Genomic DNA, 51,954 nt, shown 5'->3' on the forward strand with positions numbered 1-51,954 from the left:
CTATTTTATTTGATAGAACAAAGGAAGAGGGAAGGGGGGGTAGAGAGGGAGAGAGAAAGACACCTGCAGACCTGTTTGACCAATCATGGAGCATCCCCCTGCAGGTGGGAAGCAGAGGTTCAAACTTGGGTCCTTGTACATAGTAATGTGTGCTCAACTGGGTGCGCCACCACCCAGCTCCCCGGATGTCCTTTTAAGAAGAAAGTGTGGGGGTCGGGCCTTAGTGCAGCAGCTTAAGTGCACATGACATGAAGTGCAGGAACCTGTGTAAGGATCCCAGTTCGAGCCCCTGGCTCCCCACCTGCAGGTGGGTCGCCTCACAAGCGGTGAAGCAGGTCTACAGGTGTCTTTCTCTCCCCTTCTCTGTCTTCCCACCTCTCTCAATTTCTCTCTGTTCTATCCAACAACAACGACCGCAATAACAACAATAATAATAACCACAAGGGCAACAAAAGGGAAAAAAATAGTCAACAGGAGCAGTGGATTCGTGGTGCAGGCACTGAGCCACAGCAATAACCCTGGAGGCAAAAAAGGAGGAGGAGAAGAAAAAAAAGTGTGGACTCATTTTTTAATCTACTTTTTCTTTCTCATTGTTTATAACAGTTCTTTTTATATTTCAGACACAAATATTTTGTTGAGCGTAGGATTACCCATTATCTCCCATTCTGTGGTGTCTTTTCCCCTTTCTTTCTTCCCCCTTAACTGATTGACGTATTTATTTAATGAGAGAGCTAGTGAGAGACCAGAGCATCATTCTGGCCATTTGTGGTGCTGGGATTGAACCTGGAGCCTCAGATTTGCAAAGCAAGTACTCTTTCCTAAGAACCACCTGTTGGGCCACTCCTCTGCATTTTCTTGATGTCTGAAGGATGAGCGCTCTGCATAACTTGAAAAAAGTCGTCTCTAACACTATCTTTAATAGTTTGTTTACAATGTCACTTCACACTTGCGATTATGAAGTCATATCCCCAGGAACAATCACCAGGTCTGTCAGCCCCCACCAGCCCCACCACTTGTGTTGAATGACCACAGTAAACAGCCAAAATTAGAACTCACTGAGGTCACATTAGGCTATTGTGTTGTCCCCAAATAGTACTTCCTGGTTGAAAATAAAGGAATCAGAACGCATCAGGTAATGGGAGAGGCCTAAACAGGACGTGGATATAAAGGGATTCCTGCTTTTCAGAGGAGTGAAATGGTGCTTCATATTACGTCTTGCTGGTTTTCCCAGATTATTTAATCTTCTCATGCTGCTACTGAAACATAACCAAGTGGGGCTGGGCAGTGGCACAGCAGAAAAGCATATAAGTGACTATGTACAAGGATCCAGGTTCAAGCCCCTGGTCCCCATCTGCAGTGGGAAATCTTCACAAGTAGTTGATCAATGTTATTGGTGCTTTCTCTTTCCTTCTCTCTCCCCCTTCTCACTCTATTTTTCTCTATAATAGTTTTTAAAAGTAGTAAAAAAAAAAATGGCTGCCAGGAGCAGAGGATTCATTGTGCTGGCATCATACAGAAATAACCCTGGTGGTAAATAAATAAATATCACATTAAGAAAAAAAGAAAAGGGAGTCGGGCTGTAGTGCAGTGGGTTAAGCGCAGGTGGCGCAAAGCACAAGGACCGGCGGCATAAGGATCCCGGTTCGAACCCTGGCTCCCCACCAGCAGGGGAGTCACTTCACAGGCGGTGAAGCAGGTCTGCAGGTGTCTATCTTTCTCTCCTCCTCTCTGTCTTCCCCTCCTCTCTCCATTTCTCTCTGTCCTATCCAACAATGACAACAACAACAATAACTACAACAATAAAACAACAAGGGAAACAAAAGGGAATAAATAAAATAAATAAATAAATGAAAATAAAATTAAATTAAAAAAAAGAAAAATACTCAAGTGTTTATCATAATTGTGATATATTTATTCTATGAGTACCTTTCACAAAAAATACTAAAGAGCAATTCAGAAAGGTGGATTGACTGGGTTTTTATGCATAAGAGTAATAGGGAAGAGACAGTGTTTATAGTGGAGGTGGTGCAGTGGATAAAGCATTAGACTCTCAAGCATAAGATCCTGAGTTCAAACCCAGGAGCACATGTTTCAGTGTGATGTTTCATTCTTTTTTTCTCTTTTTATCTTTCTCATAAATAAATAAATAAATAAATAAATAAATAAAATGTTAAGAAAAAAAGGAAAAAGAGGAAAGGGCAGGTTAAATGGTGCACCTGGTTAAGTCCACATGTCACCATGTATAAGGACCCAGGTTCAAATCCCTGGTCCCCACTTGCAGGGACAAAAACTTCAAAATAGGTGAAGTAATGCTACAGGTGTTTCTCTGTCTCTCTCCCTCTCTACCATTCCACCCCCCACACAATTTATCTAAATAATTTTTTTTTGCCTCTAGGGTTATTGCTAGGGTTGGTACCTGCACTATGAATCCACTGCTCTTGGAGGTCATCTCTCCCATTTTGTTGCCTTTGTTGTTTTTATTATTATTATTGTTTCCATTGCTGTTGTTGTTGTGGGATAGGACAGAAAGAAACCGAGAAAGGAGAGGACAGAGAGGGGGAGAGAAAGAGAGACACCTGCAGACCTGCTTCACAACTTGTGAAGTGACCTCCCACACCCCACCCCCTGCAGGTGGGAAGCCAGGGGCTCGAAATAGCGTCCTTATGCTGGTCCTTGCACTTCTTGTCATGTGCCCTTAACCTGCTGTGCTACCGCCCAACCCCCCATAAATATTTTTTTTTAAAAAAGAGGATGGGGAGTTGGGTGGTAGCCCAGCGGGTTAAGTGCACATGGCACAAAGCACAAGGACCAGCATGAGGATCCCGTTTCGAGCCCCCGGCTCCCCACCTGCAGGGGAGTCGCTTCACAGGCAGTGAAGCAGGTCTGCGGGTGTCTATATCTTTCTCTCCCCCTCTCTGTCTTCCCCTCATTTCTCCATTTCTCTCTGTCCTATCCAACAACGATGGCATCAACAGCAACAATAAAATAATAAGGGCAACAAAAGGGAATGAATAAATAAATAAATAATTTTTTTTTTAAAAAAGGGACATGGCAAGGAGTGGGGCAGTGTGTATATGATCAGCCTTATGCACATGTCTCTTCTTGTTTTGCACTAGGAGTCTTGGGCTTGCAAGGATCACACCTCTGGCCAGGAGGGGACGAAGCAAAGAGGTGGGAGAGAGAAGTACATTCCTTTGTAAATCTCTGGAGCCCTTTGAATACTTTTCAGCCCTGTATACATCTTATTATTCATTCCAAAAATTGAATTGAATTTTTGAAAACATACCAAATACAGAAATTTTTAATATTTAAAAAATGTTTTTTGATATTTATTTCCATTTGTTGCCCTTGTTTTGTTGTTGTAGCTATTATTGTTGTTGTTGATGTCGTTCATTGTTGGATAGGACAGAGAGAAATGGAGAGAGGAGGGGAAGACAGAGAGGGGGAGAGAAAGACAGACACCTGCAGACCTGCTTCACTGCCTGTGAAGCGACTCCCCTGCAGGTAGGGAGCCGGGGGCTCGGACTGGGATCCATACTCTGGTCCTTGCGCTTTGTGCCACTTGCGCTTAACTCGCTGCGCTACCACCCGACTCCCAGAATTTTTAATATTTTATTTATTCACTGGATAGAGACAGAGGGAAATTGAGAGGGAAGGGGGAGATAGATAGAAATAGAGGGAGAGGAAAAGAGGAAAACCTGCAGTACTGCTTCATTACTCATGAAGGTGGAAACTAGGGGCCTGAACCTGGGTCCTTAGCATGGTAACATGTACACTACCACCTGGTCCCAATATAGGAATTTTTAAAACATTCCATTAACTGTTGACAAATACTTATTTCAGTAAATCTCTCTCCCTCTGTCTCCAGGATTATCACTGGGATTCTGTGCCTGCACTATGAGTCTACCACTCCCTGTGGTAATTTTTTTCTTTATTTTTTTTCTATTTTATTCAGTAAGATAGAAAGAACCTGCAGATTTGCTTCACTGCTTATCTGCTTGTGAAATGTTCCTGCTATAAGTGAAGAACAGGGACTTGAACCAATGTCCTTGTGCATGATGCTATGTGTGCTTACCCAGATGCATCCCTATCTGGTTTCCATAAATCTCTCTTAAAACAGTTATGGGGGGAGTTGGGCGGTAGCGTAACAGGTTAAGCACACATGGCGCAAGGCGCAAGGGCCGGCGTAAGGATCCGGGTTCGAGCTCCCAGCTCCCCACCTGCAGGGGAGTCGCTTCACAGGTGGTGAAGCAGGTCTGCAGGTATCTATCTTTCTCTCCTCCTCTCTGTCTTTCTCTCCTCTCTCCGTTTCTCTCTGTTCTATCCAACAACAACAGTCATGACAACAGTAACAACTACAACAAACACAACAACAAGGGCAACAAAATGGGAAAAATAGCCTCCAGGAGCAATGGATTCATAGTGCAGGCACCGAGCCCCAGCAATAACCCTGGAGGCAAAAAAAAAAAAAAAAAAAATGAGGGAGGGGAGCATAACATTGCTACTGGAGTCCTGCCTAATAATTGAGTTTGAGTGGGCAAGTGGGACAGATGCCGGGCCAGGAATCAGTTTTCATATGATCCCAGTCCGTAACTTGCTGTGTGACCTTGGGTATGTTAGTATCCCTAGCTTCCTCTGGGTAAGATAGAGGAATGCCTCCTACTTGCTAGACTATGATTAGAGATGAGAAGTAACAGAGGATATGTGGAAGTGCCTGGAGTAGGAAATGGAGATCCCCACTGGGCAACTCAGGGCAGGAAACACCAACTTCCTGGAGGCCTGGCAGTCATGGGAATGTCACCTTGGCAGAGGGAAGAAGGGAGTGGGGGTAGTCAACAGCGTGACCCGATACACAAACAATTCCCAAAGAGGGCCCGAAACTCTCAGGTTGGTGAAACACGCTTATCTGGTTTCCACCCTGCCTCTGAGCAGAATGAGGAGGTGACCCGGCTAGCAGCAGCTTGGCACATGTCCAGCCAGAGGTGGCCCTGGTCCCCAGTTTAATCAGCCAGAACATTTGCTCTAGAGCCAGAGGTTGAGCCTCAGGGGACAATCTGCCTCATGGAGGGAACACCATGGCTCCAAATCCTTTGCAAGCCTGCCCAGTAGGTTCAGTGGCCCAGTTGGGTGAGCACTGATGTCATCTGAAAGGTAACACAAGTTACAATGACACCCCACATCTGGGGAATTCCATCTGCTCCCCAGCTGTGCCCACCAGAACCTGGTGTGAGACAGAATCCACCCTAGAGTGTGGGTGACTTACAGGGGCATGGTCAGGGTCCAGTGGGGTTCCTAGAGGGAAAGGGAGGAAACAGCATCACCTAGACTGTGTGTGGGGAAATAATCCTGTTGCAGGGTGGTGGGGTGTTGGCACACCTGATTAAGTGCATGTTACCAAGTGCAAAGATCCAAGTTCAAGCCCCTAGTCCCCACCTGCAGGGGGAAATTTTGTGATCTAAGAAGTAATCTCTCTCTCCCCTCTTGACTTCTGTCTGTCTCTATCCAATAAATACATAAAATAAAAATAAAAACTATGCCATGAGAGTCGGAGAGCTAGCTCAATGCTTGTGGTCCTAACTTCAAGCCCAGGCAATGCCATCATCCAGAGTCCCAGTCTAGGATGTTTTCTGACTCTCACTATACCTGCTTTGACACCATTAGTTTTACTTCAGTCACTAAGGAAATAGTTTAACTGGTAGAGCATCAGAATTTAAGTTCCTAGTTTGATTCCTGGCACTGTATATATACTGGGGTGATGTTTTGGCTTCTCCTTGCCTCGTGTGAAGCTCTCTCATATATAATCAAATAAATATCCAAAGATTCATCTTTCAAAGGGCTGATGAAATAGCTCACATGGATAGTGTATCACTTTGCTGTGTGTGTGACCCAGGTTCAAACCTGTCCTCCACCACATTGAAGGAGGCTTCAGTGCTGGGGTTTCTTTCACTCTGTCTCTATTTAAAAAAAAAAAAAATCTTAAAAAAATTGTTCACTGGCCCTGGAGGTGGCACAGTGGCTGGAGAACTGCAGTTATAAGTCAAGGCCCTGAGTTTGATCTCTGGCATCACGTGTGCCAGAGTAATGCTCTGTTTCTCTCCATATCTATCTATCTATATGAAAAAATGTGGAGGGTTGGGAGGTAGTACAGCGTTTAAATGCACATGGCACAAAGCACAAGGACCTGTGTAAGGATCCCGGTTCGAGCCCCTGGCTCCCCACCTGCAGGGGAGGTTGCTTCTTAAGCAGTGAAGCAGGTCTGCAGGTGTCTGTCTTCCCCTCCTCTCTCCATTTTTCTCTGTTCTATCCAGCAACAATGATATCAATAACAACAATAACCACAACAACAATGAAACAACAAGGGTAACAAAAAAGAGAAAAAACAGCCTCCAGGAGCAGTGGATTCGTGGTGCAGGCACCAAGCCCCAGCAATAACCCTGGAGGCAAAAAAATAAATAAATAAAGTGTCACGGCTTTTCTGACAACCTAACGTATATAATCTTTGATAATTGTTCAAACTAGGAGCCAGGCAGTGGTGCATCCAGTTGAGTGCATCTGTTACCATGTGCAAGGACCCAGGTTTGAGCCTCCACTCCCCCACCTGCAGGGGAAGATGTTTCACAAGCAGTGAAACAGATCTGCAGGAGTCTGTTTTTCTCTCTCCCTCTACCCCCCCTCAATTTCTCTCTGTCCTATCAAATAAGATAGAAAGGAAGAAAAATTGAGCCCCCAGCTCCCCACCTGCAGGGGAGTCGCTTCACAGGCAATGAAACAAAAAATTAATTAATTAATTAAATTTTTAAAAAAGGAAAAAATGTCTGCTGGGAGTGATGGGTTTGCAATACAGGCACTAAGCCCCAATGATAACCCTATGGGCAATTTAAAAAAAGAAAAGTTCAAACTCTTTGGCAATCAAAGAACTGCAAGCAAAACCCATGTAGGATGTTTTTTTCCACCAACTTCATTAATAAAGATGATCTTGCCAGGGGTAGATAGCATAATGATTGTGCAAAGTGACTCTCATGCCTGAGGCTCTGAAGTCCCAGGTTCAATCCCCCACACTACCATCAGTCAGAGCTGATCAGTGCTTTGGTAAAAATAAATAAGTAAATAAAATAATAAAGATGATCTCATATCTAGAGATGTGTGTGTGTGTGTGTGTGTGTGTGTGTATAACTCAATTATTTGTTGTAGATTTCTTTCTCCAGGGCCATGCTGTCACAGGTAATAAATACTTTGCAATGTGTATGCTGGTGATTCCTCTTCCAGATTTCTCTGAAAGCAAGACTCACAGATGCTTGCAAATGTTGTTAAGCAATGTATACAGGAGCCAGGGAAAGAGTCTCAAAACCATAAATCAGAGCCTGTCATCTTCCTCTCCACCCAGTAAACTGTTCCTAAAGGAGCTGGTGAGATAGCATAATGGTTATGGAAGACTTGCACTCCTGCGGCTCTGAGGTCCCAGGTTCAGTCCCCAGCACCACCATGTGCCTGTTTAGCAGTGCTCTGGTCTCTCTCTGTATTCTCTCTGTACTCTCACTAAAATAAATAAATGAAATGTTTTTTTAAAGTACTCCAAATGAGGAACAGGTGGTGGTGCACCTGGTTAAGCACACACATTACAATGCACAAGGACCCAGGTTCAAGCCCCTGGTTCCCACCTGCATGGGGGAAAGCTTCTTGAGTGGTGACACAGGACTACAGGTGTCTCTCAGTTTCTTTCTCTCCCGCTCCCCTCTCAATTTCTGTCTCTATCTAATAAATAAAAACACTAAAAAACACTCCAAACTCAGAATAAAATCCAGTGCCTGGTCCTGTTCCCTCTCCCTCTGTCTTCTCCCTTTATTACCTTGCCGATCTCTCTTCTTGGCTTGACATCCCAGTGCTGGTGGAGCACAAGATCTCTGCACTAGTCTGTTCACTGCCTTAGGTGCTTCTCCCAAAATGAGCCCCTGAGGACAGGTTTCTTTATTCTTCCTTATGATGCTAGGCCTGACCCCCTGACAGCAGGAGGTGGCCACTGCATTTATGAATGGTTGGTTGATCCCATGAGCTTTGGGATCTGAAGCACGTATGGGTTTGAGTCCAGGCTCCGCCACCAATTAGCTGTGTGTCACTGAGCAGGTTTCTTCACCTCTCTGAGTCTTGGGTTCTTTAGGTGTGAAGTGCAAAGAGAAGGACCACCTTGTGGAGTTGTTAGCAGGACTAAGTGCAGTAGGGCAAAGGGAACTTCTGTGTAGCGGGGGTCCTTGAGAACTGCTTGCAACAAAATAGGGTGTTTTCTTTTATTTATTTATTTTTTTATTATTATCTTTATTGGATAGAGACAGCCAGAAATTGAGAGGGTAGGAGAGAGAGAGAGAGAGAGAGAGAGAGAGAGACACCTGCAGCCCTGCTTCACCACTTGCAAAGCTTTCCCTTTGGGGGCTCGAACCCAGGTCGTTGAACAGTGTAGCATGTGCGCTCAACCAAGTGTGCCACCACCCAGTCCCCAGGTGTTTTCTTTTTAAAATATTTATTTATTTACTTACTTATGGGATAGAGACAGAAATTGAGAGGGAAGGGACAGAGATGGAGAGAAAGAAAAAGAGAATAACAACAACAATAATAACTACAATAATAAAATAACAAGGGCAACAAAAGAGAATAAATAAATATTTAAAAAAAGAAAGACACACACACAGAGAGAGAGAGAGAATGCAGCACTATCTCACCTCTGGCAAAGCTTTCCCTCTGCAGGTGGGGACTGGGGACTTGAACCCAGGTCCTTGCACAAAAAAAGGAATATTTTCAAATATGGTTTGTAAGTGTCCTGCCCTGGGGTGAAGACACGTTGGGGCATTCACAGAACACAACTAGCAAAAAGATGTTGTAGAGAACAATCTGTGGACACAAAGAAATGCTCAACGTGTAAGGACATACTGATAAGTCACTTATTTCACCAATATGATCTTACAGTGCAAGCTTGTGATTTAACCTTTTTGTAAAATCATTTTATTCGATAGAACAGAAAGAAATTGAGAGGGGAAGGGGAGGTAGAGGGGGAAGAGAAAAAAGACAGACACCTGCTGACCTGCTTAACCACTTGTGAAGTGTCTCCACTGCAGGTGGGGAATGGGGGTGGGAACCCTGGTCCTGGCCATATAGGACTATGTGTGTTTACTACCGCCCACCACCCTCTCCTTTCCCTTTCTACTGGACTGGAATCTCTCTCTTTTGAATATGTATTATTGGATAAAGACAGAAATTGATTCACCTGCAGTGCTGCTTCACCACTTGTGAAGCTCCTCCCCTCCTGCCCCCCCAACAAATGACTTCTCTCTTTCCTTTCTTCCTTCCAGCCTCTTTCTCTCTCTTTTCTTTCTTCCTCAGAGCACTGTTCAGCTTTGGCTTATGGTGGAACTGGGCATTGAACCTGGGACCTCAAAGCCTCAGGCATGCGAATCCAGCACATGAACTAGTAGGCTGTTCCTCTAGCCCCAGGAATACTTCCTCAATGAGTCCCATTTATCACCAAGATCCATGTGGGTGGGGGAAGGCTTATCATTTTCCCAAGAGGAGCCTTTGGCTGTAAGTGAAGGGGAGCTCAGAGGCTATTTCTGGTGAAGACTGAGGTGGGTGAAAAATGTGGGGGTGGGAGGTGTTGGGGCACCCAGGCAGGAAACCTGAGCCCAGCAGGGTGGAGAAGGAATGGAGCTGCCCGTGGGGCAGGGCTGGGGCCTCGGCAGCTGGGAGGGAAGCTGGTGGGGCAAGAATAGCCCTTGACCTGGCACCTGTCTCCAGGTGTCCTGATTTCGGACCCTATCCCTCAAACGCCTCCTGGAGAGGAAGGTAGTGGGAAAGGCCCCTGCTTGCCCACTAGGGACCATGCACATCTAAGGGCGAGAAAAGAATGAGAGCTCTGGAGGGCTCTGCTCCAAGTGCTCGTAAGTCTCACACCTGTCTGAAACAGGCATGGCCAGTGGTCTCATGGTACAGATAGGGATTCTGAGCTCAGTGATCAAAAGTGACTTGCCCATGGAGGTACAGCCTGTGAGCAGTGGAGCCACGGTCAGCACCTGGGTGCCTGCTAGGGTGGACACAGTGACAAGGAAGAGTCAGGACACAAGGACTGGGTGAGGCAGGGGTGGATGGAGGGGTGCATGAGGGAGGGTGGGAATCTGGAAAAGGCAAGCTACAGTCTGGGCAGAGCTGGGTGACTAGGAGCAAAGGCAATGTGTAGAAAAGGGGTTTCCCGGGAAAGAGAGAGACAGGCTGGGAGTATGGATCGACCTGTCAACACCCATGTTCAGCGGGGAAGCAATTGCAGAAGCCAGACCTTCCACCTTCTGCATCCCACAATGACCTTGGGTCCATGCTCCCAGAGGGATAAAGAATAGGAAAGCTATCAGGGGAGAGGATGGGATACAGAGATCTGGTGGTGGGAATTGTGTGAAGTTGTACCCCTCTTATCATGGTTTAGTCAATGTTTCCATTTTATAAATAAAAAAATAAAAAAAAGAAAGAAAAGAGGAGCAATGATGATGACACAAGCAAAGACAGAGGCCAGCAGTGCAGGGGCACTTGGGGCACAGCTAGTAGTCCAGCGGGGACCCCGCCTGCACTCCGTGGGTAACAAGGCTGTGGGGCCAGGGAGTGGGCAGAGGGCCAGCCTAGTTGCAGGCTGAGAGCCTGGAATCCCCAGCACTACTAGATGGCTGAGTGGCTGGTAGCCCCTCCCCTCTGTGTGTCTTGAGTGGTTGGGGGACTATGTCCCCAGAGACAGGACTGAAGGACAGGAGGACAGGAAGCCCCACTGCTCTGGACCCTGCACGGAGGAGTCCAGTGTAGCCTGGGAGGCTGTGGATGGACAGGAAGCCAGTCATTCCTTCCCGTGAGCTGAAGAATGAACTCTGTGTGAGCCACAACAAAAAGGCTTTTCTGCCAAGTCAGAGGCGGAGGGAGGAAGTGGCGGCTCACCCTCGGCCCAGCCTGAAAGGAGGCTCTGTCGGTGGCCCTGGGGTCTTCCATGTGCAGAATGTGGAGGGTGGGGGAGCATGGTGAGCAGGGCCAGCAGCACCACTGGATGGTAGGGCTGCACTGCTATGTAAGTCAGCCCATCTTATTCACTGGCTGCTGTGTGACTTTGGCCAAGTTGCTTCACCTCTCTGAGCCCCATTTTTCATATATATATATTTTTCTTTATGAGAGAGGGACATAGAGGAAAAGACCTGGGGACAGGGGGGCAGGAGAGAGACCAGAGCATTGCTCAGCTTTGGCCTATGGTGGTGCTGAGGATTGAACCTGGGGACTTTGGAACCTCAGGCATGAAAGTCTTTTTGCATAGTCATTATGCTGTCTCCCCAACCATGAGGCCCACATTTCTTTCTTTTTAAAAAAAATATTTTATTTATTTTAGTGAGAGAGATACAGAGAGAGAGAAAGACCACTGGTCAGCTCTGGCTTATGGTGGTGTTGGGGACTGAACCTGGGACTTCAGAGCCTCAGGCATGAAAGTCATTTGCATAACCATTATGCTGTGTCTTCAGCCCTACTTTTCTTATAAGCAAAATGTAGGTGGACAAGGGAGATAACATAATGATTCTGCAAAAGACTTCTATGTCGTGGTCCAGGAGGAGGCACAGCGGATAAAGTATTGGATTCTCAGTCATGAGGTCCTGAGTTCAATCCCTGGCAGTACATGTACCAGAGTGATGTCTGGTTCTTTCTCTCTCCACCTATCTTTCTCATGAATAAATAAATAAATTCTTAAAAAAAAAAGAGAATATTAAAAAAAAAAAAAGACTTCTATGCTGAGGCACCAAAGGCTCCAGGATCAATCCCCAGCACCACCCTAAGCCAGAGCTTTTGGTGAAAAAAAAAAAAGAAAAAAGTAAGTGCAGGAGAAGGTAAGATAACTGGGGACTTAGTCACACATGGAGCACCTACCATATGTCGTCACAGTGGCCAGCCTGTCACAGCTCTTATCCTCTGTTCATCCTCCCAGTTGCCCCCTCCGCTGACACTTATGTACTGGAGGGCTCAAGCCTAGAATAGTTCAGACTCCCAATCCCCAAGCTGTATGGCCAGAGAAGTGGAGCAGTAGGTAAAGTGCAGGATTTGTATGTGTGAGGCCCTGGATTCAATCCCTGATTTCCTCTAGTCTCTCTCAGAACAAATATATGAATGAATGGTCACCCCCAAGAGGTGGTACAGTGGCTGGAGCACTGGACTTAAGGAGTCCCAAGTTCCATTCCCAGCATTGTATGTATAAGAATAATGCTCTGGGGGTCGGGCCGTGGCGGGTTAAGCGCATGTGGTGCAAAGCACAAGGCTGTAAGGATCCTGGTTCGAGCCCCTGGCTCCCCACCTGCAGGGGAGTCGCTTCACAGGCAGTGAAGCGGGTCTGCAAGTGTCTATCTTTCTCTCCCCCTCTCTGTCTTCCCCTCCTCTCTCCATTTCTCTCTGTCCTATCCAACAACGAACAACATCAACAATGGCAATAATAATAACCACAATGAGGCTACAACAACAAGGGCAACAAGAGAGAAAAAAATGGCCTCCAGGAGCAGTGGATTCATGGTGCAGGCACCAAGCCCAGCAATAACCCTGGAGGAAAAAAAAAAAAGAAGAAGAATGTTCTAGGAAAGCTATCAGGGGAGGGGATACGGAGATCTGGTGGTGGGAATTGTGTGGAGTTGTACCCCTTTTTTTCTATGGTTTTGTTAATGTCTCCTTTTTTAAATAAATAAATAGAAAAAAATTAAAAATAATAAAAATAGAAAAGGAAAAAAAAAGAATAATGTTCTGATTCTTTCTTCCTCTCCCCCATTCATTAATAAGTAGAGCTTTAAAAATTTTTTTAAATAAATTTAATAAAGTGGATTTTTTTTACTCTTGTTGTAAGTAAGGCTTTTTTTTTTTTTTTTTTTTTTAGTAAGGCTTTTTTTAAAAAGAAAAAAGTATGGTCTGGGAGGTGTTGCAGTGGATAAAGCACTGGATTCTCAATCATGATGTCCTGAGTTCGATCCCCGGCAGCACATGCGCCAGAGTGATGTCTGTGGTTCTTTCTCTCCTCCTATCTTTCTCATGAATAAATAAAATCTTAAAAGAAAAAAAAAACCAAAACCCAAATCTCACACAAAATAAGCTGCACAAACATATAGAGAAAGCGCTAGAAGGAAACATGGTGGTCTGTCATATTATAGATATTCTAGCTATATCTGTAATGTCTTATGTGGGAGTTAGCAAGCTTTTTCATAGGAACAGAATAATGCTGAGGGAATAGGGCCCATGGTGAGTTTAGGTTAAAATCACATTAAAAAGAAAAAGACAGATATTGAGAGACCACAGCACCAAAATTTCCTTCAGTGTAGTAGGTAGGGTCTGGCACATGGCAGAGCAGCTAACTACTCAAGAGAACTATTCACCAGCCCTTTATTTTTATCAGTGAAGCCACAGACCTGCTCAGTTCTCATGCCAGGAATTGAAGCTGGGGCCTCAGAGGACTAAAAGATGCAAGTTCTGTGTTCTAATCATCTCAGTCCCAAAAAAAGCAATTTAAAGATATAGGGTCCCGTTTAATCCCAAAGAGGAAGAGGAGTCAGGCTGGGGCTGGGAACTCTATGGGGACGCTAAAGCAGGACTGAGGTCCCCTACCTACTTCTCCGCAGAGGCCTTCACACAGCTAGGCTCCCCAAGCCAGGGAAAAGGAGGGCTCCCAAGATGGGTTATCCTTTCAGCTACTGGGTTTCTGTGAGGCTTCCAGTGAGCCTGGGGTGGAAGGCTCCTCAGGCAGTTTCCTGACAAGGTTGAGGCCTCTGCCAAGTCTCTTTTTGGACCTGGGTTCTGAGGAAGAGCTTGACAAGAGAAAGCTTTTCCACCTCTCCTTTCTCCTTCCTGTGCCCCTACACAGTCCTCCAACTGCCCAGTGACCTCTGGAATTTGAGGGGAGGGGGGTTTAAGGGTTTAGGGAGAAGGTCAAACTGGGCTCCCACCACAGGAAAGTCAATAAAATGGCTTTCCCCCTGAGCCTTCCATGCTGATGGCCCCCATGGTGGGGGATGGGGGGCTCTCAGGCTGTTTCCTAGCACAGCCCAGAGGCCTCAGGCTTCCAGGGCCAGCACTTCCTACTCTCCTCAGCCAGTTTTCAATACAAAGAGAGGAAAGGGTGGGATCAAGGGGCTGGTTGAGGAGGGGATGCACAGCTGTGGGGAGGGCAGGGCCTGGAATGGGTTGAAGGACCATGCCTGGGGGTTGCAAAGGCCTGGCTTGCTCCTTGGTTGGGGTGGGACACCACTGAGGCTTAGCCTTGTGAGTACCCAGCAGTCTGGCCCAGTGAACAGAAGTGGGGTCCAGGGCTCACCAATCATGCTAGATAGACCCCACGGGGTGGCAGTGGCTGAGCAGTGTGTCCTGGGCATCATCTGAGCTTGCCTAGGTTGGTTGAGATCTGTTCCTTCACAGATGAGGAGGGCAGATCCAGGGTGCCCCTCTGCCCTCTGAGCTGGTCTACAGGCAGCTCAGGACCTGCTGGATGGGAAGACCCTCCCCCCAATCTGCCTAGATGAGCCCAGCACACAGGAAACTGGGCTGCCCTTTCTCACCAAGAACAAAGGCAAGGAAGTTCCCACACTGCCCACCCTCAAGCAGGGGCACAGGACTCCCTTCTCCCTAATCCTCTGAGAGCTGCAGCTCCCACTTGCCCCAGCTTAGCCCCTCCCAAGGCTTTCTAGCCAAAGGCCATTGGGGAGGAGCCCCCAGAGAACTGGGGGGCAGTCTCTTCAGCATGAGGGGCCAGGCCCCTTATCCCGGCAGGGCTTCCCAGCCTCCCACTTGCAGCCCCTCCAGTCTCAGGCACAGGGTCTCTTACAAAGGAGGCAGAAGGCGTACTTGCCGGCCATACGATTTAATCAGTGCTGATAATTTACAGGAAGAAACGTATGGGGGTAGTCACTGGCCCCCTACTCACCCACCCCCTGGCTGGCTCTCGAGCTCTAAAAATGGATGGAGTGGTGAGGGTGCTACTGGACCCGAGAGAAGCCCCCCACCCCTGCCAGGGGCCCCCAAGACTGCAGGTGGCAGATGCTCCTGCTCAGGGATGCAGGGAGATGGGGGCAGAGCCGGCAGTACAGTACCATTTCCCACAGCAATCACCTCCTGCTTGTCTGGGAAGGACAGGGAGGCAGGGTGGAGCTAGGAGGGGTGTCAGCAGGCAGCCTGCAAAGGGACCAGCTGCTGGCCTCCCCTCTTGGGGCCCCCCAGCCCCTGCCCCCTCACTGTGTTCCTCCTCCAGAAGCCTTGGGGGATAGGGGCAGGGGAGACCCCTAAACTGTGGGCAACCATCCAGGCAGGGACCCATCTGTGGACACCCACCACTCGACACCTCCCCCCGTTGAGCCCCCCCCCCCCACTCTAGGAGAGCCAGGACACTGGCAGACTGCTGGGGTCCTGAGACCCAAGAGGGCAGCTAGGTGGGTGAAGAGGGAAGTGCCCAGGTGGGTGGAAGCACAGAAAGGAGAAAAAAGACAGGGGGCCTGGAAGCCCAGTCTGGGGGTGGGGCCTTGGCAGACCCCCTTTGGTCCTCAGTAAGGCAGGCTCACAGCCCCTTCTCTGGGGAGGGGAAGAGGCGTGGGCTCAAGGGCTGCTGGCATGGGGTTCTTAGGCACAAGAAGCTGGGTTGGGGGTTATTGGAGGTGTGTTGGAAGTGAAGCAAGCCTCACCCGCAGGGGGCCACCTCCCACTCCCCATAGTCTGGCCTGGGCTTGGCCCTGGGGGAGCTTGCTAAGGTGGGGTGGGGCAGAGACCAGTGAGGTCCTACAAAGCCCACAGCCGCCAACCCTGGAGCTGCTGTTCTCACTGCTGTTCTCCACCTTCCTCTCCTCTAACTGCAGCCAGGCCAGAAGAGTGGGGGGCCCACTACCTATACAGAGCAGAACCGCATCTAGAAAGTTCTAATGTCCTCTCCTCAGCAACTTCCCTGGTCAGGAAAGTAGAAACAAATGCTCAGTGCACAAAAAAAGGGAGAAGAGAGTGAGAGACAACTGGGCACAAATAAACCAGGAGGGAAGGGCTGCGGGGGTGCTGTCTGAGGGCCTGCAGAGGCCCCACACCGGGGCTGAGAGCACATGTGGGAGGCTCTTAGCACAGGCACTGCCTACCCACCCAATGGGTTCCCTTAGCACCAGAGGAGCAGGAGGTGGGCTCAGACCCACTCCTGCAGCGAGCGCTTGCAGTAGAGGAGCATGCGTGGTGCGCCCTTGCGCTGCATCTGCACCAGGAAGTAGGTCAGGACCAGGATGAAGAGCAGCAGCAGCAGGGGCGGCACCAGCACCAACACCATGTTCATGGGCCGTGTCACCTCCTCCATCTGCACCACCACGCGGCTGCCCTCGTCCTTGTCCTCCTCAGGCCCGGCCCCAAAGTCCCCCTCTCTGTCTCCGGGGCCCGGCCCCGCTTCAACGTCCTGGTCCTCAGTGCTGGGCTCTGAACCCCCATTGGGGTTGAAGGGTGGCCGGGCCACGTCGGGCCAGCGAGGGCCGGGCTCCACTTGCTCCTGGCAGCCCATGAAGTCCCGCAGGATGGACTTGGGGTAGCCGGGTTCCATGCGTAGGCGCTCGTTGTCAAACTTCCAGTATTTGGTGCCCTTGTAGAAGTAGGTGTAGGCTGAGGATAAAGGGGGGGGGGGATAAGCAGGCTCCAGAAGGTCAGACTGGGCCTCATCCCTGGCTTTAGGCCCTCAGAGACCAGTGTGAGTTTTTGGGGACCCCCGGTGTTAAATACCCTCTTCCTCACTTGCTTCCTGAGTGTTTTCCACTCTGCCCTTCCAAGCCCATAGATTCAGATGGCTCAGAGGGTCATGGTCAGGGTCAAAGTCCTGGCCCTGGACAGCTGGTACTAACTGGGGCAGCCTGCTGGGGGATGGGGGGTGCAGACAGGGGATCCTGCCACCCTATACCAGGACTGGCTTTGCCACACACTAACCCTGCAGCCTTGGGTACCCTGTCCACTGTCCATCAGCACCAGAAAGGCCTGAAGCATGGGGTGAGGCTGTACTCCAAGGAACATAGCAGTTGGTGTGGCTGCAGAGAAGCCGCTGAGCACTGGTGGCAGCCACTAGTGGTTATTTATTTATTTATTTATTTATTTTTACTCACTGGGCTCCCTGCTAGAGAAATAAAAGCCACAGCTCCCTGTCACTTGCTTATAATGACAGAGATCAGGCTCCCTGACAGATAGGTGAGGTGGTGACTGGACAGTGCCCATGCCCCCCCTGCTCTGACTGTGTTCACTTCCCCGCCCCATGGGACTCAAGGGTCCCTGTGAGTTGCCCAGGAGTGTCTGTACCCTGTGGGGTCAGGGAGGCTGAGCGCTGGCTTGGCACATGGGGGGCTGGGGGGCTGACTGCATAACCCTGTGACTATGGGGTTTGGGGGCACTTTGCTCAAGTTCTCTGCTTTTCTGTGCCCATCAGCCAAAAGGGTCAGTGATGATATGGGAAGGGCGATGAACATCCTAAGTTCCCAGCCTGATACCTGGCATAGCTGTCATGATGCCAGGTGAAGGGACAGGTCACTTGTTCCCTCCCTGTGAGTATCCAGGGGGATGGTGAGTGCTGGGTGGTTTGGGAAGGGCTGGCCCTGGTACCTGCATCGCTGCTCAGGAAGGCCCCTTTGGGAGAGACGGGGATGCCCTGCCAGACACTGATGGGCTTGGGGTAGCCAGGGTCTCCATGCTGGGTCTCTTCGTTGAAGCGCCAGTACCTGTGACCAAAAGCACCAGGCTGGGGACCAGGAGATAGCTCATCTGGTAGAGCAAGCACATAACCAAGCACAAGGCCCTTGCGGATGGCTTGAGCCTTTCACTACATGGGAGCACCGTGGTACCAGCAGAAACACCACAGATGGTGGAGCAGTGCTGTGACGCTTCTCCCTCTCTCTGTCTCTCTTTATCTGAAAGAGAGGGAAGGTAGAGGGAGAAGGTCCCTTCTGTAGGGGCTGTAGTATCAGCTGCAGACTTTTTTTTTTGTCTCCAGTTATTGTTGGGGCTTGGTGCCTGCACTACGAATCCACTGCTCCTGGAGGCTATTTTTTTCCCTTTTTTTGTTGCCATTGTTGTTGTTGGATAGGACAGAGAGAAATGGAGAGAGGAGGGAAAGACACAGAGGGGGAGAAAAAGACAGACACCTGCAGACTTGCTTCACCACCCGTGAAGCGACCCTGCTGCAGGTGGGATGGGGAGCCGGGGGCTTGAACCGGGATCCTTATTCTGGTCCTTGCACTTCGCGCCACGTGCGCTTAACCCGCAGCTGCAGACTTTTGTATGGTGATCTTCATATTGTCAGGCCAAGGAATAAAATGACTGCATACCCATCCTTCTTAATCCCCCCACCTGAACGAAAGAAAGAAAGAAAGAAAGGAAGGAAGGAAGGAAGGAAGGAAGGAGGGAGAGGGTCAGTCCAGGAGCAGTGGAATCACTCACATGTAAGCTCCCAGTGCCACAGTACAACAAAATCACAGTGGAAGCAGCAGGCTGTGGGCCTGCAGCCTGTTCCTCACCTGTCCTCTTGGAAGAAGAAGGTGTGACCTGTGGGCTCCCACCAGATGGCCGTGTCTATGCGGTCGTAGGGGATGCCAAGGCCATAGCTGGTCAGCGGTTGTGGGTAGCCAGGCTCCAGGTTAGCTTCTCGAAAGAGCCAGTAGCGGTCACCTGTGGCCAGGTAGGGGGTAGGAAGAGGAATAAGGACAGTTCTGGGCTGATGTGGGGAGGAGGCACAGAGAAACCCTCTCATCTGCTGTCACACTTACCACCCACCCCTAATACACACACACACACAAACACACATGGCAGGAACTGACCCTCAAGTATATATGACCATATACAGGCAGAGAAGCTCACCAGTGTGTCACACGTACACAGAATTTATGGACACCTGAGCACACTCATCCACATGCAAACACATCACCGGCTCACACCTGTACATACCTTGTCACACTATAGTGACAATACGCAGGAGCCTGCCGTGTGAACACACTCCACCCCCATGTGCATGGTTCTCATACAAAGAAAGAGAGGAAGCCCTGACTGGATTCTCAGTCTGGAGGCTGTATCCTTAGAGAACTCTAGTACATGGCTCGGGGTCCCCCATTTTGAGTGTAGGGCCCATTTTGTAAATAGATTCATTTCTCCCCAAAAATCATTTTATAGGAGGGGGGTATAATGGTTTACAGTACATTGGTTGACACATGGGTACATCTCATCTCCCTGTGTCTGCAAAACATTCTCATCCCCCACTTAGGTCTTCTTCCACCATCATGCATAAGGATCCTGATTCCCTATCCACCTCCTCCTTTTCCTTCCTTCCTAGTCCACTGCTTTGATACAATACAAGACTTATTATTTATTCATGAAAGCGGGAGAGTCAGAGAACAAGAGTATCCCTCTGCCATATGCAGTGTTAGGGCTCAAACTCAGAACCTCATGCTTGAGAGTCTAACTCTGTGCCTCTTCCTGTTCTCTGTCTCTCTCTCTCTCTCTTTTTCATGTGGTGCCAGGAACTCAGAAATACATGATACTGTTGAGCTGCCTTGCTAGGTTAACTTTTATTCTCTACATTTTTAGAGAGAAAGGGAGACTGGAACACTGCTCCACCATCCACAGAGTCCCACCATCTGGGAGAGACATTCTTATGAGAAAAAGTCAACAGAAGACACAAGAGGAAGGAGGGTGAGAAATGAGGCTGAGCCCTTTCGTTACGGGAAGGACACACACTTGACCCCAATCGGAGCAGTGTCTGACCCACGGGTCACTCCAGCCCTCTGGTTTCTGCCCACTATCTCCCTCTGCCTTGCTGCCAGGAGGCCTCATCTCTTGTTGAGACAAACAACCCAGCACTCCTCCCTCAGGCTGGCTGGGTCATGGTTATAGGGTATGACAGGAAGACTGCCTAGGCTCACCTTTGAAGAAGACAAAACGCCCATCCTGGCGCTCGTAGGCGGCACTGATGTCACTGGGAAGACCACGCCAGAAGTGGCCGATGGGCATGGGGTAGTTGTCCAGGACACGGTTGTGCCGGACACGCCAGAACCAGCGGCCCTGGGGAGGGTATGGATGTGAGCAGGCAAAATGGACATGTAGCCTTGGCCAGGGTGGGGGTTGCTTCTCAGGTCTTGGAGGAGGGGGAGCTGCTGAAATCCCCAGAGGAACTTAGAAAGTCAGGGAAGGGGGAATATAGCATAATGGTTATATAGAGAGATTCTCATGCCTAAAACTCTGAAGTCCCAGGTTCAATCCCCTGCACCACCATAAGCCATAGCTGAGCAGTGCTTAAAAAAAGGGGGGGGGGGGCTCAGGCTGTAGTGCAGCGGGTTAAGTACACATGTGTGAAACTTGAGGACCAGCATAAGAGTATAGGGATCCCAGTTTGAGCCCCTGGTCCCCACCTGCAGGGGGATCACTTCATAAGCAGTGAAGCAGGTCTGCAGGTATCTGTCTTTCTCTCCCCCCTCTCTGTCTTCTCCTTCTCTCTCCATTTCTCTCTGTCCTATCCAACAATGACAACATCAATAACAACAATAATAACCACAACAATGATTTTAAAAAAAACAAGGGCAACAAAAAGGAAAATAAATAAATAAAATATTTAGGGAAAAAAAGTCAAGGAAGCTCTAGGGAGAGTCTCCGGGCTGGGGCTATGCAACCCAGGGATACCTTGTCCCTCAGCTTGTTTCTTGGCTAGGGTCTGATGATTCCTCAAGAGCTGCTCACTGAGCGGGGGGAAGTAGGGACACCTGAGCAGTTAAGTGTGTGAGTAAGCTCTCCTGCTCTGAGCCTGGGCCAGGGGTAGGGACCAGACCTTGAATACGAACATCTCTCCACGAAGCACAGCCACTGTGTCGAAGTTTCCGTCGCAGATATTGGGACCATACTGGTCGGGCCGCTCTGTGGCTCGGGGTTGAACTGGGGGACCTGGTTTGGGTGGTCGCTCTGGCTTCCCACCTGGGGGTGGTGGCTGGGGAGGCCTGGGGGGTCGATAGTCTGGCCGGCCTGGCCTCCGGGGTGTCACGGTGGGGAGGGGTCGGGTGGGCTGTGGCTGACCATCTGGGGTGCCTGCAGAAACAGTGAGAGAAAAGGAAGTGAGGGGGCAGTCCCAGGTCCAGTCAGGATGCCAGGTTCTGGGGCCCTCAGCCTGAACTGACACTGTCCTAGAGGAAGGCCCATCAGTCCATCGCAAACCCCCTCTTCCCACAGGAACATCAACCTCAGGGGAACCTCCTCACTCCTGTACCCCATGACTACTGCTCACAGGGCTCGCTTCACAGCCTGGGGGGCTGCCCTTGCCTCACTAGCCCTAGAGAATGTTCCCTTAGGATGCCGGCCTGCTCCAGCTGAGATTCCAGGAAGCAGTGGGCATAAGCAAAGGCAAACATGGAGCCCTGCCCAGTGCCCATCTCATTACCAAGTTTCCAGTGATATAGTGGGGGAGTGCCTCTCATGTGTCAGCAGGGAGTTGGTGTAGGCACTGAGCATAGGCCCACTCACCAAACTGCCTCAAAACCACTAGAAGGCAATAAACCAGCACTACAGTGGGAACCCCAGCACAGTCTTGGCCTGGGCATCAACAAAAGAAAGTGGTCGGGAGTCGGGCGGTAGCGCAGCGGGTTAAGCGCAGGTGGCGCTAAGCACAAGGACCAGCGGAAGGATCCCGGTTCGAGCCCCCGGCTCCCCACCTGCAGGGGAGTCACTTCACAGGCGGTGAAGCAGGTCTGCAGGTGTCTGTCTTTCTCTCCCCCTCTCTGTCTTCCCCTCCTCTCTCCATTTCTCTCTGTCCTATCCAACAACAATGACATCAATAATAACTACAACAATAAAACAACAAGGGCAACAAAAGGAATAAATAAATAAATAAATAAAAATTTAAAAAAAAAAAAAAGAAAGTGGTCTTGGGACATCTGGGTACCTTTGGTCGAGTAAAAACATCAGTGAGGCCAAGGTGGAAAGGGGATCCAGAGGGGGTCCCAGAGCCACCCGTGTCCCTTTGAGGGTCTAGCTTGGAGACCCCAGGAGGGCTCTAGGTGTGGGCCCACGTGAGGGTCAGGCCCTGGTGCCCACTGAGACCTAGGTCTGACTTCTGCTTTTAACTTTTTTTGGATAGGATAGAGAGAAATGGAGAGAGGAGGGGAAGACAGAGATGGGGACAGAAAGATAAGACACCTGCAGACCTGCTTCACCGCCTGTGAAGTGACTCTCCTGCAGGTGGGGAGCTGGGGCTTGAACTGGGATCCTTATGCTGGCCTTTGTGCTTTGCATCATGTGCACTTAACCTGCTGCACTACCACCCAGTTCCCTGTTTTTAACTTCTAAAAAATAGTTATTTTTTTATTTGGGTAGAGACAGAGAGAAATCAAGAGGGAATAGGGAGATAGAGGAAGAGACAACTGCAGCACTGCTTCACTAATTGTGAAGCTTTCCCCCTGAAGGTAGGGGCCAGGGGCTTTGAACTAGAGTCCTTGTGCATTGTAGCATGTGCACTCAATAAGGTATGTTACCACTTGGCCCCACCTAGGTCTGATTTCTAGCAATATCACTTACTCAAGAGTAATGTGGACAAGTCACCAATCCTCTCTGGATCTCAGTATGCTCATCTACAAAATGGGGACAGCAATGTGTCATGCCCCACAGGGTAAGGAGAGGCTATTTGCAGAGCCCACAGACCTCTCCACCATTCAGTGGCTCTCCGTTGCAGCCCTCACCCTGTGCCCTCACCGTAGAGCTGTTGGATGCCCCGGAGGTCATCCTCAGGCAGCTGGAAGTTGTCAATGTCCATCCACTGGTAGAATGGTGCCATAATGGCACTGGGGTTGCTTGAGTGCTCCAGCCCCAGTGCGTGGCCCAACTCATGCACTGCAACCAGGAAGAGGCTGTTGCCTGTAGTGGGAGTGACACAGTCAGCTCTGGCCTGTCCTAGGGCCTGGCCACCCCAGACCCCAGAAGGACAAGCTGCCAGAGAGCCTGCTCTTGCTTCTCTCAAGAGGCTGGGCTCCTCCAACTTCTGCACCCTCATTTTCCCCATCTGATAAATGAGTGCAGTGATGTGCAATGATCTCTTCCCCTAGCAGTGCCTGGAGATGCAGAGGCCCAGTGTCTGTGCTCAGCAGCCCTCCCTCCTAAGCCTGCAACTCTGTCTCTGCTACCCCTGCTCCACCCTCGTCAGCCGTCCTCACCATGCAGGTCAGTGCTGGAGAAGGTCCAGGGCTCATCAGCATCGAAATGGGTGTCTCCACCCAGACCGGGGCCGGGGAAATAGGCGTGGGCCAGAAAACCGCCCGTGCCATCAAATGGTGAGCTGTCACCATGGAAGCCAGAGGCAAAGAGCACCATGATGTCAGCCTCCTTCTGCCGCCGCAGCCGGATGTCCTCATAAGGTACCTCCTGGAAGACCAGCGGGGTGGCCTGCTCCCATACACGAAAGGCCCTGCGCACCGCCTCCAGGGAATGGTACCAGCCCAGCTTCTCTGTGTAGTTCTGGATGCTGCAGGTGGGGAGACAGACGAGGAAGCAATCCTAGGGTTCAGGATGATTGCCCATGCCAGGAGCCACAGGGTAAAGGGAGGGGCACACATCCCCAAGGAGCTTGAATGAAATCTGGACTGGTTCATAGATCATGCCCACTGGTCAATATTAACCATTAGCTCACCGTGGCGTGCACTTGGCAAAGAGACCTAATATGTCAAACCCAGGAGTTCACCAGAATCTCACTGATAAAGTTGCATTGTGACAAATGTGCTTACTTAAGTAAGAAAAACACCAAGTGGGGCTGGGCAGTGGTGCACTAGGTTGAGTGTACGTGTTACAACAAGCAAGGACCCAGCTCAAGCCTGCAGTCCCCATTTGTGGGGAGGAAGCTTCACAAGTACTGAAGCAATGCTGCAGCTGTCTGTTTTTCTCTCCCCCTATCTCCCTCTTCCCTTTCAATTTATCTGACTATATCAAAGAAATAAAATATTAAACAAAAAAAATAAAATAAAGGAAGGAAGAACCCCAAGTAAATGAAAGGACAGGTCAGGAGAGTACAGGATTTGCATATGTCCCTTCAATCCCCAGCACTGCATATGCTGGAGTAATGTTCTGGTTCTCTCTCTCTCTCTCTTATCGTGTCTCATTAAATGAATAAGTCTTTAAAGAAATTAAAGTAAGACACAGATGATACAGAGCCCAGAGAAAGACCTAGACAGATGCAAATAGCTGAGTTTTTGGAAACACAGACCCAGCTGTTGTGAATATTAAGCTCTAGGTTCAAGGCTGGATTCTAACATTATCTGTGTGACCTTGGACAAGTAACAGCCTCTCTGAATTTCAATTTTCCAACTGTATCAAATCATGGAGCCCCAGTAAGGATTAAAGGAGTTAACTAGGATGGAACATTAACTTAGAGCCAAGCAGCAGCTCATCAAATTAAGTGCACATGGCGTGAAGTGCAAGGACCAGTGTAAGGCTCCCAGTTCGAGCCCCCCCCCCCAACTCCCCACCTGCAGGGGTGTCGCTTCACAGGCGGTGAAGCAGGTCTGCAGGTGTCTATCTTTCTCTCTCCCTCTCTGTCTTCCCCTCCTCTCTTGATTTCTCTCTGTCCTATCCAACAACAGCAATAACAACAATAACAACAACAACAAGGGCAATAAAAATGGGGGGAAAGGGCCTCCAGTAGCAGTGGATTCGTAGTACAGGCACCGAGCCCCAGTGATAAGCTTGGAAGCAAAAAAAAAAAAACCGTTAACTTGTGTACTACTTGGCTGTAGCAGGCTGCTGAGCCTGCACATAAGTTAAGAGGGATGACAAATAAATCAGACGAAGCTTCAGTGTGCTGGACAGAGCGCCACAGAAACTGGTTGGACTAGTCCGCTCTGGGAGCCTGGGGTCTAACTGATGGCTCTTGCTAGGGTGACGATGCTCGAGTGCGGGCCTGCATCCAGGAAAGGTGCACAAGGCTTGGGGTCAGAGAACTCAGCAGCAAAGATGAAAGTGCAGAATCAGGGGTTTTAGAGGTGACTTGACACCTGTCCTCCTAATAGGTATCTGCATTCCTGGATCTGGCTCCCTCCCTTCTTACAGTCTTTCCTTCCTCTATCTCTTTCCTTTTTATATATTTAACCAGAGTACCACTTGGTTCTGGCTTATGGTGGTGCTGAAAACTGAACATGAACGAGACTTCAGAGCCCAAGGCATGAAAGGTTGTTTTTTGTTTTTGTTTTTTTTTTGCATGAGCATCATGCTATCTTCAGATTAGGAGACTGACATGCTGCCTATTGTGCTAAGGGGGCCACATTCACCATGCTATCTTTCCAGCCTTCTCCCACCCTTTCAGTGCTTAAAGCCTCATGCTTTGCTCTATGGAGACTTCCGGTCTGTACTGGTGCAAGGCTGGTGGGTGGGGGATAGGGAGGGAAGGAGGACAGAGCAGAAGCAGCTCCAAGGGTCCCCAGCTTCTCCGGAGGGAGACTATCTTGGGTGTGTGTGTGTGTGTGTGTGTGTGTGTGTGTGTGTGTAGGGGTCAGACTGTGTTAGGCACGTGGAGTGGGCTTCTGGGAAAGGAAGCCTTCCAGACAAAGAGTGCTGGGAAGTCCGGGGTTGGTCTAGCCCAGCAAGGAGAGGGTGAGGAGCCACTGTGGGATGTTAATCTGAGAGCAGGCTCCTCCTACCTGAAGGTCAGGTGGTGGTTGTTCCACTTCCTCCCGGTGAGGGCATAGCGCTTCCGCCGCAGATTGGCTTTCACATGCATCCCAAACTGGTCTGGCACCCCACAGCGAGGTCGCTTCATCCACCTGGTCCCAGAGGTGGAGGGTGAGCATAGAACAGCCTTTCCCCCACCCCCAACCCACACCTACTGGCTTCAGCTCTGCCTCTTCCAGGCTGTCCTCCTTCTCCCAGCTCCTCTTCCCCCTCAGGTCTCCAGCTGCCACTTATATGAGGGTGGCAGGGCCTGGAGACTCTGAGCTTCTATTTCCTCATCGGGAAAATGAATACCATGATGTTGTTCTTGGAGACTGGGTGTTCGGGGTAATTCTGCAAAGGAGGCTCTTTTTCCTCAGTACTGTCCAGGAGTAGGACAGTCATCCTCCTCGCCTCCCCTGGGTATCCCCCCAGGCTTCCTGCCCTGGTAGGCTGTGCTGTGCCCATGCCCATCAAGAGGGTGGTTTGAGGTTCTACTGCTGTCAGAATAAGAGCTAGGATGTCCCACCCAGGGTGTGTGTGCCACCCGAATCCAGTGCCTCAGGGAGATCTCACCACTCAGTCCCCTGCTCCTGGCAGTCAAACCAGGATTCCGCCCCAGGAGCCTTCTCAGCAGTGCTTCAGGCAGCCATCCCCTAGCCAATCAGAACTACTCAGGGGACCAAGCTGTCTGTCAGCTCCATCCCAAGCCACTCGGTCTCTGAAAACACCATGTGCCAAGAGGACAGGTGCCAGCTGGGTCTGGGCAGGGCCCACGGAGGACTCACGCCTTGGTCTCTTCATCAAGCACACCCGTCACAGGGATGCCATAGAAGCGCTGCATCTCGGCAAGGGCAGAGGCCAGGATCTGGGCAGAGCGCATGGTGGACATGTGGCGGCTGGGCTGGGGAAGGTAGCCGTAGAGCCGCAGCCAGTTCTGCAAAGAGGAGGCCAAGGCCTGGTCAGTGGGTGCTGACACTGCTTCCTCCAAGCACATGCAGCTAGCTATGCATCCAGGCTCACCACCTTCCTCACCTCTACCTCTGAGGAGATGGCTGTATGGGCTCTGGACCAGGCCCCTGCTGTCACCTCCTAATTTGTCTTCGTGCCAGAGTCAGAACAGAGGCCAATATAAGGCAGGGTCAGTCACTGTCAGTACACTTCAAAGGCTTCCCATCTCATCGGAGAAATTAAGTCTTTCAGGAGCTACTAGGCCCTCACTATAAGACCCCACCCAAGTTCTCAGACCTCACACCTACCATCCTCCTCAGCCAGACACACTCTAGCCTCAGGACCTTTGCAACCTTTGCTCCAACACTATTTTATTTATTTCATTAAGAGTTTCATGCGAGAGCGAAAAGCCAGAGAACGACTCCAGTGCACGTGGCATTGGGATCAACCAGGCAACCTCAGTCCTGAAAGTCCTGCCCTCAGTCAGCTGAGCTATTTCCCCTGCTGTTGACAAAAAGAGACTCCCAGCTTCCAAACCTGTATTCTGCCTCCTTTTTCCCTGCATTGTCACTGTCTGGTACACTGTGCTTCACTTCGGGTTTCCTATTTATCTTCCCCATTCAGAGGAAGCTGTCTCTGCAGGGACAGGCCATGGTGATTTGTGTGACTGCACCCAGCCACTCTAGGCTGACAGCTGAGGACCCTAAAGCATTTACATCTTGTTGAGAGGTCTCCTTATCCGATTGGATAACCAGTCCTTTGGCATGGCTCCCCAACACTCCCCAGAACTCCTGGAAGAGCAGACAGATTCTGTCAGCCAAGGTAAGGAGGCCTGAAGTTCAGTCCCTGCTCTGCCACAAGCTCTCTGGACCTGAGTTTACTCATCTGTGAAATGGTAAACAGTGGGGATGTTGGAAGGTGAGATTTGGGGAGCAGCCATCTCACTATGGGTGCGTGTCCCTTTTCAGAACTTGGTGCGCAAGTCTCTTCTTCCCCCTACATGTCTGTCTGTCCTTCCCTCCCCTCCTTTGCTCCATTCATCCATGTACCCTGGGCCATGTTTCTAAGTAGCACCATGCCAGCCTGAGATTGAAAGTTCTTTGTAGAGAATCTGACCTATGGGTCTCACAGCCTCCAGGGGACGTGGTACACTCTGAGTGAGTAATTCACTCCTGTGAATGCTGCAGTGGAAGCACAGGGTACCCAGTGCCCCAAGCTGAGTTATTATAAGAAAAGGGACTCTGGTCTGGTCTGGGAGGTAGCACAGTGGATGAAGCGTTAGGTTCTCAAGCATGAGGTCCTGAGTTCAATCCCCGGCAGCACATGTACCAGAGTGATGCCTGGTTCTTTCTCTCCTTCATTGTTCATGAATAAATAAATAAAATCTTTAAAAAAAAAAGAAAGAAGACTCTGGGGGCTGGGTAGTAGGTAGTGCAGTGGGTTGAGCGCACATGGCACGAAGCGCAAGGATCCTATTGCGAGCCCCCAGCTACCCACCTGCAGAAAGATTGCTTCACAAGTGGTAAAGCAGTTCTGCAGTTGTCCATCTTTCTCTCCCCATCTTCCCCTCCTCTCTCATTTCTCTCTGTCCTATCCAACTACAATGACAGCAATGACAACAACAACAATAATAATAGCAGCTCTAAACAACAAGGAAACAAAAGGGAAAAACTAGCCTCCAGGAACAGTATATTCATAGTGCAGGCACTGAGCCCCAGCAGTAACCCTGGAGGCAAAAAGGGGGGGGGGTAGGTGGGGACTCTACCCACTTTGTAGCCTCAAGGCCGTAAGAGCATAGTGACCATCATAAGAGGCCGATGGGCACAGGTGTAGGGTTGCTATGGGCCCTGGCCACAGGAGATCATGTCCTTTGCCCCTGCCCATGCTCAGTCTAGGTCTCATGAAGGTTTGTTTTCTGAGAAGCTCTAGAAGGTGTATGCTGCACACTGAGGGCTCAAGAAGCAGGAAAATGGTGGGTGGACAAGGTTCTCTGGATCTGGAGTTGTGTGCTAGATGGCCAGGGCCACTCTCCTCTGCCAGGACTCCCCACAAAAGTCCTCCCCCCCCAGTGTCACATACAATGTCTTGGGCATTTGCTCCCTCAGTGCCACCCACCAGCCAAGCCCTGGCACCTGGCTTGCTAAGCCAAAGAGGGCAGCATAGAGAAACTGCCAGAACCAGAATGAGGAGGCCTTGCTACTTCAAGGTCCTACAGGTCCTGGGAGACACAGCACAATTAGTGGTGAGATAGGAGATGGCCATTGGCCCCAGTAGCTGACATTAATAGAGGACTGAGCTCTTAGGAGGTGTGGTCCTGGCCTCCTGGAGCCTCAACCTGCCGCTGGGACTCAGTTTCTGTGTGGATCACTGGCAGGTCCACACTTGGACCTGCCATGTGACCAGTAAATGTACTGTTGACACAGATGGTGGCTGAGTGTCTCTGGAGCAGCAGCCTTTTGGGGTGCAGGGTCAAGGTTCTAATAGGACCTGAGTGCCAGAAAGCCTCAGGTAAGGGCAGGGTAGCTGGGGAGACGGGGTGCCAAGTGGCCTGCCCTCACTCTCTGGCCCAGGGATGCCTCTTGTTGCACCCTCAGGTTCCGGGTAACCCTCCCTGCTCTGCCCAAGCACAGAAAACCTCTCCAGTGCTTTACATGATTGGAAGGGTTTGTGAGGGTGTCCAACCTTTAACAGACATGCTTTGCTTTTATTATTATTATTTTGCCACCAGGGTTATCTATGGGGTCAGTGTGTATACATTTCCAATGTCCCATTTGTCTTTTTTAAAATTTTATTATATTTATTTCCCCCTTTGTTGCCATTGTTTTTAAATTTTTTATTTATTTTATTTTTGAGAGAGATGCAGAGAGAGAAACACCAGAACACTGCTCAGCTCTGGCTTACAGTGGTGTGGGGGATTGACCTGGGACTTAGGAACCTCAGGCATGAGAGTCTGTTTGCATAACCATTATGCTGTCTCTCCCACCCTGTTTTTTATTGTTGTTGTAGTTATTATTATTGATGCTATCATTGTTGAATGACAGAAATGGAGAGAGGAGGGGAAGAAAGAGAGGAGGAGAGAAAGATAGACACCTGCAGACCTGCTTCACCTCCTGTAAAGTGACCCCCCTGCAGATGGGGAGCCGGGGGCTCAAACCGGGATCCTTAAGCTGGTCCTTGCACTTTGCAACACCTGCACTTAACCCGCCACGCTACCGCCCAACTCCCTTAATTTTTTTAATTATTTATTCTCTATTATTGCTCTTGTTTTTTGTTGTTGTAGTTATTGTTGTTATTGATGTCATCATTGTTGGATAGGACAGAGAGAAATGGAGAGAGGAGGGGAAGACAGAGAGGAGAGAGAGACACCTGCAGACCAGCTTCACCGCCTGTGAAGCAACCCCCCTGCAGGTGGGGAGCCGGGGATTCAAACCGGGATCCTTACCCTGGTCTTTGTGCTTTGCGCCACGTGCGCCTAACCCACTGTGCTACCGCCCAACTCCTCCCCCCCCCTTTTTAAAATATAAACACCGAGAGGGATCAGGCAGTGATTGATGCACCTGGTTGAGAGCACGTTACAATGCTACAATGTGCAAGGACTCAGGTTCAAGCCTCTAATCTCCACCTGCAAAGTCAAAACTTCAGGAGTAGTGAAGCAGGTCTGCAGATATCTCTCTTCCTATCTCCCCATTCCCTCTCCATTTCTGGCTGTTTCTAATCAATAAATAAATAAACATAAAAAGAAAGAAACAGAGAAGTACAGAGAGAGGACACTGAGAGAGGCAGAGAGGAGAGACACTTGCAACACTGCTCTACCACTTGTGAAGCTCCCCCCTTATAAGTGGGGACTGGGGGCTTGAACCTGGATCCTCAGGCACGGTAATGTGTGTGCTCTACAGGGTGTGCCACTGTCAAGTTCCACAGACATGGTTTTCTTGGTGAGGTGATGGTGCTCAGCCAGCACTGACAGTGAGAGCAAGCCAGCTGGAGGTGGTGGGAGAGGCACGGCTGCCTGCTGACAGCTGAGGGCACCTCTACATCACCCGTTTACAGAAAGTAAAAATATCTCAGGGCGAGCGCAATCACAGGCCACCGAGGGGCTGATTAGTGTGTCTGCAGAGTGACAGGAGGAGAGGACAGCAGGGGGAAGCAGGGGGGGAGGCTGGGCCCTGGGGAGGGAGAAGGAGGAAGGGGGGAGGGGGGAAGGCTGGGCCTGTCTGCATGGAGGAGAGCCAGAGCCTAGGAGGTGGGGACCTTTGAGTCCAGGGGCTGCAGGGAAAGTCCCAAGGGTGCCAATGGATCCTCCTTCATGTAAATCAGCACTGTTTGAGCCCTGGGGAAGCCAGAGCCTACATCTCATTACCAGCCAAGCCCTGAACTCCCCTCCCAGCCCCCCCAGCCCCTCCCCCCCACACACACACACTGCCAGTGTGAAGCAGCTAGGCTAAGGACCAGCAGACTGGGCAGGGTGGGGTGAACAGAAACAGAACCTAACCCTGCAGTTGCTAGGATGACACGGAGGAGAGGCTGATGGAGTAGCCCGACCCTGGCAGACTAGTGCTTGGGGCTGAATGCCAAGTGCTAGTCACTGTGCTGGGTGGCAGTTCACATCCACCCCCACAGGGCTGTGGGCTTTCACTTCCAAAGGGGGCCAGGGGACATTTGCTGTCACCTAACTGCTTGCTTAGTGTAGAGTCCCGGAGGGCAGGCCATGGGGGAGTAGACAGCATGGAACAAGTGTGCTTCCTCTAGGTATAGAGGGGTGGTTGCTTGCACCCTAAGAGCCCTAGCTCCCCACAATGAATGCTCTACTGTCGTGGGATAAAAAGGATTCCCAAGCTGACTGACCCAGTCTCTAAGAGAAGGGGCTGTGTTTGAGCCCTGGTCACTGTGGTGACTGTCCCTTTCATGAGGGGCCTGTTTTTGGTTACCTGGATTCTTGGAGGTGAGGGAAAAAAGAGGTTTGGGGAAGTATGAGCCCCTCAAACCTCCCAATCTGCAGTCCAGGTTGGGAGGCTGCTCCATGGGACCCCACTACCTGGGTTCTTCCAGCCATTCTTTTCTGACCTCCAGATCTTGTCCCCTAAGCCTGTAGAGATGCTTCAGAGGAGTGGCTGGCACCAGGCAAGGAGGCCTGGGGCCCAGGAATCTGCAAGAGTGGTCATAAACACAGCAGCCTGGGGGTGGGGGTAGGAAGGAGGCTAATCTAAGTCATTCCATCCAAAGGGCACAGGTATGCTGAGAGGTATTTGAGTTACCACTCCTATTCTTCAGGCAGAAGGTTCAGAGAAAGAGAGGAACAGGAGATTGGGTGGTGGCACACCTGGTTAAGTGCACATTACTATGCACAAGGATCCAGGTTCAAACCTCTATTCCCTACCTGCAGGGGGAAAGCTTCACAAGCAGTGAAGCAGCGCTGTAAGTGTGTCTTTCCCTTTCAATTTCTCTATCTTCTACCAAATGAAATAAGTTTAAGCTAAAAAAAAATAATTAAAAAAAAAAGAGGTGAGGAACCCAGTCTGGAGCAGCCACCCTGGGGGAGAACTATCAGATGAGGCTGTTGGCGAAGTGATACCAGCTCCTCTTGGCCAGAAGCTGGGGACACTAGGCTCTGGCCCTTCTCAGGAACGTTGCCCAGCACAGCCTGGAGGAAGGTGTCTAACCCTCCCCAGATCCCACATCCCTGGCTGGGTCCATTCATGGGGCCACCCCCAGGACTGCGGAGACAAGGCCAAAGCTGGCTTGCAGGGAGGGTGTCTGAGAAAGAGCCGCCGGATCAATAATGTACATTAAGCAGCGTGGGGGAGGGGGTCCTGCTACAGGCTCCTCCATTCAGCCGGTTCAGCCTGGCAGAGCTCTCTCCCACAAGCCTTATCAGACCCAGCGATAAAGCCTGTCTCTGCTTGGCTCTTGTCACCTACGCTCTCTCTGCAGTCCAAGCAGACGCTGGCAGGGCCACCCAACCAGGCACAAAAGGCATCTTGTCTGGGCCACCCGCAACGGCCCACACCTTTCACAGAGTGGGGAGGTCCTTACTGTGCCTGTCTCCCCTAGCCTGTGTCTGAGAATTCTTGGGTCTGGCCCAGTTCTGCACTGCCAGGCAAGTGGGCAGAGCCGGCAGGCACTGCATGGGAGAATGAGGCCTGGGGGGCAGAGCCCCATGCAGCTCCCCAACCCAGGTAAGAGCTCTGACCAGGAGCCCAACATGCCTCAAGTCTCAAACCAGGGACCAACAAGATAGCTCACCTGGGAGGGTGCTTGCTTTGTCATGCACAAGACCCTGGTTCGTGTGGCCTGGGCGGTGGTACAGTGGATAAAGCATTGGACATCCAAGCCTGGGGTCCTGGGTTCCTTCTCCATCCCTGGCACTGCATGTGCCAAGGTGATACTCTGCTTTTCTTTCTCCCTCAAATAAATAAATCCCCCATCCTTTATTATATTTGGCCCTTTAAGAAACATATTATTATACTACTCTACTATCCAGTAAAAATCTATTCTAGTTTCAAGAAGCACAAGTCACAAACTATCTTGATTCTAATCTATAGGACTTTTACTAAAAATTTATCAAAAAAGAGGCTCTGGCCTATAGGATCCTGAGCCTTGAGGTTTTGAATGTTTTGATTACTGTAAAATAATTCCAAGGGGACAAACTTAGCTCCAAGATGTTTTTCTTCTGGAATGGTTTACCTATTTTGAAGTTTAGCCCACTGTAAGAGTATTCAGTTCCTTAAGTTTTATGATCTATTCTGTCTTTGGAAAACTTGATTAAAAAATAAGTAACGCTCCCCCATATAATAAGGATGAATTTACCAGAACACAACCAGTATTCATTATAACAAAAAAGCAGCATGGATGTGTACACGTGTATGTTCACTTTTAAGATCGTTTCATAATTTGTAACTATTCTAACCTTGGAGATATTTTCCTGGATCAGTAAAATCCCATTGTAGTTACAAGGGACATTAAGCTTCTTAGCACAACCTTTGGTATTTGACATTGATTAAAAACAAAAAAAGGCTAAGTGAACAAATACATACTCAGATGATTACATTTTCAAGAAGCTACTCTATGGAAGTAAAAAGGAAAGTGAACTTTCAGGAAGCTACTGATGGGGTTTGGGAAGGTTTAAAACTATGGCTTTGGGGGGGTCAGGTGGTAGCGGCTTTGGGGGGATCAGGTGGTAGCGCAGCGGGTTAGGCACACATGGCGCAAAGCGCAAGGACTAGCTTAAGGATTCCGGTTTGAGCCCCCGGCTCCCCACCTGCAGGGGAGTCACTTCACAGGCGGTGAAGCAAGTCTGCAGGTGTCTTTCTCTCCCCCGGTGTCTTCCCCTCCTCTCTCCATTTCTCTCTCTCCTATCCAACAACGAACATCAAAAATAACAATAATAACCACAACAAGGCTACAACAACAAGGGCAACAAAAGGGGGAAAAATGGCCTCCAGGAGCAGTGGATTCATGGTGCAGGCACCGAGCCCCAGCAATAACCCTGGAGGCAAAACAAACAAACAAACAAACAAAACACAACTATGGCTTTGGTAAGCACCCAGGGAGCTCTAAGAAGGCATTTGTGTGTATTGCACTAAAGTAAAAGACTCTGTGGGGGTAGGATTCAGGTCCTGGAACATGATGGCAGAGGAGGACTTAGTGGGGGTTGAATTGTTATATGGAAAACTGAGAAATATTACACATGTACAAATGACTGTATTTTACTGTTAACTGTAAATCATTAATCCCCCCAAAAAGAAAAAAATGATAATAAGAAGAAGGCATTTGTAAGAGTAGATTCTGAAGCGTCAAAGGTTAATTCTCTAAAAGGAGTCGACATTTTCTCAATTTAAATTCAGCATTTGAGGGCTAGAAACAAGATCCCAAAACAAGAACCATCTTCACAACTGCTTAAGAAGGGTGACTGTGCCATTCAGCTCATGATGCTAAATGATCCAAAAACCTTTAGTGGTGTGATATCAATAAGAAAAATATTAATCCGTGGTCTGGGAGGTGGTGCAATGGATAAAGCACTGCATTCTCAAGCATGAGGTTCCAAGTTCAATCCCCAGCAGTACATGTGCCAGTGTGATATCTGGTTCTTTCTCTCTCTCCTCCTATCTTTCTCATTAATAAAATCTTTAAAAAAAAAAAAAAGAAAGAAAAGAAAAATATTAATCCACAAATCACATACCATTAAAACAAAAACAAATAACCACATTTTTTTTTTCATTTAAAAAAGTATTGAGAACACATAAAACAAGGCAACATTTATTCTTTTTCCTCATCTTCTGGTTTGGGGTCTGTTGGAGGCTCCTCCACTGTTGCACTGTTGCTCTGTGAGCCAGTGTTACTATCGCTGGTTCCTTCCTCCGCCATACAGTCCACGCCCTCCTGTCCACTACTCTCCTAGTCCTCAGGTGTAGCTGTGCCTTCTTCCTCATTCTTCTGGCTTCTGGTTGTTTCTTCAAGGTGTGACTCCTTTGTTCCCACTGGAATGTTCTTTCTTTTCTTCAGTCTTACTAGCTCCTTGCTACTCTTCAGGACCGATGCTGCTCTGACTACACTCGGCTTACTCTGCTGTCTCCTCTCGTTCCCTCCTTTTTTGAGCCTGACACTCTGCCTGTGCAATTTCAGCTGTGATTTTTTTGTTTCCATTATCCACTTCTACTTTCAAATCATACAGCCTTTTAAATTCATTGTTAAATGAACCTGTGCTCTCTTCAGGAATTTTCTCTTCTCCTTCTTCTCCTAGCATTTGCCTTCTCTTCTCCTGATGTCGTTCAACTTCTAGTTGAAGTTCAATTTCTAGTTTTCACTGATGAAACCATTAAGAACTGGACCTGTAATTTGAGGACCTGTATTCTAGCTGTTGTGACAATGGACCAAACACCTGGTACCACACTCTCACTAAGGATTTCACTGATGAGGTGTATGTGTGGGGGGCACTAGCTGTCACCAAGGAGCCTATTTTGCCTTCAGGCAGCAATGACTTAGGGAGTTCTCCCTCAGGCTGAGCAGAAACCCATCTTCTGTCCTGAAAGCTTGTTCACATAACAGACCTTCACAACAGAGCCCCACCCCTGCTCTGTGAAATGGGAGTGTTAAATCCCCACCCCCACTCTCCAGAGGGTTGAAATTCCATAAGGCAGAATATTCCCCAAGAGTGGTGAATGAAGGAGACTCTGTGCCAGGCAGCCCTGTCCCCCACAGATCATCTATGCCTTTGGAGGGTGCCTAGTTCATACTTATTTTATGAGAGGAACGGAGACCAGAGCACATGCTATAGCATAGGGTCAAGCCAGAACCTCATGCATGCAAGTTTTTCACTCTCCTGGCTGAGCCACATCCCTAGCCACTTGGCTCATGTTTGAGCAGTTCTAGAACACACCACACCACACACACACACACACACACACACACACACACACACACACACACGGTTAAGCTGAAGGTGGGGAAAGGGGCTCTGGGTAGTGGGCAGAAAGTACAGGGTGCCCAGCTGGGGAAGCTAGGAGGTGGACATTCTGAGTTCCTGCTACTTCTTTACCCTGTAACCTCCCAGTCACCCCACCTCTCAACTCCTAACCTGGTAAATGGAAGGGGCTGTGGACTAGTGGGCAGCCAGGGCTGGGGTGAGAGTCTTGCTTGACAGCTGTTTCAAATCTGGTAGGGGGGTCAGGTCTGGGAGCCTCACTGGAAACCCCTCAGTGGGTTTTGTCTTCTAAATGGGGGGTGGGGCTGTCCGTGGAGCAGAGCCCAAGTGGCTGGATAGGTGAGTGAAGGGTTGGGCAGTTCTGAGGTGCGTTCCAGGTCAAGGGCAGCTTTGGCCTGGCCTCCACAACCTCTTGCCCACCTGGCTCGGCTCCAACAGGCTCCCGCCTGGTGGCACTGCCACAGCATGGCAGCTCAGATCCTTGACCTGTTGCCACTAATTGCCCTTTGGGGATGGGAAGTCCAAGCCAGGCCACCTGGATTCAACACCCTCAATTTGGTCATGCCTTGGTTAGGAACCTAGGGGAAGTTTTCCTTCCTCCATTTTGGTTTCCCCTACTGTATGATGGGGTAGGAACAGCACTGACATTTGCAGAGTGAACTCCAGAATTAAATGAAAAGAATGAAAGTGCTTACAAAACCCCAAGGCCATGCCCAGGGTGAACTATCAGTAGTAACCCTTGAAATCCCCGTCCCCAGCACAGCGTTCAGTGTTATATACAGAAAGGCAATGAGGGAGTCGGGCAGTGGCGCAGCGGCTTAAGCACACGTGGCTCAAAGTGCAAGGACCTGCGAAAGGATCCCAGTTTGAACCCCCAGCTCCCCACCTGCAAGGTAGTCGCTTCACAAGCTGTGAAGCAGGTCTGCAGGTGTCTACCTTTCTCTCCCCCTCTCTGTCTTCTCCTCCTCTCTCCATTTCTCTCTGTCCTATCCAACAACGACGATATCAATAACAACAATAATAACTACAACAAGGGCACCGAAAGGAAATAAATATTAAAAAAAAATTTTTTTAAAAAGAAAGGCAATGAATCTTGCCTACCCCCACCCTTGAACCCCATCCAGTAGTAACTGATATTATATCTGTTTTGGAGAGGGAGAAACTGAGGCTCAGATAGGTTCAGGGAAGGCCAATAGTAAATGTCATTTGCTTCTCACCATGGCTCTGCTTTGCTACCAGGTATCATGCTCTCACCCCTCCCAGAATGGCAGTCACTCCTGGGGGAGGAAAAGCTGGTGCCAGGGCTCAGGACCCAGCCTGAAGAGCCAATCCAGACTCCACCCCCCAGGTCCCTCAGCTTCGGCAGCTTAAGTATCAGCAAAGGGCTACTGCCACCAGGCCAGGTCGTGGAGGATGACTTAGTTCACCTTCTGACATGCTGGGAGAGAGATGGGGTCTTCTAGGAGCGACTCCTCGTTGGCACACATATTTCTGTTGTTTGTACTCAGGACTGCAAAATCCGAGCTACCTCCCCCAAAAGGTACAGTGTCCGGGCACCCCCAGAACTAGTGCCCTTTTGGGGCTTGGCTATACGTGAGCTCTTGAGAAACAGCTACCTGAGGTGCCCACTGTGTGCTGGGGATACCAAGCTACCTTTAAGCCCTCAGGGCCTCTGAGTGCTCTGTGCAGTTCTTCCAGGAGCCTCTCTTTCTCTTTCTAATTATGTTTTAACTTTACTTATTTATTTTTGGTAGGACAGAGAAACTGTGAGGAGATAGGGGGTTAGAGAAAGGGGCTGGGTGGTGGCACACCTGGTTGAGTGCATGTGTTACAATGTGCAAAGACCTGGGTTTGAGCCCCCAGGCCCCACCTGCAAAGCTTTTCTAGAGGTGAAGCAATGCTGCAGATGTCTGTCTCTCCCCCTCCTTATCACTCCTTTCCCTCTCATTTTCTGGCTGTCTCTATCTAAAGATAATGTGAAAAAAAAAATTAAAAAGAAGAAGAGAGGATGGATAGATAGCATAATGGTTATGTAAACAGGCTCTCTCTCATTCCTGAGGCTCCAAAGTCCCAGGTTCAACTCCCCCGCACCACCATAAGCCAGAGCTGGCCAGTGCTCTGGTTAAAAAAAATAATAATAGGGGGTTGGGCGGTAGCACAGCAGGTTAAGCACACATGGCTCAAAGTGCAAGGACAGGCAGGAGGATCCCGGTTTGAGCCCCTGGCTCCCCACCTGCAGGGGGACACTTCACGGGCAGTGAGGCAGGTCTGCAGGTGTCTCTCTTTCTCTCCCCATCTCCCCATCTCTCTTGATTTCTCTCTGTCCTATCCAACAACAACAACAACAGCCATGACAACAACAATAACAATGACAACAACAAAGGTAACAACAAGGGCAACAAAGCGAGAAAAAGGGCCTCCAGGAGCAGTGGATTCGTAGTGTAGGCACTGAGGCCCAGCAATAACCTTGGAGGCAAAATAATAATAATAAATAATGATGAAGAGAGAGAGCTAGAGATATACCTGTAGCACTGTTTCACCACTTGTGAAGCATTCCTTATGCAGGTGCGGACTGGGGGGCTTAAATTTGGGTCCTTATGCATGGTAACAAATGGACTTAGCCAAGTGTACCACTGCCCTGTCCCATCAGGAACCTCTTTGTAATGGAGAAGAAGCCTAGCAGAACCTCCAAGGTCACTCTGCTTTTACTGACCCCCAGAAGACACCTCCATGCCCGAGGCAGAGTGAGGCATGCTGCTAGGTTGCCACCTGGACCGACTATGTAAGCCACACAGATCCTAGGATGATAACGAAGGTGCTGGCTGTCTCAAGTCTCTCCAAACTGCTACAACACGAATACCATAGGCCACTCACTGGTTTACAGCAACAATTTATTTCTCCCAGTTCTGGAACCTAGAAGCCAGCACAGCTGGGTTTGGTGAGAGCCTTTGTCCTGGTTGCAGACTGTCACCTTCTCACTGAGTCCTCCCATGATGAAAGGGGCAAGGAAGTTTTTGAAAATAGCTGTTTTTCAGATAGAGAGGGGCGACCACAACATTGAAGCTTCTTTTTCATCTTCTTTTTTCTTTTTAAATATTTATTTATTCCCTTTTATTGCCCTTGTTGTTTTTATTGTTGTAGTTATTATTGATGTCTTTGTTGTTGGATAGGACAGAGAGAAATGGAGAGAGTAGGGGAAGACAGAGAGGGGGAGAGAAAGACAGACACTTGCAGACCTACTTCACCACCTGTGAAGTGACTCCCCTGCAGGTGGGGAGCTGGGGTCTTGAACCGGGATTCTTATGCCAGTCCTTGCGCTTTGCGCCACCTGCGTTTAACCCACTGAGCTACCACCCGACTCCCTTCCTTTTTCTTTTTAACTGCCGCTGAAGTTATCACTGTGGTTTGTTCCTGCACAATGAATTCACCACTCCTGGTAATCCACCCCACCCACCTTGTCTTCTTTATTTGATAGGACAGAGAAAAAATTAAGGGGGATGGGGAGACAGAGTGGGAGAGACAAAGAGACACCTGCAAGTACTTGCTTCATCACTTGTGAAGCTTCCCTTCTGCAGGTGGGGCGCGGGTGCTCACACCTGGGTCCTTATACACTGTAATGTGCGCATTCAACTGGATGTGCCACCGCCTGTCTTCCAACACCGAAGCTTCTTCCCCCCAATGTAGTGGGGGCTGGGCTCAAACCTGGTTTCACACATGGCAGAGCAGGCACCCTCCCACGTGAGCTATCTTGCCAGCCCTGGAGCAGCTTTACTGATGGCACTAAGCCCATTCATGAAGCTCTGCCCTCAGGACCTAACCACTACCTAAATGCCCTCTGAGTAGCATCACTTTGAAAATTAGGCTTTGCTGTGAGTTTTGTGGGGGAGCCACAGACATTCAGTCAATAGAACTAACTTTACTTTGAGCTAGGAGGCAGCTGTACCCACAGTGACCACCTAGCTGGCCTCAGGCAGAAACCAAACATCCAGTTGGGCAGATTAACAGGGAACATCTGGATGATCTGGATGATCTGGAGGCAGGGAGGGGCAGCCAGAACCAAACTCTTGGCAGGAAGGGGCTTTTCCAGGCCTGACAGCTCAACCATTCTGAGCTGGCATCAGAGAATATGTGGAGGGGCTTGGGGGGGGTGGCACACCAAGTTAAGTGCACATAGTATGAAGTGCAAGGACCAGCACAAGGATCCCAGCTGGAGCCCAACTGCCCACCTACGGGGGGTCGCTTCACAGGTGGTGAACCAGGTCTGCAGGTGTCTTTTTCTCCCTCTCTATTCTCCCCCCTCTCAATTTCTCTCTGTCCCGTCAGAAATTGGGGGAAAAAAATAGCCTCCAGGAGCAGTGGATTCATAGTGCTATCACCAAACTCTAACAATAACCCTGGAGGCAGGGGGTGGGGGAGAGAATACGGGCAGTAGAGGGCTGAGGTTTTGGAGGCAGTCTTTCTGGAGGAGTCTGTGTGTACTTCTTTTCTTTTTTTTTTTTTTAAGATTTATTTATTTATTTCCTTTTTGTTGCCCTTGTTTTTTTTTATTGTTGTTGTGGTTATTATTGCTGTTGATGTTGTCATTGTTGGATAGGACAGAGAAATGGAGAGAGGAGGGAAAGACAGAGAGGGGAAAAGAAAGACACCTGCAGACCCGCTTCATCGCCTGTGAAGCGACTCCCCTGCAGGTGGGGAGCCGGGGGCTCGAACCTGGATCCTTAGGCCTATCCTTGCGCTTTGCACCAGTGTTTAACCCACTGCGCTACCACCGACTCCCCTGTGTGTGCTTCTATATTGCTTCCACTTCTGGGAGTGAAGGGGGGAGATGACACAAAGATAAGCATTTGCACTGGAGGGGTCAGAAATGGGTAGGTGGGATTGATGCACAGTTCAGGCAAGCGTACTCTCTGCAATCAGGTGGTCCAAATACTGGGACCTGGCAAAGAGCTGGCATGAAGGGGAAATCCAACTGGATCCCACAGGCCCCTAACTGTGACAGTCAGCTCAGCACTCTCTGGGGTTTGAAATAGAGCATGAAGGGGAGCAGCCTGGTAAGAGAACAGCCTGGGAAAGAGAGAGGAGGAAGAGCCAAGGCTCAACTCCCATAGACTCCCCCCCCCCCCAGGCCAGGGGATCTTTGCAGTGTCTGCTCTGTGTTTCAGAAAGGGGCTTAACAAGATAGCAAGTGGAGTGGGGCATGGAGAAGCCTGGGGCAGAGGCTCACCAGGCAGACATGACGGTCAGAAACATAATTAAAGCCGCCCCCCCCCCAACACACATACACACTACCACCACCTTCTGCCCACTGTGACCAGCTGGCTAGGAAGACAGGAAAATGGCTATTCAGGAAAAGTGGGTGTGTCCATGTCCTGGTGGCAGTGAGACCACACCTGTCGACTATGCTGGATGAGTCACCTCTATGGGGTGGCCAGGGGCTCTGGGAAGAGTGGGGAGTGGGTGGGAGGAGACCAGAGCTTTTCAGATGAAAATAACAAGCTCTTAAACAGGCAAAGTACTGGAGCCAGAGCTAAGGGAGGGAGTGGGGTTTGTATGCTCAGACAGGGGGCACTAAGGTCAGGTCAGACTGGAGACTGACAGCTGGGCAGGAGCAGGGCAGGGTAGAGTCGCTCAGTGAGGGCTGACTGTCTTCTGCAGGTGTCTGCTGACTCTCAGCACAGGCCGGCTTCCTTATTCCTCAGCCTGGTGAAACTCTTGTAGTTTCTCCCTGGGAGAGGAGGAAGGGCCAGGGGCTGGCTATTGCTCAGGCATCCAGCCTCTCAGAGAAGGTCCCAGCCATTATCTGACCTGGTGCTTGGAGGGGGAGGTGGATAGGAGGTGGCAGCAGAAACTTTCTCTAAGGCAGGAGGCTCCAGAAACAGGGTGAGGCAGGTCCAGGAGTCTCTGAGTATGGTCTTGGACTGGCAAGGACCTAGGGAGAGACACCTGCACCTCTGGACAAATGGGCTGCTGTTGAAGCCATGTTGGGCCCAAGCCAGTCAGAATGGATGGACTCCAGGGAACAGCTTATACCCCAGTACCAACTCTAGGAGCTGAGACAGTCACCTGCTTCCAGCTCCCTTGACTTCCAACATTTAAGGGTCCCCTAATCCTGCCAGCAACCAGTTCCCACCACCCTCACCCCCCAAGAGAGGGACTGAAGACCAGTCTCAAGAGTCTCTGGCAGTGTGGCCACAGGCCCACCAGTGCTAGCCCTGGGCTGTGAGTACCCCCTCCGTTGGGTCAGAAAGGAAAGAGAGGCAAAAGCAGAAGCAAAGGAGGGGAGTGAAGCCCCTCCAGCTGCAGATCACAGTGTCTCTGCTTCTGGCCATCTAGGAAGCCAATTCTCAATGTATTGCTAACTTTCAGCTAGGTCCATGACTGCTTCCTGCTAAGTAGATTATAAATTCATCCAGGATGTCTGGGTGGGACTTGCAGTTCTCAGGGGTCTGTCAGCACACCTGCCTAATACCTGGATGGCAGGTAGAGGGTCAAGTCCCACCAGCAGGAGCCCCACCAGCATACCCTGCCTGCCTGCTGGTATGAATAGGGGCATGGGCAGCTGACCTAGGCACTGCCTAGGCTGGCACTCCGAATCCTCCCAGGGCCTGGCTCCCCGCAGCTTTTCCTCGGCTTTGGTCTGGGAGGGAGGGCAGAGCAGGTGGGGAACTGGCTGGGAGGTGTAACTTGAGCCGAGAGGAATTCCCTGCCCTTCCTCCCTGCTTTAATAAAAGTAGGGCGAGGAAGGGCAGCCTTCCATCGGAAAAATCTCCCAGGCTGCCAGGGGAGGTGGATACCCCACACCAGGGTCTGGAAGGGAGCACCCGCAGGCTGCAAATAGAAACAGCGAGCACTGGAGGCTCCAAGCGCACCCAAGGGCACAAAGGCCCAAATGGAGCGTGGGGGCGGTCAGGGAGGGTGCAGGGGCGAACCTCATTCTCCCTACCCCCAGCCTCCCCTCTCCTAGTCCCAGGCTGAGAGCGGCGTTCTAGAAGTCAAGCAAAAAAAGAAATCTCAATTTCTTTGTGGGCAAAGGTGCTATTCCCACTCGGAAGAGTGTTCTGGGTCACTGGGAGCAGGGGCGCTGGCTGGACCCTGCTCTGCACCAAGAGGTCGCGCCTGGTCACCTGCAGGCATATCCCGCGGGGGCGGGGGGCGGGGGGCGGGCGGCGGCGCAGGGACTTCAGGCCGGCAACCCGGGCCAGTGACGCCTGGAGTCCGCCCTCTTTCCCCGGGCTTGGCGGCAGGAAGCGCGGGGGAGACAGGTTTCTTGGACTCTAGGTGCAGCTTGCGCGCAAAAGCTCCAGAAAGTGGCGGGTACTCTCCGGGCAGAGTCTGTGGGCTCGGAGCGTCGAACCCCTTCTCCCTCCTGCACCGCCCTCTTCCCGAGCTCCGCGCGTGGCCGTGCCACCCCGAGTAGTCGCCCCGCCCGGGGAGCCCCCTCCCCACCCACTGAGCCCGCCCGCGCGCTCTCGAGGAATCGGGCTCAGGGGAGGCAGCGCGGAGGGCGGCGGGGAAGGAGAAGGGGGGAGGCTGGAGGCGACGCGGGTTCAGGGCAGGGCGGCAGGAGAAGAGCGGGGTCGCGTCCCGCACCCCCAACATCTGGAAAGGGGAGCGCCCCCTTTCATCCCCTAAGGGTACCGGCGCGCACAGGGGAAGGCGGGGAGGGTTTGTTCTCGGCTTCCTCCAACTCCCAGCTCCTGGCTGCGGGTGTGACCGCCTCCTCCCTGGCCACCCCGCCGAAGCCCCCAGGGAAGAGACAAGTGCGGTGCTCACCTCGGCGTTGACTTGTGCGTCCTCCGCCGTGGCGCCGCGGCCCAGGCAGCCCACCAGAAGCAGCACCAGCAGCAGCGGTGGCCGCGGCGCCTTCTCCCAGCTGCCCAGGGTGCTGCCCGCCCCGCCGGGGCGCCCGGGTGCTCTACGGTCACTGCCCATGCTCGGGGCGCCCGGCCCGGCCCGGCCCGCTGCGCTGCACGCGGGGCTAGCTAGCTGGCCGGCAAAAAAAAAAAAAAAGGGGGGGGGTGCGGTGCCCGCACGCGGCACAGGAACTTGCGACGCCCGCTGGGTCCCCGCCTGCAAAAGCCGCAGACCTGGGGCTCCCGGCCCCCCGCGCAGGTTCCCACGTCCCCCCACCCCAGACGCGGGCGGGCAGGGCCGGGCCGCGGGGGACGGTGAGCGCCGGCCGGAGCGCAGCCGCGCAGGGTCCCGCAGCCTCGCTGCCCCGGGCAGGCGCAGGTCCCGCGCCTTTGTCTGCTCAACGCCCCGGCCGCCCGGCCCCGCCGCGCCCCTTGCCCATGCCCAGGGCACAGCGCGCCGCCCGCCCGCCCGCCTGCCTGCACGGGGACTGTGCTTGCCCGCGCCCCGCCGGCCCGGGTGCCGGGTGCCCGCGCCCAGCCGGGAAGAGGAGGCTCAGCGAACCGGCCGGAGCGAGCCAGGGAGCCAGGGCCCGGCGTCCCCCGCGACTTCGGTCCTGCTCGGGGTGCTCTCCGCCCTCCGCCCGGCGCGCCTCCGCTGCCTCATCTTAAAGGGACAGCGTCCTCTCTGAGCGCCGGCCCGGCGGGGGCGGGGGGCCGGGGACGGGGGGCGGCACCCCAGCCGAGCGTGCAGCTGTTAGCAGGTGCGGGCGGACGGACCCAGCTGGAGGCCCTTTCACTCTCTTGCCCCGGCGGGCGGCCCGAAACTTACCCGGCCCGCCCACCTGCCCCTCCCCCCCCAGTTAGACCCTCCCACCATTTGCTTTGGGGAGCCGCTGGACTCCCAAATCCCCAAGGGACTCCCTGCAAAGGCCCGGGGGGATGGGAAGCAAGGGAGTCGGAAAAGTTCCCCCTTTCCCACCTGCTGACTGGGGGTTGGGATCCTGAAGCGGCTGAGGGCTGTAAGGGAACTGGGGAGGAGGGCCCCAAGTGTCCGGTTTTAGGCGAAAATAAACAACCTCCAAACTTTCGTGGATGGGGCTCCTTTCCCCTCCTCTCCTCCCTTCCTCTCCTCTCCACTCCCCTTCCTTTCTCTCCCTCTCTTTTATTAAGTTTGCAAATAGGCCAGAATATTCTTTTTTTAATGCTTTATTTATTAGATAGAGACAGAGAGGAATTGGGAGGGGGGAGGAGGGAAAGGGAGAGAGGGGAGAAGAGACAGAGAGAGAGAGAGACCAGCAGCACTTCTTCACCATACCCTCCTACAGGTAGGGACTTGGGGCTTGAATTCTGGTCCTTGTGTATGGTAGCATGCGCACACTACCAGGTGGGCTATCGCTTAGCTCTTATAGGGCCTATTTTCAGAAGCCCCAGGACATCTTCCTTCCCTAGTTGCAAGGAGAAGGGTTGGGTACCCTGGTGCTGGGTACACTGGACAGACTGCATTTACCAAGGGCTTGGAGGTGGGCAAGTCCCTCACTTTTCTCCATTTTTTTGTTTCCTTAATCAGAACACTGCTCAGATCTAGCTTATAGTGGCGTGGGGCATTGAACCTGGGACTTTGGGGCCTCAGGGATAAGAGTTTATTTGCACAACCATTGTGCTATTTAGCATTGCTCTCAGTCTTTATGTTTTAATCTGGAACGTGGGCCCAAAGGCTGAGGTTAGGGTTAGGGTTAGGTTTCCTTCCTTTTCTGGCCTAGCACAACACTAGGTATTCTGTTGGAGAATATTGGTTGTCCTTTTTTTTTTTTTTTAATTGGGTAGAGACAGAAATTGAGAGGGGAGGAGGAGATAGACGATGAGAGAGACAGAGAGCTACCTATAGTCCTGTGTCACAACTCATGAATTTTTCCCCCTGCAGGTGGGGATCATGGGCTTGAATTTGGGTCCTTGCACCACTTTGATGTGAGCACTTAACCAGGTGCACCACCACCTCCCCCCTTGTCTTGTTTTTTTAAGTTTTATTTTATTTATTGAATACAGACAGAGCAATTGAGAGGGAAAAGGGAGACAGAAAGGGAGAGAGAGACCTGCATCACTGCTTCACCACTCATGAAGCTTTTTCCCTGTGGGTGAAAAGCTGAACCCAGAGTTTGAACCTGGGTTCTTAAGTATGGTAACACGTATGCTATACCGGGTATTTCCCTCACCCCGCCGGCCGAGGCCATTATTTTGTGCAAGTGAAATGGGATAATGTGGCCAGCCAGGCGCTGCACGGACAGGTGAATGTTCCCACGGAGCTTAAAGTGCTAGTTTTTATTTTGTCCCAGTAGTAGCTGGAGACTGGTGTGGATGCGGTGGGGAAGAGGGGGCGGAGCTAGGGGCCTGGGGGAGCGGGTTTGGGTCTAAGGTTCAAGGGAGCTGAGGGAACAGGTTCCAGGCAGTCCAGGGACCAGGCTGAGGGTCAGGAGGTGGGGGTTGGCAGAGGCCGGAGGGCGGGATCTCCAGCCCCGGAAATCGGAGTATCTGTGGGCTCCAGGCCAGCCTCCCCTCCGGAAATCAGCAGAGATAGGGAGTTTTAGAAACCTTCTGTTTGAGCCACAGGTGAAGAGAAAGAGCATTGTTACAGAGAATAGACTAAAGTTAAAGGGGGTAGAGATAGATTTTATATTATTTATTTTTTATTAGTGATTTAATATTGATTTACAAAATTGTAAGATAACAGGGGTATAATTCCACATCTTTCTGACCACCAGAGTTCTGTGTCCTCATTACCTCCATTGGAATTTGCAGTGGTTCTCCCAAGATCACAGATATGGATTGACAACTATTATTTCTATAACTATATATCTGTATTTATATATATTCGCTCATTTTTCCCCCGATTATCCTGCCTTCTCCCTTTCTAAGTCACACCTCCTACTTCTGTGTTCCCCCATCCTTTTTTTTTTTTCCTCAGGGTCCTGATGGAATTGGAGTTCAGAGCCCTCTAGTCGTCTTCCCCTAGATTTTATTTTATTTTATTTATTGTTAACTATTGCAGTACAGGAAGAGAAACTCCAGTATAGAGCTGAGCTTAATTCAGAATCTGGTTTGCTAGAACAAATTGGGGGTGAGCTTTGGGTGAGCGTTGCTGAATGGAAAATTACCCAGAAAATAGATGGAGTACATGAAATCTGGTAGAAGGCAGATGAGGGTGATCAAATATCACTTGGTGTGTGGGGTTTGGGGTGGGGGCAGTGGGGATTCTAGTTTGAGCAGAAAGCCAGGGTGGGGAATTCTGCTAAACTGACTTAGCAGGATTCTTGTTAAAACTGACCTAAAAGGAAGGACAGTACCTGTTGGGAAAAGGTTTCTGGAGAGCCTGACTTAAATTTGGCTGAGCAAGGAGTTTTCATCAGTCTCCTCTCTTGTTCAAGGGAAGAAACATGCTTCCTTTCAGAACAATATAAGTCCCTTGCTCGTTTGCTCGACTTTTGTTCATTTGGGGTCAGCTGAACCATCTGTTGAGACCTGATAATGGCTGCTGATTGCTGTACTTTATGATCTACAGACTGAAAAAAAAGTGTATTAGGACTGGTGAAGGAGCTCACTTGGACAATACATTGAAGAATGTTCTGTACTGTGATCTCTTCCTCACTCTGTCTCTCTCTTTATTTTTTAAAAATATTTACTTATTTATTCCCTTTTTTTTTTGTTGCCCTTGTTGTTTTATTGTTGTAGTTGTTACTGATGTCGTCGCTGTTGGATAGAACAGAGAGAAATGGAGAGAGGAGGGGAAGACAGGGGGAGAGAGAGACACCTGCAGACCTGCTTCACCACCTGTGAAGCGACTCCCCTGCAGGTGGGGAGCTGGGCTCCAACTAAGATCCTTACATTGGTCTTTGTGTTTTGCTCAACCTGAGCTTAAGCCGCTGCACTACTGCCCGACTCCCTCTCACTCTGTCTCTATTAAAAAACATATGTGTGTGTTATTATTATTGATGCAGCACCAGCGCCTCACACACTCACAGCATCATTGCTCCAAGGTCAATTATATATAAATATATATAATTGGGGGGGGGGCTGGGGCTTGGTGCTTGCACTACAAATCCACTGCTTCTGGCAGCCATTTTTTTCCAATTTTTATTGAATGAGACAGAGAAATTGAGAAAGAAGGAAGAGATAAAAAGGGAGATAGACACCTGCAGACTTGCTTCACTGCTTGTGAAGTATCCTCCCGCAGGTGGGGAGCAGGGGTTCGAGCCCAGATCCTTGCACTTAGTACCATGTGCATTTAATTGTATGCGCCACTTCCCGGCACTTGAGGTCAATTTCCTCTCTCTCTCCCCCCCCTTTTTTCTCCTTCTCTTCCCCTCTTCACCCCATCTCATTTTTATAGGCAGGAGAAGGAGGGAGAGACAGGAGAGGAGAGATACTACAGCAAGGTTCCACCACCCTTGGCACTCCCCACTAGGTGGTATCCATGAATCTCTCCTGTGGTTTTGGGGCACAAACCCAGGGCCTCTCTCATAGTAAGGTGTGCACATCCAGGTGAACTACCTTCTGGTTTCACTTTTTTTTTTTTTTTTTTAAGATTTCTTTATTTATTTTATGAGAAAGAGTGGGTCCTGAGTACCACTTCAGCATATCCACTGCACGAGTTCAAAGTTGGGACCTCATGCATGCAAGTTCTACAGTCTTCTCGATGACGCACCATCCCAGCTGTGAAGCACATTTAATGAGCCATAGAGAAGATAAGCAGGAAGACAAAGATTAGAGGCTGAATCAATCTGTCTGCCCAGATTCATGGGCCTTCTGGGACCCAGGGTCATGACCTGCAGTGATGTGAACCCTATAGCAGTGAAGCACTTTAAAAAGAAAATCACTTAATTAATTAAAAACTTTTTTTTTTCCCAACCAGGGCTATTTCTGAGGCTTCATGCCTGCATGATTCCACTACTCTGGGCAGCTAAATTTTTTTTTTTGCCTCCAGGGTTATCTCTAGGTCTACTACTGCTCCTGGAGGCCATTTTTCCATTGCTATTGTTGTTGCTGCTATTGTTGGTAGATAGGACAGAGAGAAATTGAGAGAGGAGGGGAAGACAGAGGGGTGAGGGGAGAAAGATAGACACCTGCTGACCTACTTTGCCGCTTGTGAAGCGACCCCCCTGCAGGTGGGGATTCGGGGGCTAGAACCCGGATCCCTCTGTGGGTCCTTGTACTTTGCACTATATGTGCTTAAAAGTGGGTACTGTGCTACTGCCCATCCCCCAGACTAATTGTTTTTTTTAAATAGAAGATGAAAGACAGAGAAGGAGAGAGAAATAGAAAGAGAAGAGATACCACAGCACTGCTCCACTGCTCTTGAAGCTTCCCCTATGCAAGTGCTCCCATATGGTGCCTGGAGTCGAACCTGGGTCTTTGTGCATGGTGACAGTTGTGCTTTACATGATGAGCTTCCTCCTGGTCCCCTCTTTCTTTTTTAAAGATTAATTTTATTTAATAAATTAATTTATCAATGCAGTAGATTTTGGTTTATTCTTGTAATCTATTTATTTATTTATTCTCTTTTGTTGCCCTTGTTGTTTTGTTGTTGTAGTTATTATTGTTGTCATCGTTGTTGGATAGGACAAAGAGAAATGGAGAGAGAAGGGGAAGACAGAGAGGGGGAGACAAAGACAGACACCTGCAGACCTGCTTCACCGCCTGTGAAGCGACTCCCCTGCAGGTGGGGAGCCGGGGGCTCAGAACTGGGATCCTTATGCCTGTCCTTGTGCTTTGCTCCACCTGCGCTTAACCTGCTGTGCTACCACCCGACTCCCTGTTTTTTTTAGTTTGTTTTATATAACTTTTACCAGAAAGTTTTCTTCATATTATTTTAAAGTGATTAAGATGTGAGTATTTCCCGTTTCTCCAGGAACACACACATACACACACACACACACACACACACACACAAAAGATAAATCACTTCACAAATTTTTGTGCCATCTTTGTGGGGGAGCTGTACTAATCTTAAGATTCATTCTTTTTATTTCAGGAGTTGGGGTGCAGAGCAGCACCCTGGCATGTGCACTGTAGTGGACTGAACTCAGAACCTCATGTTTGCAACCCCAGCTCATCACTACCTCAACTCTCAGGCCGAGAAGAACACTTTTCTTTGCATTCTTTTTTACACCTTCTTGGCTTTGGCAAAGACATTACATAGGTCACTGGGAATAAAGGTAAAGTAACTGCTTTCAACAGCCTGGTAGGCAACCCCTTCTGCAGCCAGTGTCACATAAAGGATGGATGTTCTGGTTAAGCACACATAATATTAAATGCAAAGACCCAGGGTCAAGCCCCTATCTCCCACCTGCAGCAGGGACTCTTCAGAAGCGGTGAAGCAGGGAGTCAGGCGGTAGGTAGTGCAGCGAGTTAATCGCAGGTGGCGCAAAGCACAAGAACCGGCGTAAGGATCCCGGTTTGAGCCCCGACTCCCCGCTTACAGGGGAGTCGCTTCACAGGTGGTGAAGCAAGTCTGCAGGTGTCTATCTTTCTCTCCCCCTCTGTCTTCCCCTCCTCTCTCTATTTCTCTCTGTCCTATCCAACAACAATGACATCAATAACAACGAAAATAATAACTACAACAATAAAAAAAAAGAAGCGGTGAAGCAGGTCTGCAGGTGTCTCTTTCCCTATCTTCCCTCCCTCTGTCAATGTCTCTCTGTCCTATCGAATAAAATAGAGAAGAAAGAAAGAAAGAAAGAAAAAGTCCCAGGAGCGGTGGACTCATAGTACGGGCATCAAGCCCTAGCTACTGGAGGTGAAAAAAAGTAAATCAAGGGGTGGATGCAATTATGGAGAACAGCATGCTGGGTTTCTCCTAACTGGTGAGTCATGGATCCATGGATTTAAGGCCAGGGGCAATGCTATGCAGAGACAAGGTGAATTCCTTAGCAATGAGTAGGTGAGTCTGTATCTGAGTCTTCTTCAGCCAGATAGATTCCTGGCGATGGTTTTCCAAAAGGCAACAAACCTTTCCCCCAAAGTACTGAGTTAATGGTTGGAGCTAAGGACCAGCTCTATAACTGTTTTTCCTAAATCACTTTCCTCCCCAGGAACTGTGGTCACCTACAAGGTAACCTGTGTTGTCCAGGACACCTCTTATTGCCAGGGGCAGGATGAACGGAGGGACTGGGGGATCAATCATTTAAATAGGAAGAGGCTTGTGGGAAATGGAATTGAGGGAGGAGTGTGTACCGTTGGCAAAGTACCGTGACAGGTATCAGCCAATAAGCTTGGGTTCCACAGACAAAATACAAATCATTGGCAGTTGGCCTGGTATCAGAGAAATAACTATTGGATGGCTATCAAAGAATGCTAATTTGGAGGAGTAGGGAAAGGGTTTGTGGCAAATGGGCCATGTAGGCTTGACCTGGGGCAGAAACACCAGGCTTGAAGGAGAGCACCCCATTTCCATTCATGTGAGGCATGTCCAGGCAGCGTACAGTGGCCTGGAGGTTTATGTTAGTGATAGCTATTAAAATGTAATGATAAATGTCCATTCCCAGAAAGGGACTAAGAGGAAAACTATGATGGGAACAGACATGATCCTTGTAAAGAGAGACTGGGGTGGGCATAGGAGTTTTCTCATGAAAGGTGACTGTCCTGGTTTAAATTGTGGTGGTGGGAGGGGAGGCAGGTCATGACACATTTCGCTGAGCACACATGTGACAATGTGCAGGGACATGGGTTCAAGCCCCCAGATCCTACCTGAAGAGGGAAAACTTCGTAAGTAGTGAAGCAGTGCTGCAGGTGTCTCTTTTTCCTTCTCTGTCTCCCTCTTCCCCCTCTCAATTTCTATCTGTCCTATAAAACAAACAAACAAAAAACAGAAAAAGTATAAAAAGGGGGAAAATGGTAGAGGGGAGGGCAGGGAAAATAATATAGTTATGATACAGGAGACTTTTATGCTGTAGTCTCCAAAGTCTCAAGTTCAATTCCTGACACCATCATAAGCCAGAGTTAGACAGTACTCAAGTTAAAAAGATAGATCAGTTAATTAAACTAAATTCAATGGTAAAG

The 51,954-nt window shown here is 50.2% G+C and overlaps 1 protein-coding gene and 1 pseudogene across 1 annotated transcript; both read right to left on the reverse strand.

The window, feature by feature from the left end:
* Nucleotides 1-14,868: 14,868 nt before the first annotated feature.
* MMP15 (matrix metallopeptidase 15) lies at nt 14,869-44,687 on the reverse strand. The gene is made up of 10 exons (XM_007520086.3): nt 43,826-44,687; nt 26,469-26,617; nt 25,671-25,793; nt 23,199-23,506; nt 22,741-22,902; nt 20,831-21,084; nt 19,932-20,070; nt 18,534-18,684; nt 17,623-17,738; nt 14,869-16,641 (listed from the first exon to the last, which is right to left on the reverse strand). Exons 1-10 carry the CDS (start codon nt 43,982-43,984, stop codon nt 16,181-16,183), a joined length of 2,022 nt encoding a protein of 673 aa, XP_007520148.1. The 5' UTR covers nt 43,985-44,687; the 3' UTR covers nt 14,869-16,180.
* Nucleotides 34,260-43,651, reverse strand: LOC132536890 (SWI/SNF-related matrix-associated actin-dependent regulator of chromatin subfamily E member 1-like; annotated as a pseudogene).
* Nucleotides 44,688-51,954: the final 7,267 nt, after the last annotated feature.

This window comes from Erinaceus europaeus, chromosome 2 (genome assembly GCF_950295315.1).
Source record: "Erinaceus europaeus chromosome 2, mEriEur2.1, whole genome shotgun sequence".
Lineage (NCBI taxonomy): Eukaryota > Metazoa > Chordata > Mammalia > Eulipotyphla > Erinaceidae > Erinaceus > Erinaceus europaeus.

What these genes read in the sequence shown, in the direction of transcription:
- MMP15 (XM_007520086.3), bottom strand. Translation starts at nt 43,984, where the DNA reads ATGGGCAGTGACCGTAGAGCACCCGGGCGCCCCGGCGGGGCGGGCAGC. An exon ending in GGGCATCCAACAGCTCTACG is followed by an intron (nt 21,085 to 22,740) that starts GTGAGGGCACAG and finishes CTGTTTCTGCAG; the next exon opens with GCACCCCAGATGGTCAGCCA. An exon ending in TTCTTCTTCCAAGAGGACAG is followed by an intron (nt 17,739 to 18,533) that starts GTGAGGAACAGG and finishes TTTTGGTCACAG; the next exon opens with GTACTGGCGCTTCAACGAAG.